General features: G+C 38.5%; 2 protein-coding genes across 7 annotated transcripts; both read right to left on the reverse strand.

The window, feature by feature from the left end:
* Positions 1 to 4836: 4836 nt before the first annotated feature.
* Positions 4837 to 45073, reverse strand: LOC129780533 (uncharacterized). 6 transcript variants are annotated; one of them, XM_055788893.1, is made up of 5 exons: positions 26080 to 26621; positions 10950 to 11348; positions 10763 to 10891; positions 5204 to 5338; positions 4837 to 5132 (listed from the first exon to the last, which is right to left on the reverse strand). In XM_055788893.1, the coding sequence occupies exons 3-5, from the start codon at positions 10779 to 10781 to the stop codon at positions 4849 to 4851; spliced, it is 438 nt and encodes a 145-aa protein (XP_055644868.1). In that variant the 5' UTR covers positions 10782 to 10891; positions 10950 to 11348; positions 26080 to 26621; the 3' UTR covers positions 4837 to 4848. The 6 variants fall into 6 exon arrangements, 3 of the variants coding, with proteins under 3 accessions (XP_055644868.1, XP_055644867.1, XP_055644866.1); XR_008743955.1 differs by adding an exon at positions 10606 to 10712 and having other exon boundaries at positions 4960 to 5132; positions 10763 to 11348; positions 26080 to 26615; XR_008743954.1 differs by adding an exon at positions 10606 to 10703 and having other exon boundaries at positions 4960 to 5132; positions 10763 to 11348; positions 26080 to 26614.
* A 12150-nt stretch (positions 45074 to 57223) lies between these two features.
* Positions 57224 to 58768, reverse strand: LOC129780527 (solute carrier family 35 member B1 homolog). Its single transcript, XM_055788886.1, has 3 exons — positions 58404 to 58768; positions 57979 to 58340; positions 57224 to 57914 (listed from the first exon to the last, which is right to left on the reverse strand). The coding sequence occupies exons 1-3, from the start codon at positions 58600 to 58602 to the stop codon at positions 57468 to 57470; spliced, it is 1008 nt and encodes a 335-aa protein (XP_055644861.1). The 5' UTR covers positions 58603 to 58768; the 3' UTR covers positions 57224 to 57467.
* Between the last annotated feature and the right edge of the window lie 13321 nt (positions 58769 to 72089).

A 72089-nucleotide genomic window follows, 5' to 3' on the forward strand; every position in this document is an offset into this window, starting at 1 on the left:
TTGACCGGAGAAATCGACTGCCCTGCACTGTTGGAGCAAATTAATATGTATGCGCCTGAACGTATTCTTCGTACCAGAAACTTTTTGTATCTTGAGGGACGCAGTGTGAACTATGCGTTGCACAATCCTGTTCGTTTTATGTCAGTCCGTTTCAATGATGTGTTCGACTTATTTGACTTTAATATCTCTTCGGACACCTTTTACAGACGACTCACTCGTAGATGAAATCTTTGTATTGTTTTATTTTGTTGGACCATTGTATTTTGATTTAGTAGTGTCGTTTAGTTTTAAGAAAATCATTAAGACCAAGTGTGAGTCAGATGGTTTAAAGAAAAGAAATAAAGAAATAAAGAAATAATCGAGCCCGACCTGTAGTTGAAATTAGGTGGCAGCTTTTCTGGGCTCCTTGAGCCAAGCCGTCAATAAGGAGCATCAAATGTAGCGGTAAGGCACAATTTTCATATAATAAAGGGTAATGTATATCGATCATTTATATCGATCAAAACTTGATCAACTGAAAATGGATGCCTATCATTAAATCGTTCATTAACGTAGGATTGAGGCCGAAGTGGAATTGGATCGGAGTACGCGCGAAAATTTGATTGTACGATAACTGACTAAGAAAAAGCAAACAATTTTGTTCGTAGAAGTTGGCGAATTCGAACGAAGCAAGTGGAAAGCAATGTAACCAGACCAATATAATTCAATGGTGTTATTTACTTCTCAAGATTGTATGCGTTTCGCATAGCCACATTTTCGTAAGAAACTGCAATCAGTGTCACCGCGGCCTAAGGTAAGGTTTGTCCGATTTTGGGTGTTTTTACGTTTTTAACGATTTTTCTCAAATAGAAATTATGATCATGGTTTGTCCGAAAAATGATCATAGTTTGTCCGGTTTTAATGATCACCATTTTTAGACGAACATGTTCGAGTTCTCAAGTAGATGTTACATTTCTCTTTTTTCTAAGCTTACTGTCTTCATAATGATCCATTCATAATTTAGACTTTCTTCGGAATGTTCCCTTTTCTTGGGCATTCTAAAGGTCAACAGCACTCAACACAGAGAAACTTCATTTCTGCTACGCACTAAGTACAACATAAACCAACTGCAGCGCGCCAAGCGGTTGCTTTAGTAATCATGTGGACAAACCAACATCAGTGAATCGGACAAACCATGATCAGAGGTCATCGAGATGCATTCATTACATGATATATAAATCTGATACAAATGGTGCGCAAGCATTATGTTTACAATATTTGTAAGTGTTATTATCCAGAAAAATCAATCATCTGGTGATTGATTGAAAGTTAGCTCAAATGAGGGGTGTATTGACACCAATAGAAAGTGAATTTTTTAAGCGTTTAAAACATGTGAATCCGTAAAAATATCCTATAAAATCACCTTAAATAATCTATATGTTTTGAAACATTTGAATACCTGATCTGACACAAGTGCGCTGAACTAGAGTATTCAAAAAAGTGGACAAGCCAAGATATTTTTTTTGACTGTACAAACCAACATCATTTAACTTACTATCTTTCGTCGTTTATTTTATAGATGTTTTAATCATTAAAGTTCATTCGCCTCTGAATGACGTGTTTCATTTCTATATTGGGGTGTAAGTTTAAAATTTCGGAAACGAGAGCATTACGTTTGGGGTGTAAGGTTTCAAGCGTCAATATCTCTATGCTGATTGAACGAAGTGGTGTGATAATCACTTCATTCGAAAAATAATATGTGTACGAATGAGGCTTGCTACTTGTTTCAGTTGCTCACAAAAATCTATAGATGGGGTATCTGCTTGAAATTACCCTGCAGTCTTTATTGGTTAGCGGTTGATTCATGTAGAAGATTGGAAGCAAAAGCACTATAAAGATTGTGGTCGCCCTGCGCATCTTCAATTTATATTTTGCTACCGCGTGTGCAAAGTTTTCCGCTTCAAAATGCAAGCATAATGCGAAACTTGCTCTGACGTGCAGAAGAAAAATAGAAAAGAAATATTTACTAGGCACATATTAAAGTAATTTTGTTTCCAATTTGATTTTAGTCCTGCTTCAGTTAGCGAGCAGCAAACTGCCACGCACGGAAGTTTGAGAGCGAAAGAATATTTTGTTTTCTCACATCTGATGGATGTTCGATGAAAAGTCGGTTTTCATACCATTATGTAGAAAGTGTTTGTGTATGATTGAATCACACGTGAGCATTGGTCATTTTATTCGTTGGTGGTGATGGAACAAATATAGAATCGTATATGGCTGTGTCGAAAAAGCCCAATGTGGAAAACTAAAATAACTTATCGGTTCTCAGAAAGGCCATTTGGAAAGCCTCGTGAGAAATTTATTGAGGACTTTGTCCGAGCATTGTTTCTGGGTTACAAGGGGTGTCAAAGTGTGGAAATGGCTAAAAATGCTAAATGATCAGCTACTGGAAAAAAGCAACCGAGCAGCTTGTGCAAAAGATGATGGCACGAATCACGCCCGAAGTTCGAATTTTAATTCTTCATTTCGTTCTTCTGATAAAGTTTCAATCTAAATTTGATCAGATTTTGAAATATATCCGGTTGAAAGTGTTCCGATTGTAAATTGGACTTAGGCCGAGAAGATAGTAAACGCGGTGCGATGCGATGGGTTGCGAAGCGATTATTTGGAGCTAATCGCGTGCTATGACATACCGATAGCTTTAGATCGCGCGTTTTTAATGTTTCATTCCACTCCATTCTACATGTAAACAATTCAGCTAGATATGATAACATGTCTTCATTTTGTAAACAATTGAATTGTGAGATATTTAATTTAGTAATAAGTTGTATTTATGCGATATTTTTCTCAAAAATGCTTCAATCGAACATCTAAATTGAAAATACAGCAAATAAAACATTTTTCTCAGTGGCAGTTGGTTACTTTTTCTCGAGTGTCTTATATTATTTTTTTCTTTCATTCAATCAACGGCAATTTTCATATTCATGTGCTTTTTTTGGTGAACATGGTAAATGGAAAGGCCCTATCGTGTTTCATAGAACTCGTTGCAATGAACATAAAGAAAATCAACAGTGTTTTTTTCATAATATGTATTAGGGTAATTGAAATAAAGTCCAGAACAAAACGAAAATAATAATTTCATAATTAAATTTGTATTTTCTTTAGTTCGATTGTGAAGATATTTACGAAAATCATCTAGCAACCATCACTCGCGTTTTTTCGCGGCAAAACACTCCACAAACAGTTTCGCCGCATTGAAATCCGCATCGCATCGCGTTCACTGTATGCTTGGCCTTAATCGGTGATACATGGCGCGTAGATTTCTCTCTAATGAAATTTATATGTAAGACCCGTTACGAATCGCTGTAATCTCCGGCAGCATGGAGATATAATCCAATCCCATTTAACTTCATAGTATATGAAAAACATTTTTAGGATTCACATCACCTATTGCCTCCTCTAAGAAATCAACGACACACATATATACATATGTTCAATTCACACATTAAGAAACAGTCAACACTGAACCTTTGTCTTGTTCTCAACTAGAATAAACTCAGAAAATTTCGAGTGGTACCTGAACCGAAATACGAAATGTCTTCGACAATAATTCTCACTCTGGCTCACACGTATACTCGCGCACGGTGTCACAGACCGAAAATTGAACTTCTCTGTAATGTTGACATTGCGTATTTTTTAGGCTTTATTGGCATTTTTGAAGAAGAGGGTATGATTGAATGAAAAAAACTCCAAAAAAATATGTTTTCTTCGTCTTTATTATTTTTTAATAGTCATCTAATTCAACCTCCTTAAAATAGAGTAATTTTTGATACTCCAACACAAATAACGAAATTCGAATTTTTCACTGATATTAATTAAAAGTAAGCAACTGAATATAATTCATGGAAGTATAAAGAGCTATGAAATAACATGAAAACGTATTAATCGATTGTGGTTTCATTGGAGTAAGAATCAGAACATAGCATAACTGCATGCTCGAAACGAACATATTTTTTACATTTCATGCAGTTGTTGCGAGTATTTCGGCTCTTTTATCGAAGAGAAGAATGTATAACGACCTTCTAGATAATTACCAGATGATAAAGGTTCTAGAATATAAAGTTTGCATATTTCTAATATTCTTTGTCTCTGTTTTCTTGGTAAACTAAGTATTAATGCCTTTTTTAGATGGGGCATAAAAATATGATATCAAAGGATTTCTATGAACTTCCTTTTCTTTTTCTTGTTTTCTTGTCGATATTGTCCATTATAAAAAAATATCCTCGAAACTGTGACTGTTAAAAATTACCATAAGCCACCGATTAGTTTATAGTTTACTGTTTACAATTCTTCCACAAGTGAAATTCTTTCACGAGTGTGTATATGTATGACCATTATATTTAGCGAATAACTATACGAAAGTCAAACATTTATATTTTGCTTTTGAACGTATGAATCTAACGACGAATATATCTACGAATAGTTAATATATGGATCCGTTCAATCCAGTTACAAAAGGGACTGAAATCAAATAAGAATAGTCCGGTAATAATCTTATGCATTATATTCAATAAACATTCCATGCCACTAACATTAATTTATACATTTCATTCAACAATATTCTAGAATATGAAAAAAGTCACTTGTCCAAAAAAGTTACTCCTATACTCGCGTAGGTGTGTCAGACCGAAAATGTTAAAAAAGTGGCACACGTCCCCTTTGTACCAACACATGTGATACGCTAAACGATGACGAACGACGAATAACGAAGCTAGAGAAAATCGCAAAGTCGTAGTGTTGATATTTTCTGAGAAATGAACGAATTATTGATTTCTCGGTCTAACAGACCAATGCGCGAGTATGGGAGTTTCAAAGGCTACGATATTGTCCAGATAGTTTGGGAATATATTTTAAAATTGACCAAGCACATGAGTCATAGAATAACCTGTTCACAGCAAATAGCTCCAACCCAACCCCGATAAAATCCGCACCACTTACCGTTTTCTCATCATCGAAGTCCCAGTCTGGCGACGCCTGACGATCGGTTACGGTGATTAACGGTGCCATGGTTGAGCTCGGAGAGTTTTGAGGCTCTTCCGGAATGACGGAGAAGCGACCTCGCTGTAAAAATGGCGATGCTGGTCCATAGGTTCCTGTACGGAAAGAAAAACAGTTGTCAATTACAGTCGAACAAAGTACTCACTCTCTGTCGCTCTTCTAATACCTGTTTGTGGTATTAGCCGAAATCTGCCCACGGTAGTTTCAGGAGGCCCCGCTGGCGGAGCAGACACGCGGAAGCGTCCGCGACGTGTGGCCGAGCCATCGTCCAGTCCGTTTGATGGTTCGTCTTCCATTACATCTTGAATGAAACAAAGAACCCAGGGTTCATTTACTATTGAGACTTAGAGGCAGTATTCTAGTCTAGAAATTAAAAAAAACCAAATTTTTTCCATCATATTTTTGTAGTTTAGGTATTCAAGAATATACCCTAGAAAGGACTTATCGAAAATCCTATTATTTACCGAGTTAGAACCATTTTAGTGATGCTGTAACAAACCTGATATGGCCATAACAATGAATTTCAAACGCGTTTTTCACGAAACTAGTTTTTTCAAAACAAGTAACACTGAAAGACACATAAAAAACTGGACAAAACTGGATAATATTAAAAAAAATGCAAGTTTTTGGAATTCAACTGCGGAATGATAATCCACGAGTAGTAACATCAGGTAGAGCTGCTGTCAGAAAAAGTGCATAAGCACAGTCACCTTTCGGAAAAATCATTTCCCAGTGTTCCCGGACATTCAGACATTTGGAAAGAATGTAAGGAGTCGTTTTCACTGGTTAGAGATAGCGCGTCCCACATCGCCTTATGGGCACATACAGCACAACATTTTGAATCTTGTTCTTCATTGAAAACAGAAAAAAAATATTTCAAAAATTAATATTCATTTTTCTCAAAAACGTATTGTTTTAAAATCCTTAAAAATCAGAAAGTGGGTTATATCTGTGGTATAACCGCAAGGTTGGCGTAAGACTATCGTTGATTTAGTGATCATTTGTTCGAAGTTGAATCTGAAGCCATTCTGAATGAATGAATATTTGGGGGACTTCGGAAACGAGAGCGTTACGTTGGAGGCACAAGGTTTTATGCGTCCAATATTGGATACCAAAATATTCTACTGATTGGGAAAAATAATCTTCAGAGGCTTTCCTGTTGATTGAACTTGATTGAAAAATCACAAAACGAAATGCATTTGATCGCAGCATTATATGAATAGAAAACATTAAAATAAACTTTTTCGCTTGAGTTTAATTTTCAATTCCAAGAGGGACTGGCAGATTATCTTTCAGCAACGATGACAACTTTCCGGATTCTTATCGATGCTCAATAACCACCAAACGAAAAGAGTTGCGCGCGTGTATGTTTGTGTGGCGGTTGTCCAATAGGTGCCCTCACGAAAAATGAATGCGTTTCACCACCAGAATATCGCTTAAGTATGTTTTTTGTCCGTGATTGAATCGAGAGAAGGTGTGGTTTACGATGGCAATTTGGAAGGCAAACTAGAGGCGAATGAACTCTCTGAGTTTGAAACTTTCAGCGACTGAGCAATAATCGATTGAAAATTATATGATTTTCGCGATGCGAGACATTTTCCGTTGCGCGCGCATCCTATATTGGATGCGAAAATATTCTACTGATGGGGAAGAATAATCTTCAGAAGCTTTCCCGATAATTGCACTTGATTGAAAAATCACCAAATCACATGTATTTGGTCGCTGTATTATATGAATAGAAAACATTAAAATACACTCTTTCGCTTGAATGTAATTTCCAATTCCAAGGGGAACTGACAGATTATTTTCAGCATCGATAACAGCAACAGTAACATCTTTCCGAATTCTTCTCGATGCTGGATAACAACCAAACGAAGAGTGTTTCGCGCGAGTATGTGTGTCTGCAGGCTGTTCCGATGCCTCAAGCAGAACCGTTTTTCGATGCTGATACTTTCTTGGTCGCCTTTTCAGTGGCATCACTCTCCTCCTGATGGATTCCTTTCTGGGCTAAAGTGCACAAACAGGCTCTTGATGACACCGTTCATCAGCGCTTTCATGATTAACGAAGTTAGCTCCACCACAACAGCGACAACATGCTCCAATCGCTGTTATTATAGCTGAGTGGATTTCCGAGCGGCGCACAGTGGTTCTTGAGAAAATTTAGGCGGCCAAAAACCCAAAAAAATTAAGTAAGGAGGCCAAAACCCAAAAAGTAAGTTAAGATTAAAAACACCAAAATCCCACAGTCCCTTATTTTAGGATGTTCAAGGCATCTAGTATCACGTATTTCACCCCATTCCGCGCTCGCATCATTGCTCTGGCAACGCGATAAGATACCAGTTTCGCATACTCGCCGGTGCCATTATTTCGCGAGTTTTTTTCTAACATGTGTTTTGGTGAAATTTTTAAACGATTTTTAGCTATTATGTTTCTTGAAACATTTTTAACGTAGAATTTGAATTTGTTGTCAGTTTCAAAATTCGGTTGGTTGTAGTATGTGTTAACTCCACACAAAGTAAGTACTATTTTGGAAGTTTAATTTTGCTTCGGATGGACTTATAAAACTTGCCCCGCATTTCCCCACAAAACTTTCTAATGAAAGTGTTCCTCAAAGTGTCTTTTATCAATCAGTACTTGAGTTTTTCACCTGAAAGCCCCTCTTTTAAATTTTTCCCAATATTAACCCGAAATCAGCCATTCCATGGCAAACGAATATAGTGGTTCTCAGCCATGCTGCCATACAAATGAAACACAAATTCTGCATTACTCCAGAATTAATCAAGAAAATGAAACCAAATATTGCATGTGGAGGTTTTAAGGTGCAATAAATGTGTTTTTACGGTGGTTAGACTCTCCACCCCCCTCTCTAAGGGGCGGCTGCCATACAAATGAAATTCAAATTTCTGCATTACTCGAAAATTAATCAAGCAAATGAAACCAAATGTTGCATGTGGAGGTTTTAGGGTGCAATAAATGTTTCTATGGTGGTTAATGGATAATGAAAAATATATATCAGTGTGTTGAAAATTTAAAAAAAGTTGTATTTGGCCGAGTTTTTCAACCATCCACAACCATTAATGAAATGTACTGATGCGGTGACGGCAGGTGCATAGGTAGAATTCATTTATTTATCTATAATGCATTTGAAAATTTTATATATAATATATATATTTATATATATATATATATATATATATATATATATATATATATATTTATATATATATATATATATATATATATATATATATATATATATATATATATATATATATATATATATATATATAAAAGGATTATATATATAAATTAGGATTATATATATAAAAGGATTTCTGTATGTCTGATTCTTATGAACTCAGAAACCACTGAACCTATCGACATAAAAATTGGTATGTAGGGGTTTTTGGGATCGGGGAAGGTTCTTATGATAGTTCGAGACCCCTCCCCTCTTTCTAAGGGAGGGCTGCCATACAAATAAATTTCTGAATTACTCGAGAATTCATCAAACAAACGAAACCAAATTTGGCATGTGGAGGTTTTGGAATGCAATAACACAAATGAAATTTGGATTGCGATTCACAGAATTATCCTACAGATTTCTCATCCGTTGCAAGATCATGAATCCATTGGTGATCGATAACTTCGAAAATCTACTCCAACCGACTCCTCAGTCATGTTTTATGTCTTTCTACCATGAGTACCTTACCCACGACGTGCACCCATCACCAGGTATCTCCAACCAAGTTTGCTTCCCATACTTTTGCAATTTTTCTGTCATTTTTTATCTGTCCATGCGACAAAAAATCCATGGAATCCTAGATCACCTACGCTCCGATTCTATTCCGCCGATATTTTCGGCAGAATACGGGAAAGTTAGATCTGATAAAATGTTCTTTACTGACGGTTCATACATAAACGGGTCCACTGGCTTCGGCATCTTCAATGAAAATTCCAGTGCCTCTTTCAAACTCAAAGATCCTTGTTCCGTGTATGTCGCTGAACTGGGTGCGATATACTGCGCACTAGTGATCATTGAAACATCCAATCGACCATTATTTTATTTTTTCAGACAGTCTCAGCTCTATAGAGGCAATCAATGAAAGTTGATGAACGCTCGTCTTATTTCCTAACAAGAATAAGACATCTATTGAGTGTCTTATTTCAAGATTACCTTAGCATGGGTTCCCTCTCATTGCTCGATTCCGGGGAATGAAAAAGTGGATTCGCTAGCTAAGGTGGGCGCTTCAGAAGGTACACTTTTTGAAAGGCAAATTGCTTATAATGAATTTTTCCACATTCCTCGTCAGCACACGCTCGTAAGTTGGCAGCGCATGTGGAGTGAAGATGAGTTCGGTCGTTGGTTACACACGATTATCCCTAAGGTCTCGACGAGTGCATGGTTCAAGGGATTGAATGTAGGTCGTGATTTCATTCGCGTCATATCTCGGCTTATGTCCAATCACTACAACCTAAACGCGCATCTTTATCGCATTGGGCTCGCAGCATGCAATCTAAATATGTGATTGTGGCGACGACATCGAGCATGTTGTCTGGTCGTGTATCCGGTTCCATGCTGCCCGCTCTCAGGTCTCCAGAACATTGAGAGCACAAGGCAGACAATCGGATATCCCCGTCCGGGATATCTTAGGTAGCCGTCATCCTGATCTTCTGCTCCATCTATACCTGTTCCTCAGAAACGCCGATGTCAACGTTTAATAATGTTTCCTCCTATCCGATCTATAAACTATTACTTAGTCGCGGCAATACATACACAAACTCTTTACAGATACACGGGCCGAAGGTTGTGCAGTCCAATGATGATTCAACAAGAGCCAAATGTTGTATCGCTCATGACAACTCTACACGAGCTGATGATTGCGCCGGCTAGTGATCATTCTATCCTGGATTCCTCGAGTCGAGAAAGACGCACCACGCTAGATATGGGGTGCAGACTAGTATATCTAGTATATATGTGCAGGAAGTATCCCATGTCGGGCACACGTACAGAGCACTGAAGACTGCAACATCCCAATTATGAGAACACTTGTAATACTAATCTCGAGCCAACCGCGAGTAATCGGTTACATATTACTAACATAGTTGTAAGCAAACATTGTCAAAATATTGAACTCCCGGCCCCGTTAGGCTGACGCCATATGAGCCTTAATAAAAATATATATTTTGGATAAAAAAAAAGGTAGATTCAACGAGGTCGGTTAGAAGATGAATCTATGACCAGCTCTGCGAGTGGACCCATGAACTTGCTCATAGTAAGAAAATGTGAATGTTTAAAGGTATTGATAATAAAAACAAATTTTGGGCGAGACGAAGTTTGCCGGGTCAGCTAGTACATAAATAAATTTAAAAAAGCGGTTTGTATTTAGTTTTCGAGAAAATTGTCGGTCATAAAGCCATATTTTTGTGACCAAAACTGTGTGACTCATGTTCTTCGAATATAGTCTTTTTTTCATAAACATAGCCTTTACTATGTAAGAATAACGTTGCGAGCGGAAATTTATTTGGTCACATTAATTAACACCTGAAGTTTAGATACCTCATACATACTTTTTTCAATGCTCCTCCACTTTCACTGGTTTCTGCTTCCTTTACTTTCTTGACGTAATAAATTTGTTTCAATACCACGAAAACACAACACTAGAAAACTAAATTCTCTAATAGACTGATTGCCTAATATTCTAAAATAAAGCTTTATTTATCACACCTGGGATCACTTTCGACATGTGTACGATAAATTTCCCCCGCAGACAGCAACAATTTTCATTTTCTAAATTTATCTTCACTGCACTTACACTACACTTGAATTGTGGCCGGCAACTGCAGTGTTAGCAATCTAACAAAACAACGCTCTTACAAATTGATCTTTTTTTTCTTATTTCCAATTCATTTACATGTAACCAACCACTGGGACGATGAACCACAACACCCCGATTCAAGGTACGATCACCAACGAGATCATCGCATCATCGTGTTGATTCCGTCACTGCTCGAAAACCATCCTTCGCAGCGATCTCGCGGTTACACATGTTCTAGGATCAGGTCGAAATTCCACTCTGTAACGGCATCGGCACAAGACTATTTTCGTTGCCAAAAAACGAACTGCAACAGTTTGCGAATATTGCAACAACGTTGAGTATTATCTTCTCGTGAACGGTGAACGCACTTTTGTGTTGTTTATTTAACTTTTGTTTTTATTATCCCAAATGCGCTGCGGATGTGTTCGACGCTTTGAAGTGTGATGTGGTGTTATACTTGCTCTCCGAAGGGATTGTATCCGATCATCCGGCGCGCTGTAATTGGAGGAGAGAAACATACAAATTAGTTTGAATAGGTGAAGGTACACTACGCAGTTATGAGATGTAATTAACAATTCATCTAGTAGTTGACGCAGTGACTTTTTTTTAGTTTGGATAATTTGTACACTGCGTTTCATAACTACAAAACCACTCCATTTTTATGAATTTCTAGAGATATGTAAGAAGTCGGTTGAATTGAAGTATATAGTGAAGAATGCAATAACTAAGGGGCTGTCCACATACCACGTGGACAGAAAAAGCACGATTTTGGACTCCCCCCTCCCCCTCCGTGGACAAGCGTGGACATTTTCATACCCCTCTCCCAGTTGTCCACGTGGACATTTTTCCTTTTTTATTTGAGGAAATAGCTGAATTGCGAAAAAGTTAAATTTTAAGTCCATTTGAGTTTATGTTGTTTCAAATTTCACTAGCTGTACCATGCCACACTTTGCTGTGACACATTGAGGCTTTATTGCAAAACAAAACATATGTTTCATATGAGTTTAATTTTGAAATACTTGTAATACTTTGTTTTTCTATTATCTACGAAGATATAAAGTCTATCTGGTTTCTCAACACGGAAACGGGAGGCGATCTGGCGTAGTGGTAACATCCATATCTCTCACGCAGAGATCACGAGTTCAATTCTCACTCCCGACATTCTTCCAAAAATGGAACTAAAACCACCAGCCAAAGCCACCAATGGAACTAAACGAACCAGCCGAAATGTGTTGAATGTAAAATAATAAAATCATAACCATAATATTATACTGTTTATACTATACTTTTTATTAATTTATAGTACGGATGGTTTGTACTGTAGTTTTTTGCAAGACTACTAAAATATGACTTTGGCATGTGTTATTGTAATAGAGATAATAGAGAAGAAAAAAAAAAACAACACGGAAACGCGTAATATATAATTGAACAATCCGCATCCGAATATAAAACACATAATTCCAAAGATACATATTCAATATTAGAAAGTTAATTTACGTTCACAGCTTTATCTCAGAAGTGTGTTTCTTCTATCTGGAAATCTTAAAGCTTCCTGAGGTATTGGCAGTAGCAACAACAATCCTTGAAGTGGATTGTATATTGTATATAAGCCTCATCAGTGCCGAATTTTTCGAGTTTTTGAAGCGCACCAAAACGAACAGAATATTTTATATGCATAGACTTTTTTTATCAATTAAAAAGAATTTCAGGAAAAGAAAAGATGAAGTAGGAAGCATGTACTGATATTTATAGATCTTCACTTGACAAAGGATTGAGGAGTAACGGGTCGAAACTTTAAAGCTATTTCGGAACGCTTGTAGCTTCGATATAATTGATTATATGAAAATAAAAAAAATACAGCATTTTCTAGCTACAAATTTCTAGTTTAGGGATCTTCTTCTTGAATGGCGTTAACGTTCCCTGTGGAACTTTTGCCGTCTCAACATATGCATTAACTAGCGTCATTCATTAATACTTAGTTGAGATTTCTTAAGCCAAATAACACGCCTTGAATGTATTCCGAGGGGCAAGCTCTAGAATACGCGTGACCACAGTGCAAGTCGGAGGAAATTTCTTTGACGAAAAATCCTCCGGCCAGAACGGGAATCGAACCCGAACACCCGGCATGATAATGTGAGACGCTAACCACTCGGCCACGGGCGCACATAGTTTAGGGATATCGTACGTATATATTTTTAGTTTGATATGTATATGCGTTGTAGACAAGACATTGCAACAAAAATAAAATGTTTTTGGTTTGCTTTTGAAGTTTCTATTGATTTCTAAAATATATTCCCAATAACAATCTAATCAACCTGATTATTTCGCTTCCATTTGATCCATAGAAAGTTTCAGTAGGACTATTTACTACAAAGGTATTCTCTATGAAAAATTATGGTTTAATTTTGAATTAAGAATATTTCATGAAATAATGAACGCACAGCAAATCGATGGTCAAAACTGCCCACTGCAAACTTGACAATATTCTATACAAGGTCCAGTTGTTACTTTGACGAATGCATTATTTTATAACAGAGTTAAAGCGTTTCAAAAATCACTCAAAATTTTCGATGTGGCATTTTTTTGCTCCTCTTTTTTTGTTGAGTGTAGTTCTTTGCCCCCTCCGGAATACGATTGGCCACAGGAAATGTCGGTTCATTTACACACTCGATTCACTTTTAGTCGTCAATACAATACGAAACCTTTACCGCAATAGTTCGGGGAATTTTCAGAGGGCACTAATAGCGTATTAAAAATATTTTCAATTTATATTTTCTTATTTTTCATCTGCTTATTGACCATTCTTCATTAAGTGTCTAGATGGCTTCCAAAGAACTCGTGGGGAAAACATACATAAAAAAAACTCATGACTCATTGATTTTTTACTAACCTTGCCCCAAAAGTTATTTGTATTGCTCTTTAGTTTTTCCCGTTTATGTTGTTTTGATTTTCCTCCACTTGAATCCTTATCAAAAAATCACTTATGAAATTCCAACAGTTTACTAGAGAGTAATTCGACGCCAAATAAAGCAGCCACTGCCCCTCCTCACCCATTATTTTAAATTTGTTCATTTTTTTCAAAAAAAAATATAACTCTTCCCGATTGAAATAAGTTTTTGAGAGATCAATTGACTTTCTATTAAAATTCAAAGAAATTTTCTTATACAGGTTGTTAGGTAGTCGAGCCGGAATATTTCAGGTGATAGAGGATCATGTTTGATGATATAAATCTTCCACATTTATTGTAAGATATGTATGACCAGCAGCTTAGTAACACTGTTACCGACAAGCTACCAACCTCTAAGCACAGAATAAAGGTGAAAAAAGGCTTTCAGCCATTCAAGTATGAGATCGTAACGAGGAAACATCCATGTATTACCGTTATACAATAAATGTACAATTAAACTATAATTGAGTTGCTATTGCCTTCGTTTAGTCACATAACTACACTTATGGTCAAATCTCAACTACGGAAGAATTATTGAACATTACTTTTTTTGCCTTAAACTGATTTTGATTCAAAAAGTACGCTGCTTAGCACGATTCAATTGCTTCCATTTGAGGAAATTTTGCATACAATTCTGTTGCGAAACATTTAAATTAGGGGAAGATAACAAGAAGGAAAACAGTGTGGCATCAAGGAAGAGTGGTTGGAGAGCTTCAATTTGGTTGATAAAAACAATCCAGTTTATCATGCATTTTTGGAAAATTAATAAAAACCCATAAAAGACACTACATTTTAAAGTTCTTCTTTACTTGTTAAGGTTTCTTAAATACATTAAATTGAATGTTTTCTAAATTAGAGTTAGTTCAAGACATGAAATTAGGCTCAAGAAAAGTTCTACAACGGTGTCCTACTTGAGAATTGACCATATACGTAGAAGAATCTTTTTCATCAAATATGATCCTCTATCACCTCCTGAAATATTCCGAATCAGCTACCCAATTCCATGTATATTCTTATCAGAATACTGGCTCAATTGTTTTAAGTTTGACGACTAGTGGTGCATGGACAATCTCACGCGAATGTAAATATTGTTTCCTAGAAATTGACGAAATTAAAATACTTTGGAAGAATGATTTTACGCGCTATTCTGTATGAAAAACTATACAGACATTAGTATCCTATGATTAACTATTCTGGAAATATAATAAAATGTATAGGAAATTATATTAGATAAAAAAAACCATTTACGCATTTCATAAAACATCAACAATTATGAAATCGTTTATTTTTGTAGCATACTCCGTTACTATAAAAAAGTTCGATCATAGGAAATAGCTTGGTCATTCACTGTTTACGTGAGATAAAATACATGAACTTTTGACACAGAATAAATCATTTACTGATAAATATGGCGATTTTTGAAATTCTTGAACATGTACTATTTAATTTAATTTTGAATGTATAGATGATTGTGTTTAAACAAAATAATCTTCCTGTCCACGTGGACTCAGTGTATACCCCCTCCCCCCTCTCCATGGACAAGCGTGGACATTTTATCACCCCCTACCCACCCTAAAGTTGTCCACGTGGTATGTGGACAGCCCCTAATTTCATTTATAAGACTGGTCTTTTGAACTTTATTTTTGTAAAATTCTATTCGCTATAGAACCAGATGGGAAAACTCACTCCTTGACAAAATTAACGTCAATTTCACATGAATCACAAAAATAAGTTTCAGACGTCATCTTCAGTTCTCAATCAGTGCAAATAACCCATTCGAGGTGGTTTTGATCAAGCTGCGTCATATTGTAGTGTGTATTTCGTTCTATGCAGAGGATACTGCTCATTTAAGCTCTGAAAATCACTCATACTGCTTGTAAGCTGCATCTATTATTTACCATCACTTCCCATAAGTTATTGATAGGATTTTGATTTGGTTTATCAAACTGACCAGTCCAGAATCTGAAGACCCTATTCATTAAACCATGCCATTTCTTTCCGGATCTTATGAATTGATGCCAAATTACCCAATTATTACGGTGGTTTTGATGCAAAAACAGAAGTAAATGAATCTGAAGTACTCCATTGCACTTCTGACTGTTCTTTCGTGTTGATGGTAAGCTATCTAAACCAGGCTTTTTTGAGGCTTTTCATCTGATCGATCTTTTCGATTACACTTGCGACTAAAAAAAAACATGAACGTTTCAAATATTCTTCATCTTTGAAAAAACAGTCGAATAACAAAACAAAGTCTGATAAGATGCGTATGCGGAACACTTCATATTTCAAGATCATATCGCAACCTCCAAAATCTTAACGAATATCTATCTATCCCAAAAACATTGTTAGGCACAGTTTCTGTTTCGGTTTATCTTATCTAATTCAACTGTCGATTGATGCCCAGCTAGAATAAACTGTCGCGATATGTGACGGCGGAGCAATTTACATCAATTTAAACTTCATTCATCCCATGTGTAATCTTTTTTTTGTATGCTCGCCAACTCGGTGTCAAACGCAAATTGATTATAAAGCCAAACATCGTGTGGGGAATATGCTGGTTCGCGGCTCTGTTGGTACGGATAGTTGTGTTCGAGGAAATGCTGTTCAGCGTGTTTCCATACACTTCGATTAATTTGATGCAACACTTGACGATCATGACTTTTGTCGGCAACCGCGTGTCGCATGTCTACGGGATATTTAACGTCTAGCGTGGAAGATTGAGAATTGAACATATGTTATATCTATGTAATCTCAACTAAACCCATAATAATTCTATCTTGTCCTAATTGTAGAGATGAATGAAACTGTATATGTGCCCGCATCTGAACTCAAGGTACAGTCTTGGATTTCTTTTCACTGTATATAATCTAATCAGATTTTTTTTATTCTTTTTTATGCATTTTTTCCGTTTTTTGAACATAAAAAAAATAATTTAATTTCTGATTCATCCCCTTAAAGTCAGAAAACACCTTTCTCATATGAAAAAGTTAATTTATCCAGAGTCTGTCAGGAGTTGATATTTGATAAAAAAATCCTTTTTATTATTCGATGAAAAAAATCCTCCTACGCGTATGTTCAATTTCAACAATGACTGAGTTACAGACCTTTCTTTTTGTTTCGGACTCTGTTGCTTCAAACTGGCTCTACATTAAAAAGTACGATACGGAAGACGATTCTGATGCTTTCATTTGAAGGATGAGAAAATTTAGTACAGGATATAGTAGTGGAACAACTAAATTAGTGAATTTTCATAATATTTTGGAAGTGAAACACTTAAAAGTTAATAATTTTTAATGTGTTATTAATAATTTTATCCTAGAAATTTATATTAAACTAGATTATTTCTACCAATTAAAATGAAGTTCTTTAACCGCTCCACAATTTGTTCCTTGACGCACAACTTCTATCTTTCTTAATTTGGCTGCAATATCGATATAAACAATTCCTGGTGAAAATTCAAGCAAAATATTTAAAACTCACGATTTTTATCCCACTGTATATATAATAGTTGAAAGGTTACATTTCTTCATTAAATAAGCCATATTTGAAATATAAAAAAAATTCCAAACTGAATATAATCGAGTCCAAAATTGTATATAACCGAATCACATATAATCGAGTCTGTATACAATCGAGTCCGAACTGTACTGTATTATATTAGTCAAATCATTTCATTTGATACCAATATTAAGGGGATTGCAAAAAAAACATAGTCGACCATTTTGCGGCGGCGACCTTTTCGAATTTATGTTGTTCATAGTGTAGTGTATTCTCCAAATCAAGCCATTCAGCCATTTTTTTTTGCGGCGGCCAAATTGAATTTTTCAAGATCATGGAATACGCAGTTTTATAATGACAGTAGAATTAAATGTAAGTTCCAAATTTCAGATCAATCATTCAACAGGAACGGGGTAAATTTTCTATTAATGTGGGACAACCCAACAAACATTTAAACATACATAGAAACAGGTCAAGCTGAATGGAACCATTCAAATCGTAATTAGTTGTTTGGGGACTGCGGCCATCTTGAAATTGGATTTTCCATTATCTGCTATGTTCTACTAGTCGAGAACTTTCTTTTGATACATTTTTGGGCATTTTTCATAATTAATTGTGTTCTACTAGTGAAGCCTTTTCATTTGATACCCATATTGATGGGGTTCTGAGAAAAATATATATGGCGCCATATTGCGGTGGTGGCCATTTTGGATTTGCATTTTTCATAAATAACTGTGTTCTACTAGTCAAGCACTTTCATTTGATACCCATATTGATGTTGTTCTGAGAAAATATGAAATCCGCCATATTGTAGTGGCCGCTATTTTGGATTTGCATTTTTCATAAATAACTGTGTTCTACTAGTCAGGCTCTTTCATTTGATCCGGATAATCGAGTCCGATCTGTATATGAAAATTTCGTGTCACGGTGTTCGTGGTCAAATTTCTTCGAAACGGCTCGACCGATTCTACGACTTTTTATGTAGGGGTAGTGGGGGCAAATAGGTCATGGGGAGCAAAGTGGTTACCTATTTGTTTGGTAGTATTACTATTCACTATTGACACCGTATTGATAGGCACCTTATGTTTAAAGAATTTAATGAATTTTGAGACACCCTGTACTTCAGTAGGGCTGTCACATGTCGAAATATAAATAAAAACAGAAATTGCTCTCTCGATAGCCATTCGGCTGTAGTTCTGTGCGCATGGTATCTAAAGAATTTCTCGTGAAATTTAGTTTATTCAATCTGATATGTTGGACAAATCATCAGTTTGGACACATATTCTAGGAGAGGTGAACATATATTTTGTTCTGTTCATTCTCAGCGATTAATTAGCATAGAAATTACTTTGATGTTTGTAGGCAAAGTTGTCATAGGTGCATAACGACATACAATGTTCTGTTTACTAAAGCTAATATACCTCATCACATTCTGCTCTTGAAGAGGTTCCTTTTGTGTGAAAAATATGCCACTCCAACTAAATCAAGCCTCATTATGCGGAACGTTATGTGTTTCTTACTACGTTTTTGTTTGTATGAGAAAATTTAAATTGAGACACTAGGTGAAAAGGCCAAGCTTATTTCATAGATGTACCTACTATATGATTTGAATATGATATGATTTGAACAAATTAGGACGAAGAAAACGTTTAAATCTATCCCATTTAGCTTGATTTGTGCGAGTAACCACTTTGCCCCCACTAGGTGACCACTTTACCTCCAAGCAAAAAAAAAAGTTTTATTTCCTTTTTTTTCTAATGATGAAAAATGTACTGTTTTGAATTTTTATAGTAAAAGCCTTATGCTATCTTAAACAACAATAAGTTGAACTATAATATTCTTAGAAAAACGGGAATTGTAGCGGTATGTGGACATCCATACCTCTCACGCAAAAGGTCACGAGTTCAATTATCACCCACGACATTCTTCCAAGAATGGAAGAAAAAGTGACGAACCAGCCAAAATGTGTTGAAAGTCACTATAATAGAGAATCAAAATCACATATAATGTCGATCAAAAGATACATTGTGTACATCTAAAATCGTATAAAATACGAACACTTTCATTTTTTTATCTCTACAAACTAAGTCTCAATTCGGTGTAACAAGCATCGGTTTTATGATACACACTATCGTAAAATTCATCTATACGAAACCATATATGCATACCAGGCTGATGCAGTTTGTGAGCCGCATGAACATATAAATTGATTCAATGTAGTACTGCGAAAGAATGTTATACATGCTGTAGACTCAACAGTATATTAATGTAATTTATTAATTAATGTACCAGATCAGCGGGCCTGAAACATCTTTAAATTGGTAAAATTTGAATGAAAAAAATGTATGTCATATTATTTGATTACTTGAAACACGTAGTACTGAATCTTACTTGACCATTTCTACATAAATTTTATGACATTTCTACTAAAATACAATAGAGACCAGTAATGAAGTATCCGATTATATATTTCTCATATTATATGTACCAGTCGCAACTGCTCTAGAATCACATTCCAGATATACAGCCGCACTTGAAAAAAAACTTGAAACACTTACAAAACAACTAGGAATGTTCTTTTTATCGGGATACTTATTTGCTGTAGTGGTAGTATATTTAAATCAATTTTATTGAAAGGACGTGCGTCACGGATATAAACATTCAAACGTCTTTTTAGCCGCAGTGCATAAAAATCGAGTTTTCGCATAATTTGAAAAAATACTTGGGAATGTTCAATTTACAAGATAAATAATAGATGTGCAACAGATTAGTGATTTACGTACAATTTAAAGGAATGGCGAAAGGTATTCTATTGACGGACGAGGGGCGGAAAATAATAAAGATATTCAGTGAACAAAAGTTTTCTAATCGCTCGATCGTAACAAAAATTGGTCTATCTGAAAAAGTGTTACGGAATTTCTTTAAATAGTGCCAGAAATATGGGATTTAACGACCAACAAATGGGAACACCAAAGTTACTTTGCGTCTTAAAGGTCGAATAAGACACGAAGCAACCAGGAAACGATGTCCTGCTCATACATTAAGGCAGAATCGGTTGTTCCAGTAACGAAGATGCATATTGCGCGCATCTTGAATGAGTTACCAAACATCATGTGGAAAAAAGGATAGCCGAAACTGACCGCCACCCATAAGCAGAACCATCTCATTTTCGCCCGGCAATAGATGGAATGAAAACTAGAATGGAGAAATGTTGTATTTTCCGGCGAAAAAAGTTCAATTTGAATGGTCCGGACTGTTACTGTTGCTATTGGTACAATTTATGTCAACGGCATGTCGTGAGATCGAAGCGAAACTTTGGGGCGGAAGTTTGACAGTGTGGGGAGCCGTTTCCTATCACAGCAAGCTCCCACTTGTTTCATTTTCACCCGAATGAACGAAAAGTATCTTCAATTACTGGAGGACGTTTTGATTGGCCATATTGAGAATAACGCTACCGAGGATGTCGTTTTTCTAGCAGGATTATGCATAGCAATCGAAGGCATGGTTTGCCGAGAAGGACATTCCGCTTCTTGAATGACTTGCTGGCAGTCGATTGCAATCCCATAGAGAACCTCTGGAGAATTTTGGCCGAGATGGTCTATGCAAACGGATGACAATTTGACAACATTTCCAGTCTCAAGGCAGTAATTCAGGAAGGTTTGGCCATAATCAATATGGCAACACTTTAAAAGCTGTCTGACTCGATGCCAAATCGAGTTTTCAAAGTGATCCGAAATGAAGGTGGACATACTAAATATTGGCTACCGATTGGACTCGAAATTGCCGCACAAATTTCCTTTTATTGAAATTTTAGGATGCGGCTAAACGAATGTCCACCTTGATTCCACATATTTGAATTACGTAGAAAACATAAAGTGAATTTATACTTTTTTTCACGTAGAACTACGTCTTTCATTAAGGGTGCCAAATCAGAAAACAGGTCACGTTTTTATGAAATAAAGTTAACGTTAATAACTATTTTTGCCGCGAATGGATTTTAGCGATTTACATACTAAAAGAATCGGAAATTTCCTAAGATTTGTTCAATATGCTATACATTGGAATCTCCTGGTTAGTAAATGGTTGAAATTCATGAAAACTTTAGGCGTTTTCATTTTTCCATACATTTGTTCTGTCCATTTGTGTGCTTTCCCGAACAGAGCTGTCAATAACGAGCAACTTATTGACGACCAATGAAGGGGAAATCGTAGGATTTGAAGTCGCCGTGAACAAAGGAAAAGTAGAAGAATGAAGGGGAATATTTGCCTTGAGTATAAACAGTGGATCTCGCTGAGGCAAACTTAGAGGCGAATGAACTGCAAAGTTTAAAGCCTCTTAAAAACAAAGAAAGAAGAAGAAGGCAAACTTTCATTCGGCATCGGACTGTTGAGCAATCCAGTTCACTTTGCTTTCGCTGCGCTTCGATCTAAGATTGGACCCCACCAGTGGTAATCCAACTTGGATATCGTATTAGTTATTCGTATCGTGTGTTCTTCTTCCCGCGTCGTACATTGAACGCTTCGCGTAGTGTGTGATGAGCAAGAAGAAGAGGAAGGCAGGCTCGAGCCCTGCAAAAAACAAACGCATTGCCAGGGGCAATGAAATTTCGAGGCAAGCGTCATCTAATGATGCACGCGATGTTGGTGCAGTGAAAAGCGCTCGCACTTAACCGAGCCTTTGCGAGTGTGACACCGCATCGAACAACAGCGAAGTAGGCGATTTCGGCGCGTCGGTCGAAAATGTAAACGGCTTCTTTGGTGCCTTTGAGAATGCATCAATGCATTAAACTGACGTTATGGCGAAGCAGGCGTCAAGGTTATGCTCCAAAAAATATCTGGGGAATGCCAATCATCTTGAATGTCTTACTGGAATGTTATAAGTTATTTAGGTTCGCGTGCCAGTCGCAAAACTGTCTTCAACTAGGATTGCATTTGCGCTAATATTGATCATAATGAAGCATTGTTACTGTTTTCGAGTTTGTTGATATTAACAAAAAGAGTTTATTTCGCTTGTTTAGTCACCAAGAAAGTAAATGTCGTTCTGGAGTTTTGTATGTGATTAGGTTTCGCTTACCAGTAGCAAAAAATCCTCCACTCAAGGTGGAAACAGAAAGCCGCGTTGTGCGTTGCTTCTCATCAGCTGTCATTGCTTGCGTTTTGTACTAAAACATTCGCCCGACGCAGTCTGTAGATTTGCAGTCACAATCGAGCATTCGCGTCTCCACTTTTCATGTAAACTAGTATTCTATTTAAATGAAAAACATTTTTGTTTCCAGGTGGTAAAAAAGTCTCATACGAAAATTGTTTATGACGACAACTCTATATTATGTTGGAAAAATTCAGCAACAATGATGGAATTGTTTAGCCATATGATTGAATGAAAGTCAGAATTACGTTTTTTTTTCTTTATTATAGTGACTTTCAACACTTTTCGGCTGGTTCGTCACTTTTACTTCCATTTTTGGAAGAATGTCGGGGGTGAGAATTGAGCTCGTGATCTCTGCGTTAGAGGTATGGATGTTACCACTACGCCAGATCGCCTCCCAGAATAACGTGTTTCAAGTAATCAAATAACATGATGTGGAAATTTTCATTCAAATTTGTGAATTTAAAAACCGGCTTCGTGTCTTCTAATCTGATTGAAATTACACTAACGAGTTTGGGACCCAAATTATGGCCCTAAATTGAAGTTGCCACCAGACGTCGACACCATGCCACTGTCATCGCGAATTTGGCGCAAGCAGTTTAGAACGAATGTTAGCGTTTAGTACAACGATGCTAATGACGCAACGCATTATTGTGTTCGACTAAATGGATACACACATATTTAAAATGAAGTGTCAAAGCACAATTGTCGCTACGCGACGCATAGCGCGACATTCTGGTCCCACCTTAAGGGTGGAAACAGAGTGCCGCGTTGTGCGTTGCTTCTCATCAGCTGTCATTGCTTGCGTTTTGTACTAAAACATTCACCCGACGCAGTCTGTTGATTTGCAGTCACAATCTAGCATTCGCGTCACCACTTTTCATGTAAACAAAAACAGGATAAAATTCGTATGAAAATCTTGTTCTTGTTGTGTCCACGGATCAGTTGAATGTTTTTAAAAACAACACATTGACATATCCGCGCGGGCGGCATTGAGCTTCGTTTACTAGTTTAGGGGAGAGTGGAAGAATAGCTGATTTTCAGTAGGAATGAGCACGTTTTCAAAATTAAAATTATGAATGAAAATTAGCTTTTCCATATCAAACTAGTATTCTATTTAAATGAAAGATTGTTGTTTGCTGATGGTGAAAAAGTCTCATACAAAAGTCTCAAATTGTTTATGAAGACAACTCTATATTATGATGAAAAAATTCATCAACAATGTTGGAATTGTTTAGCCATATGGTTGAATGATAGTCAGAAACACGTGTTTCAAGTAATCAAATAACATGATGGAAAATTTTCATTAAAATTTTAGAATTCAAAAACCGGCTTCGTGTCTTCTAATCTGATAGAGATTACACTAACGAGTTTGGGACCCAAATTATGGCCCTAATTTTACGTTGCAAGTAAAACTGAATTCGGCGCAAGCAGTTTAGAACAAATGTTAGCGTTTAGTACAACGATGCTAATGACGCAACGCATTATTGTGTTCGACTAAATGGAAACACACATATTTAAAATAAAGTGTCAAAGCACAATTGTCGCAACGCGACGCATAGCGCGGCATTCAGGTCCCACCTTAAGGGTGACAGCTGCGCTTCTCTCGAGCATGACAAAGTAATGCAACTTTTTTTGAGGCCAGTAATATTAACAAAAGCGTTCTTTTGAGAATAGCGCAAAATGATGAGAAGTATTTGTGTTCCTAGTAGCTTCGTGCCACCAATGTATGGTTCTGTATGCATGCTATGGCGAACGCTTGTTTGGCGCTTGGTTTACGTTGTACGAACGATGCCTAGAGGTGCGATTGCTTTGAGGCAATACTAAATAACTTGTAGCATGATATTTGATACTTGCAAGTGTTGTCATTGTTGTTGTTTCCATGCGGTGCCAAAGATATATTGATGTAGTTATGAGATGTGGACATTGTATTTGAAACGTCTGTCATGTTTATGTTTGTGTATCATTGGTCGTGTTTGGGATAAACATTGAATACTAGCGAAAAGCATGTTCGTGTAGAACAAAAACATGGAATTTGAACATCGGCTACTCATGTGTAAGTGTTTTACGGAAGACTGATTACGGGTAAGCTTCAGAGCCTCTGTGTATTCAGATACCCTCGTGAAAAGCTCTTTTTTTTCTACAAGTGCGACAACAATGAGTGGACTGGCAGAAGAAAAACGTAAATCCATTGTGATCAGATACTCTTCCGAAATAGGTTTATCAATGAGAAAATTAACTAAAGCGGAGGGAAAAGGCACAAAAAAGTGTGAAACTTCAATTGAGGGGCTTAGAATGAAAGGGGTGTAAGTGATTTGATCGATTTCTCTACATCGACTCTCTCTTTTGGTTATAACTTAGCTGCAAACTCATTCCCAGCTGTATTTGTCAATGTGGAAAGTAGGTCAGAACCTCATCTATCCGACTCTATAGCAAACTCAAATTGGAACGTTTTTGCGGTTGAGTTATTAATTAAAGGAAAAAGTTGATCAAGAGAAATCGATCAAGTCACTTACACCCCTTGCATTCTAAGCCCCTCAATTGGTATTGTTCACTGTTAAAGAACTCAACTTTCACTCTCATGAATATGAATGGCGAGATTGAATGAGAGAAAGAGAGACCCGATGATTCGGTGATAGAACGAATTCTTTCCCCCTTTTTAGCGCTGATGAAATGAAATCCGACAATTCTATCACCGAATCATCCGGTAATTTGGTTGCTTCCCCAAAATTACCATGAGAGGTACCAGCACCGCAATCACGAAATCGTCGGTCATGAAGCTCGCCAGAAATACCGCATTTTTAAACAGCCCTTACAAAGACCCATGGAAACTGCAAGTCGTGCTCAGGGACAAAACCCTCCAAAATCGCCGGAGTTACGCTTAATGAAAGATACTGGCAATCGTTGAGCGAAGCCTCATGGCAACCTAGAAAAGATTTGGAAATGAAAAAACAACCTGAGAAAATTGGCGTTCAGCATGAAATAATTTCCCCCTTTTCCATGCTGAACGGTACAAAATCTGATGGAAGATGTCAAACGTAAAGCACGTAAAGTGGACATAATTGAAGGTCCCAGTATTTTAGGATTCCTCGGGAGTTACGAAACCACCCACAAATTCTCAAACGAATATTTTTAGAGGCGAAAAAGCCAATTAAACGTTGCTCCGAAAATTTAGTTTCAGAAATGATTAGAATAGTAAAATATACACTGGAAGATGTATGTATTATTTCTGAGAATAAATACCCGATGAAACAGTTTAATTAACTATTTATCAAATACAAATAAACTTACACTGGGAAAACCCATCGTTACTTTTTGACCAAACGCCATATACATTAATCGTGGCGACAAAATGTCTTCCTGAGCTTGTGTTCTCTTTATTTACATTGCAGCATCGAGATACACATAACGTGTCAATGCGGCACAAGTATTATTAGATATAAGACGGTGTCGATCGATTTGAGAACGATTATGGTACAACAACATACCGATGTCCCTGTTGTGTTCATCCTCTAGGGCAACAGTCACATTAAATGTTATGCAATCCTATTTGGGTCCAAAATGCAGCGAAATGATTTTCACAGCCAAACAGGCAGACTTATGGGTACAATAAGCTTTCGGTTGTTTGAAACTTACCTGGCAGGTTATTGTGTATGAAAACCACAAACAAAGTATTGGTAAGGAGAAAACAGGTGATTCAGATGAATTGCAATTTATAGATCAGAATCGAAGCTCAGAATATAATTTGCGTTTTTTTTGCCCACTGTTGGCCCTATAAACACTTATAAATGGCTCAAAACATTCACCCACTTTAAGCTAGAACTTTTCACTAAATTTTCAGGATTTCACCTATGTCACAACCAGGGGAAAATCTATCCGATTGCACTATTTCATAACCTCATAACCTCCACGCAAAATGAATTTTCACGAACGATTTTCCTTCTACCCCACCAAGTAAACGCAAGTCAACTGAATGATTACATTGTCGTTCTAGAAAACAGTAGTATCTAACCAAAACTCTATTAAAATCACAACATTCATTAACTGATCACGCTGAGTACGGTTTTCCTAAGCACTGGATCAACGAAAGAAGAAAAAATTACACCCGCTTCGAAACACGGACGACGAGGAAAAATGACGGCTATTTTGTTGTATGCCACTTCAACCCTCCACCCACTTGGAATCCTCCGACAGACAGGTCCCGATATGTGTGTGTGAAAACTTCCCGAGTTTTCCGAATACAAATGTTGGTACCGGCGAAATTTCCCGCATTCCGCTTAGCGAATGAAAGGGAAGGAACGATTGCGAACTGTCAAACTAGAGTCGGGCGTCTTCATCGCACAGCTATGCTAGTGCACACTGGGCCAATTTGGAAGTTCCGAGAATAGAAGGATAGAACAGTAGAAATGATGACGATTATTTCGTGAAGGGTGTTTTTAAACGTAATTTACAGAAAGACACAGGAAAATTGTAAAAAGTATGAGATTTTTATTGGGGGTTAGAAATCAATCGTTACCAACCCTTGTGTATTCTAGGCAATTCAAAGTTGGAAATCATTGAACAAATATCTGTCAAAAACAGTGTACTGAAAAACCAAACCACCAAAAAATTACCGTTTATTATCTTTTTGAATTACAATGCAAAAAGGAAAGAAACAATTGGGTATGTCACAAGCAAGCATATGTGCAATTGGAAGTTGAGAACATATAAAACAAAAATCTCGTATGCTCTGGATCCAGATTTATATAGACAGTCGCCTTGAATCTATTGTCAAATGTGATGTTTCTCAATATGGCCAATACAAACGGCAGCACCAATGAGAATACGCCGAGCCATACCGATTTCGATCGTGTAAAGATTCAAGGAGTCAGTCTCTGGTATTGTCCTTGTCTGTATGAAAAGTATTTTTAAAGTTGTTTTCAGTCAGGCTTGTCATTAAATCATCAATAATTCCATGCTGTCTCAATGACTGGAAAATGTCCAAACCTATTACACTGAATACAGCTTTTCGTGTTTTGGGATGAGTGGCATTTTTGAAGCTGTGTTATCGAACAAAATTGCCGTTGCCGATTTGACACAAGAGGTTCACGAATTACAATTACTCATATTACATCACAGAAATTCACTGTTTAGTGTAAATTTTGTTATTATCGTTAATCATCGCGCCATTTTTTTCAAAACAAGAAGCGGGTTATATCTGTGATACACTGCCTTTCACAACTATAGAACCACTCATTTTTTCCAGAGATATGTAAGATAGTCGGTTGAATTGAAGTATATCGTGTAGAATACAATAACTATCTTCATTTATGAGACTGGCCAGTTCAACTTTATTGTTGTGTTCAGGCGCGAAACAATAAAAAAACCAAAATTCAAGTGTTTCATAACTATAGAACCAGATGGAAAATCTCTCACTCGTTTACAAAATTAACATCAATTTCACATGAATTACGATAAGTTTCTAATTCGTTGGTCATCTTTAGTTCTCAATCAGTTCAAATAACCCATTCGGGGTGATTACGGCCATGCTGCGCTATGTTGTAGTGTGTATCTCGTTCAATGCAGATGATACTCCTCGTTCAAGCTCTTCAAATCACTCATACTTGCTTGTAAGTTACATCTACTATTCGTCCGATCACTCCTCATAAGTTCCTGATATGGTTTTGATGTGGTAAACAAGCTGACCACTCCAGAATCTGAAGACCCTATTCATTAAATTATACCATAACCTACCGGATTTTATGAATTGATGCAAAATTACCCAATTATCACATTTTTTTGGATGCAAAAACAGCAATAAATGATTCTGAAGTACTTCATTGCACTTCTGACTGTTCATTCGTGTTGATGTCAGCCATCTAAACCAGGCCTTTATGAGAAAATTCTCCCCAAACCATCAAACTTAACCTGACTGACTCAATCGTCGATTGTGTAGTTGAATATAATTGGCAGTTTTTTTGACGTAGAACTACGTCTTTCATTAAGGGTGTCAAATCAGAAAACAGGTCACGTTGTTATGAAATAAAGTTAACGTTAATAACTATTTTTGTCGCGAACGGATTTTGGCGATTTATATACTAAACGAATCGGAAATTCCGTAAGATTTGTTTAATATGCCATACAATAGAATCCCCTGGTTAGTAAATGGTTAAAATTCATGAAAACTTTAAGTGTTTCTATTTCCCATACATTTGTTCTGTCCATTTGAGTGCTTTCCAGAGCTATCAATAACAAGCAACTTATCGACGACCAACGGAGGGGAAATCGTAGGATTTGAAGTCTCCGTGAACAAAAGAAAAGTAGAAGAATGAAGGGGAATACTTGCCTAGAGTATAAACAGTGGATCTCGCTGAGGCAAACTTTCATTCGGCATCGGACTGTTGAGTAATCCTGTTCACTTTGCTTTCGCTGCCCTTCGATCTAAGATTGAACCCCACCAGTGGTAATCCAACTTGGAAATCGTCGTTTGATTTTTCTGTTCGTTTTTTGCGTTATTCGTATCGTGTCTTCTTCTTTCCGCGTAATAAATTGGACGCTTCGCGTAGTGTGCGATGAGCAAGAAGAAGAGGAAGGCAGGCTCGAGCCCTGCAAAAAACGAACGCATTGCCAGGGGCAATAAAATTTCGAGGTAAGCGTCATCTAATGATGCACGCGATGTTGGTGCAGTGAAAAGCCCTCGCACTGAGCCGAGCCTTCGCGAGTGTGACACCGCATCGAATAACAGCGAAGAATACGATTTCGGCGCGTCGGTCGAAAATGTAAACGCCGTTTCCCAGGCAGCAACCAAAATCAAGCTCCCCCCGCTGGTGGTGAAGGTGATGACTCTTGACAAACTCATCAGCGAATTCGCATCGATGGGTGTTACAGCAGAGTAACAATTGTTTATTTTCCGTCTTCATAAGGGCTTCGTTGGTGCCTTTGAGAATGCATCAATGCATTAAACTGACGTTATGGCGAAGCAGACGTTAAGGTTGTGCACCAAAAATTATTTGGGAATACCAAGCATCTTGAATGTCTTACTGGAATGTTATAAGTTATTTGGGTTCGCGTGCCAGTCGCAAAACTGTCTTCAACTAGGATTGCATTTGCGCTAATATTGATCATAATGAAGCATTGCTACTGTTTTCGAGGTTGTTATTAACAAAAAGAGTTTATTTATCTTGTTTAGTCACCAAGAAAGTAAATGTTCTGGAATTTTGTATGTCATTAGGTTTTGCTTGCCAGTAGCAAAACTTCCTCCACTAAGGGTGACAGCTGCGCTTCTCTCGAGCATGAGAAAGTAATGCAACTCTTCTCGAGGCCAGTAATATTAACAGAAGCGTTTCTTTTGAGAATAGCGCAAAATGATGAGAAATGTTTATATTGCTAGTAGTTTCAAGCAACCAATGTATGGCTCTGTATGCAAGCTATGGCGAACGCTTGTTTGGCGCTTGGTTTACGCTTAGTTTGTACGAACGATATCTAGAGGTGCGATTCCTTTAAGGCAATACTAAATAACATGTAGCATGATATTTGATACTTGCAAGTGTTGTCATTGTTGTTGTTTACATGCGGTGCCAAAGATATATTGATGTAGTTATGAGATATGGAATAATGACTGACGAACTGGTCAAGCAAGCTTTGTAGTCGACGACAATTCTCAACAGTTCTGATAGCCAAATAAATCTTCAAGTCGTCTGCGTAGATCGACACACAGCCGGATGCTAGAATAAGGGACACGTCATTGTAGAATATCGCGAACAGCAGTGGCCCTAGATTACTGCTTTGTGAAACTCCCGAACGAACAGCAAACGGAGACGAAGTGTGATATTGGAGCTTGACACGCAGAGTTCTTCCAGAAAGGTATGACCTAATCCAGTTGATGAATCCATCAGAAGCACCAAAACGGGATAGCTTCCTCAGCAGGATTCGGTGGTCAATTCAGTCGAAAGCGGCTTTTATGTCGGTATAAATAGCATCAACCTGAGCTCGTTCTTCTAGGCGGTTGACACAGAACAATGAGAACTCGTGAAGATTGGTGCTTACCGAGCGTCCTGGCATAAAACCATGTTGTACTAGTGAGATATAGCTCTTAACTTCGAAAAAGACAACATCGTTCACAATCATCTCAAATAACTTAGAGGCGGCAGATAAGCTGGTATTCCCGCGATAGTTGCTCACGTTACACTTGTCTCCTTTTTTAAAGACGGGTAACACAAATGAGTGCTTCCACACATCCAGGAGGACTCCTTGATCCAGCGAAGCTGTGTATATGCGGGAGAAGGGTGACGCCAAAGCTGAAGCACAGCGGCTGAAAACTATTGCCGGAATTGCATCTGGGCCAGGAACCGTTGAACGTTTCAACTTTTTTACAGACTTCTCTACCATCCGTGGAGTAACAACGAATGACCGCAAGTCTACTGGATATTCTGAAATGTTAGCAGCAGCCCTCTCGGCTTCAGATGAGGTGGCTGCATCAGCAAAAAACACTGAAGCCAAATGTTTAGAAAACAAATCACACGTTTCCGGGACAGATGACGACTCCGAATCACCCAAAAACATCTTAGATGGGATGTCTGTAGTTTTACGCTTCGAATTTACACTGTATACTTGAATTCAACCGACTTCTTACATATCTTTGGAAACCCAGAAAAAAAGAGTGGTTCTATAGTTGTGAAACGCAGTGTATAACCGCAAGTACTACCGCTGGCCTTGGCAATCATTTGTTTGAACTTGTATCTGAATGAATGAATATTTTGAAAGTGTGAGTGAATAAGTGTAAATATGGAATTATTTCCATAGTTGTACATATAAAATAAAATTCTTTTGAACTTGTTGGTGACCCTGAAAAGGACCGATGGGTTTGCGTGGCTTACTAGAAGCAACAAAAGATGGTTGACACATGATTCCTTTTGTTTCTATTGATTGTGAGTATGTGTGTTTTGTGTGTGTGTGTGTATGTGGGAGAGAGAGAGAAAAGTTGTTCCAATCGATGACGATGACATTCTCTTTCAAATGAATGATGCAACATGCCACACAGCTCATGTTACGATAGAAGTATTGCACGGACAATTTGGTGATTCGACAATATCGCGAAATGTGAGGCTCTGCCAATTTAGAATAGGTATGCTGTCTTTGTCCAGAACAGCGCTCCCAGTGATCGGTTCTGGAATTTTTAACAGCATATTACAAAGGTCTTCTGTTCTGTTTCTGATTTGAAAAACGTTGGTGTTTTTAAAATTGCCCTGCGGTGGTATGAAAAGAAGAGACTTATTCCTGAACAAAAGTCAACAAACCCCGCCATGGTCGGGTACAATGATCTCAAAGGAGTTCAACAAGAATTGTCGACGACAATTCTCAACAGTTCTGATAGCCAAATAAATCTTCAAGTCGTCTGCGTAGATCGACACACAGCCGGATGCTAGAATAAGGGACACGTCATTGTAGAATATCGCGAACAGCAGTGGCCCTAGATTACTGCTTTGTGAAACTCCCGAACGAACAGCAAACGGAGACGAAGTGTGATATTGGAGCTTGACACGCAGAGTTCTTCCAGAAAGGTATGACCTAATCCAGTTGATGAATCCATCAGAAGCACCAAAACGGGATAGCTTCCTCAGCAGGATTCGGTGGTCAATTCAGTCGAAAGCGGCTTTTATGTCGGTATAAATAGCATCAACCTGAGCTCGTTCTTCTAGGCGGTTGACACAGAACAATGAGAACTCGTGAAGATTGGTGCTTACCGAGCGTCCTGGCATAAAACCATGTTGTACTGGTGAGATATAGCTCTTAACTTCGAAAAAGACAACATCGTTCACAATCATCTCAAATAACTTAGAGGCGGCAGATAAGCTGGTTATCCCGCGATAGTTGCTCACGTTACACTTGTCTCCTTTTGACGTAGGACTACGTCTTTCATTTCTATACCGGGGTGTAAAATCAAAGTTTCGAAAACGAAAGCGTTACGCCGGAGACCGAGATTTTGAGCGTTAATAGCTCCTAAACAACTGAACGAAATGGTATGATAAACACTTCATTCGAAAGATAAAATGTCTACGCGTTATATACTTGTTACTTTTTGATCCAAAAACTTGTTTCAATAGTCTTAAAATTGCTTTCAAAACAGGCTATTGAAATCACCAATCGGTATATAAGCGAGCGGCGCTCGGAAATCCACTCAGTTCTAATTGAACAGCGATTGGAGCATGTTGTCGCTGTTGCGGTGAAGCTCTTTATTTATCATGAAAGCGCGGATGAACGGTGCACCCTAGGCCAGAAGGGAATCTATCAGGAGGAGAGTGATGCCACAAACGGTTCCCTGGGAAGACATCGCTACACACACATACACGCGCGGCTATTAACAGGTGGTTATCGAGTTGACATTAACCACTGGTGGGCTTCCAGTATCGAGGAAAATGTGGAAATATCTAATCGTTACTGAAAATAATCTGCCAGTTCCTTTGGGAATTTTCAAAATATATTCATGTGAAAGAGTTAAATTGAATGTTTTCTATCCATGTAACACTGTGACCAAATACATTTGGTTTTGTGGTTTTTCAATCAATCGCAATTAACAGGATAGCTTCAGAAGATTATTCTTCCCCATCAGTAGGATATTTCCGTATCCAATATTGTATGCGCCCGCAATCGATTATTGCTCAGTCGCCGAAAGTTCCGAGCTCAGAGAGTTCATTCCCCTCTAGTTTGCCTTCCAAATTACCATCATAAACCACACCTTCTCTCGATTCAATCACACACAAAAAGCATACTTAAGCGATATTCTGGTGGTGAGACACATTCATTTTTCGTGAGGACATCGACAAGACAACATCGTTGCCTAACGTGCTGGAGGAGGTGGACGGCGAAGGATCGACACATACACGCGCAGAACTCTTTCCGTTAGGATGCCATTCAGCATCGAGAAAGTTCCGGAAAGATCTAATCATTGCTGGAAAATAATCTGCCAGTTCCTTTGGGAATTTTCAAAATATATTCATGTGAAAGAGTTTAATTGAATGTTTTCTATCCATGTAACACTGTGACCAAATATGTTTCAATCAAGTGATATTAACAGGTGGTTATCGAGTTGGCATTAACCACTGGTGGGCTTCCAGTATCGAGGAAAATGTGGAAATATCTAATCGTTACTGAAAATAATCTGCCAGTTCCTTTGGGAATTTTCAAAATATATTCATGTGAAAGAGTTTAATTGAATGTTTTCTATCCATGTAACACTGTGACCAAATACATTTGGTTTTGTGGTTTTTCAATCAACCGCAATTAACAGGATAGCTTCAGAAGATTATTCTTCCCCATCAGTAGGATATTTCCGTATCCAATATTGTATGCGCCCGCAATCGATTATTGCTCAGTCGCCGAAAGTTCCGAGCTCAGAGAGTTCATTCCCCTCTAGTTTGCCTTCAAAATTACCATCGTAAACCACACCTTCTCTCGATTCAATCAAACACAAAAAGCATACTTAAGCGATATTCTGGTGGTGAGACACATTCATTTTTCGTGAGGACATCGACAAGACAACATCGTTGCCTAACGTGCTGGAGGAGGTGGACGGCGAAGGATCGACACATACACGCGGAGAACTCATTCCGTTAGGATGCCATTCAGCATCGAGAAAGTTCCGGAAAGATCTAATCATTGCTGGAAAATAATCTGCCAGTTCCTTTGGGAATTTTCAAAATATATTCATGTGAAAGAGTTTAATTGAATGTTTTCTATCCATGTAACACTGTGACCAAATATGTTTCAATCAAGTGCTATTAACAGGTGGTTATCGAGTTGGCATTAACCACTGGTGGGCTTCCAGTATCGAGGAAACTGTGGAAATATCTAATCGTTACTGAAAATAATCTGCCAGTTCCTTTGGGAATTTTCAAAATATATTCATTTGAAAGAGTTTAATTGAATGTTTTCTATCCATGTAACACTGTGACCAAATATGTTTCAATCAAGTGCTATTAACAGGTGGTTATCGAGTTGGCATTAACCACTGGTGGGCTTCCAGTATCGAGGAAAATGTGGAAATATCTAATCATTACTGAAAATAATCTGCCAGTTCCTTTGGGAATTTTCAAAATATATTCATTTGAAAGAGTTTAATTGAATGTTTTCTATCCATGTAACACTGTGACCAAATATGTTTCAATCAAGTGCTATTAACAGGTGGTTATCGAGTTGGCATTAACCACTGGTGGGCTTCCAGTATCGAGGAAAATGTGGAAATATCTAATCGTTACTGAAAATAATCTGCCAGTTCCTTTGGGAATTTTCAAAATATATTCATTTGAAAGAGTTTAATTGAATGTTTTCTATCCATGTAACACTGTGACCAAATATGTTTCAATCAAGTGCTATTAACAGGTGGTTATCGAGGTGGCATTAACCACTGGTGGGCTTCCAGTATCGAGGAAAATGTGGAAATATCTAATCGTTACTGAAAATAATCTGCCAGTTCCTTTGGGAATTTTCAAAATATATTCATGTGAAAGAGTTCAATTGAATGTTTTCTATCCATGTAACACTGTGACCAAATATGTTTCAATCAAGTGCTATTAACAGGTGGTTATCGAGTTGGCATTAACCACTGGTGGGCTTCCAGTATCGAGGAAAATGTGGAAATATCTAATCGTTACTGAAAATAATCTGCCAGTTCCTTTGGGAATTTTCAAAATATATTCATGTTAAAGAGTTTATTTGAATGTTTTCTTTCCATGTAACACTGTGACCAAATACATTTGGTTTTGTGGTTTTTCAATCAATCGCAATTAACAGGATAGCTTCAGAAGATTATTCTTCCCCATCAGTAGGATATTTCCGTATCCAATATTGTATGCGCCCGCAATCGATTATTGCTCAGTCGCCGAAAGTTCCGAGCTCAGAGAGTTCATTCCCCTCTAGTTTGCCTTCCAAATTACCATCGTAAACCACACCTTCTCTCGATTCAATCACACACAAAAAGCATACTTAAGCGATATTCTGGTGGTGAGACACATTCATTTTTCGTGAGGACATCGACAAGACAACATCGTTGCCTAACGTGCTGGAGGAGGTGGCGGCGAAGGATCGACACATACACGCGCAGAATTCTTTCCGTTTGGATGCCATTCAGCATCGAGAAAGTTCCGGAAAGATCTAATCATTGCTGGGAAATAATCAGCCAGTTCCTCTAAGAATTTAAAAATACATTCATGTGAAAGAGTTTATTTGAATGTTTTCTATCCATGTAACACTGTGACCAAATATGTTTCAATCAAGTGCTATTAACAGATGGTTATCGAGTTAGCATTAACCACTGATGGGCTTCCAGTATCGAGGAAAATTTGGAAATATCTAATCGTTACTGAAAATAATCTGCCAGTTCATCTGGGAATTTAAAATTACATTCATGTGAAAGAGTTTATTTGAATGTTACATTTGGTTTTGTGATTTTTCAATCAATCGCAATTAACAGGATAGCTTCTGAAGATTATTCTTCCCCATCAGTAGGATATTTCCGTATCCAATATTGGATGCATAAAACCTTGTGCCTCCAACGTAACGCTCTCGTTTTCGAAGTTCTCCAAAAATTCATTCATTCAGAATGAATTCAGATTCAACATCAAACAAATGATCTCTAAATCAACGATAGTCCTACGTCACTCTTGCGGTTATACCATAGATATAACCCACTTCCTGTTTTTTAAAGACGGGTAACACAAATGAGTGCTTCCACACATCCAGGAGGACTCCTTGATCCATCGAAGCTGTGTATATGCGGGAGAAGGGTGACGCCAAAGCTGAAGCACAGCGGCTGAAAACTATTGCCGGAATTGCATCTGGGCCAGGAACCGTTGAACGTTTCAACTTTTTTACAGACTTCTCTACCATCCGTGGAGTAACAACGAATGACCGCAAGTCTACTGGATATTCTGGAATGTTAGCAGCAGCCCTCTCGGCTTCAGATGAGGTGGCTGCATCAGCAAAAAACACTGAAGCCAAATGTTTAGAAAACAAATCACACGTTTCCGGGACAGATGACGACTCCGAATCACCCAAAAACATCTTAGATGGGATGTCTGTAGTTTTACGCTTCGAATTTACACTGTATACTTCAATTCAACCGACTTCTTACATATCTTTGGAAACCCAGAAAAAAAGAGTGGTTCTATAGTTGTGAAACGCAGTGTATAACCGCAAGTACTACCGCTGGCCTTGGCAATCATTTGTTTGAACTTGTATCTGAATGAATTCTCAATGAATGAATGAATATTTTGAAAGTGTGAGTGAATAAGTGTAAATATGGAATTATTTCCATAGTTGTACATATAAAATAAAATTCTTTTGAACTTGTTGGTGACCCTGAAAAGGACCGATGGGTTTGCGTGGCTTACTAGAAGCAACAAAAGATGGTTGACACATGATTCCTTTTGTTTCTATTGATTGTGAGTATGTGTGTTTTGTGTGTGTGTGTGTGTGTGTGTGTGTATGTGGGAGAGAGAGAGAGAAAAGTTGTTCCAATCGATGACGATGACATTCTCTTTCAGATGAATGATGCAACATGCCACACAGCTCATGTTACGATAGAAGTATTGCACGGACAATTTGGTGATTCGACAATATCGCGAAATGTGAGGCTCTGCCAATTTAGAATAGGTATGCTGTCTTTGTCCAGAACAGCGCTCCCAGTGATCGGTTCTGGAATTTTTAACAGCATATTACAAAGGTCTTCTGTTCTGTTTCTGATTTGAAAAACGTTGGTGTTTTTAAAATTGCCCTGCGGTGGAATGAAAAGAAGAGACTTATTCCTGAACAAAAGTCAACAAACCCCGCCATGGTCGGGTACAATGATCTCAAAGGAGTTCAAAATGGCCAAAACCACCATCTGTATAGTGCTAAAACGCTTCAACGAACGTTTGTCTGTTTCCAGGAAGGTTTCATCGAGGCGTCGAAACGGCTCATTGAACCGGAAACTGCAACTGAACGTCATGAATTGTGCGAATCTTGGAAGAGGAAGGGGAGATCTCAGGGAAAAGTGATAAGTATTTAAGATAACGGGTGTTAAATAAAAAATGAGCATTTTTTCAATCACATATAATTTTTTTTTTCATCGATTTCAGTATTTTTTATTAATAACATAATGTATTTTCTTCAAAAAAATGTCAGTGAATATTTGAGTAAGGGCCGTGGTCTGCTGTTCGACGCAACTTTGTTGCGATGCTCTCACAAGAACGTTGTACAGCACTTACGACCATTTTCCGGATACAATTCCGGATTCTTGTAGTCAGTTGCTTCATGTCCTTGGCCCTCCAATTGTTTTTATACACTAGGGCACTGAGTGAGCCAAAGAAATCCTCTATTGGGCGGAACTGGGGCAAGTTTGTTGGGTTACGATTTATCGGCACGAACGGTATCTTTTTCTCCTCAAGATACGCCAGCGTCTTCATGGCGTAATGGGAAGACGCCTTGTCCGGCCAGAAGACGTACTTCCCATCCGCGTGATGCTCGTTCAGGAACGGCAGCAGGATTTTATCGAGGCACTCTTCTCGATAGATTTGTTGGTTGATTGCCAGACCGCTCGGCTTAAACCATGGCTTTGAAGTGCCCCGGTCGGAAATGGCGATGTACAACATAACATTTTTTTCGAACTTGTGCTTGAACTTGTATTTTACTTCAGGCGGTGTGGATGCGGTGTCGTTGGAGTAGTAATTATCATTTCCTGAAATATGCGTTTTGGACAGCGGAAAATAGCTTTCGTCGTCCAGAACGAAAGACGTCCCGCGGTATTTTTTGGTCATCCACCGACACTGTGATTTAACCGTCTCAATCTGCTCCTCCGTGTACTCCGACGACCTCGTCTTCTTCTTGCAGACGATTCCTTCCATCTTGAGCAGCAGTGGGAGCAGCCATATTTCCGACCGGCGTCACGCAGACTGGTTGCGTCCTTGTTGTCAAACAGCTTCTTTAACGATGTCTTCCTCTTCTTCGTCATTATCGTCACCGGACGACCACTTCCGACCTTCCGCTCTACGTTCAGGGAACCCAGGATACGATATACCGTACTGACAGGTACATTTTCTTCCTCAAAATGTGCCACCGTGAACTTTTTTCCTTGCTGGAAATGCGTTTCGTAGAACCGTACAATGCGTTCGCGGAGCACGTGCTGTTTCGACGCCATCTTTGCTTTGACTAAATTCAAACTAGCAAAACCAAACACGCCTACTGTTTCTAGGGAGCCCAAAGAGCAATTTTCTTGGAGAAAGAAAATTTTACGCTCTTCATTTGAGTTACTGAAAGGTATTGAAAAAATTCTCATTTTTTATTTAACACCCGTTAATAACTAATATAAAATGTTCTTGCTGCACTTTCCATTCAGCTCAAATCAAGAGCGTTTACACAATGTGAGTATGGGCCTCAGCTTCTTAAATATTCATTTAAAAAAGCGTCTGATTATTCCCCTGACTTTCATGTATTTGCAATGCCGATTTCTCTAACGCTGCTTGGTTTTGAAGTCTGTGTTAGGGAACACATTTCGGTGCTAACGAAAGTCCCCATACTATCATGTGTTTGCAATGCCCATTTCCCCAATGCTGCTTGATTTTGATGGCTGTGTTGGGGAAACCGTAGATCGGGCCAATCAAAACTAGCTAGTTAGGGCGTTTACCATTTAACAGTTATTCAGTTGATTATCCAATAAAAAATAACATTTTATTACTTGCGATAGAAGCCTAGAAACAAAGCGCGGAAATCGAGTGATTTATACATAAAAACGTGTTGGTGGTGAGTTAAAACTTTATCACGTCACGCTGGGATGAGCCAGCAGACGTCATTGAGAAAGAGATGAACTTCCAAAACTGCCCAGAACTCCGGCCAATCGGAATGGATTGGTGTATGATCATAGCTAAATTGAAGAAGAGAGAAAACGTGGATAAAAATGCTACTTCAACGGACAGATACTGGGGAAATGCAGTCGATGAGGTTGACCAGCAGCTCGTGCAGAAGTTGACGGCACTTTTTCATTCGAGAGGATTAAAAATCACAAAAGGTGATCTATTTAGACTAGATCCAGATAACAAGCAGTATGGAGATGTTGGAGCTTAAGGGGGTAGTACACTATGAACATCACAAAAAGTATGTGGTTTTCGCGAATTTTTTCAACGAGAAAATAAATTACTATGATTAATCTGATATCACACTTTTATTAGGTATAAATAACTTAACAAACAAAAAATATATTGGTGGAAATTGGACTGTCCCCTGAATAGCCGCAACCGGTTTATTGAACCCTTGTTTTTTGACGAAATGGCGACATTTTTTTGTAAAGAAATGCGTTTTTGCCTCAAAAATCGGGACAAAAACATTCACCAAAATTTTATTTCTCAAAATAACAAAAAATCCTATGTACGATGACAGGAAATTTAGTGGAGAATCTGGGAAAAGCTATTTGAAAAAAACCGGATGGATCGTTCCGGAGATAGAACTCCCACCAGTTTACAAAACCTAGTTTCGAGAAAAACGCATTTTAAATGTTGGATCCGCGCTCCTTACGCAAAGACCTAGGCCCACTAATTGGCTTGTAACTTTGGAACGGAGCATTGGACAAACCTGGGACAAAAACTACAGTAGACATTCCGGAAAACATTTTAAGCCATAAATATTTTTTAAATTTTTTTCAGGTTTTCATAGTGTACTACCCCCTTAACAGTAGAAAAACTGAAATTTTTTATATAGCTAGATTGCCCAAAAGCAGCCAAAATGACTGCATTGCAAAAGAATAACTAATGTGTAAAGAAATTCGTTTTAAGTAAATTTTCTATATTGTTTTATATTATTTACAGTTATAAGATAAGTTGTTAGTAAATATTAACAATGGAAAAAAAATTTCACTTGGGAATGAAATTAAGCATTATTATTTGTACATTTTTACAAAGGAAAGCGAGTCTTGTTATGTGTACATCTTTCGCAAACATACTTTTGACACCTTCAGATATGTTATTAGTTTTATTGTTGCAGCTAAGTTGGATTTGACAAATTTTGCGTTCATTAGAATGGGTTGCATTTGATGATTCTGTAATCGATCTTTGTGCGTATTTATATTCTGATGAATTTATATATTATATTATCAACAAGCTCTGATAAGATTATCTAACATAATGTTCGTTTTTGCGCAGCCTGACGACCCTTTCACACCCTTGAAAGTAGCTCGTAGCCTTCCGGGAATAAAATCTTCGTCAAATTTTGACCACACAATACCATCGGGTATCTGTTTCGGTTCCCTGATAGATGTTTTCAAATGTTTCTTCGTCAGAGTCTGAACTACTGACACTTTCATGTTCATCATTGGTGATCGACTATACAACGCTTTCTTCAGTGTCAGATGTTTCACTTTGGATATAATCCGCTTCATTTTCAGATGGTGGTTCAGAATTTGTTGTATCTGATTCTATATCAATCAAACGATCTTCATTTTTCGTTGACTCAGCTCTATTTCACATTCATATCCTGAATTTATGGGTCAAAACATAAAATAAACAACTTGTTAGCTAAAGTGACCAGATGGTCAGAGGTCCAACGCGGGACATAAAAAACAAAACGTTATGTATATACGTTATGTGAACATGAACCATAGTTTAGCGAGTCTAAACTGATCAGTATTATTTCTTTTTGACTATCGGTACTCAGTTGTGATTTTTCGGTGATTTAGATTTTGTTTACGCCCGAAAACCACTCGCTCAATCAGAGCATTTACGCCTGGCAAGATTCAAATTCTACAATTTTCTTCAAATTACCGAATGGAATGCTTGAAAATTCCAATTCATTTTTCATCGATTTTAGTGTTAACGTATGCATTAAAAAAAATGGACTAATTTCGGATGGCGATGATAATTTATAGGAACAAATTTTCTTTAAATCTGACGTTTATTATATCTACAACAAAAATGATTCAAGGCTATTGGCTATTATTCGCAGCAGCAGCACTGTCAAGCAACTTGATGATTTTTCCATACTGCAAGCTCCACCCACAGTGAAGGAGTTGGACATTCTGAGGCACTTTGTGCCCGCCAGATATAGCCGATCTGGAATTTACAATATCATCTCTTTGCCGCTTCTTAAGCCGGGAGATCGAAGCAACCGGCCAAACGGTGGAGAAGAATCTGGCCAAAATGGACATTCTTATGCGGAAGCGTCAGACTAGACCGGCCGTATCTGATCAGCAGGCAATCACCCAGAAGGAGTAGCTTGAGATGCTGGTGAAAAACTTCTTTCCGGCGAAAAAAGTGAAAAACTTTTTTCTCAGCCCATTATGCCAAAAGAACACTGGAGGATGGATAGGCTGGAGATAAACATTGTCGCGAAGACCACCAACCTTCCCAACATTCCCCAGCTGCGCCCGATAGAAAACTTTTGGGCGAATGGCCAGAATAGAGAGACAGACGACCACCAAAGCCAAGAAAAGGTAAAATAACACGCCGATATACATCTTTTCATCGTCCATGGTTCAGGTTCCGACCATCTACCGTAAGACCGCCCAGCGCTTCATTTACGATACTTCATCAAACAACTCTGCCTCTTCCTGTCTAGTATACACTAGTTCTTCCGGCTTATTTAAACCGTTGAGCCCTGACCGAGCTAGGGGACCAAAGATGAACTTTTCGTCTGACTCACGTTGGTCCCTGCGGATCAATAGGGGACTTTTATAAAAATCATTTTCCAATTTTGTTGCTGTCGTTTCCAGTTGACACTCTCTAAACAAAAAGTCCAATGTCGGTGCGATGAAACCAGCTCAACGTATTAATCTTTGGATGAATAAGAAGGATGCAAGCAGTCAAAATGACTGCCTCTGGGCAATATAGGTATAACAACATTCTGAAATATTTGTGTCATTGAATACATAGTTGTTGTTCTAATTGAAATTTGAAAGCAGTCAAAATGACTTTCTTGGGCAATCTAGTGTTAAACGAGCAGTTTACTCTGCATGGACGAGTTATAAATTCCAACATATCGCAGTTTGGTCGAAACCACGTCGAACTAATTGGGAACAGGACCCATCCATCATGAACTTGTTTACAATTCATACGAAATTGATGTGGAATTGAAGGAGCAATAATTTACCATCTGGTTCTACAGCTATGAAATACCAGCATATTGTTTTTTAATGCTTCGCATTTTATGGCATAAATTCTTAATTACTGATCGGCATCTTTCGAAACCTGTACGTATCGCAGTCAGTAACCGAATTAGAACGGAAATGCAGAGATCAGGCAGCGACGAGCCACCCAGTAAATGTTCCCGCCCGATGATGGAAAAACTGCCAGCGACTTGGAAGCTATTGTGAACGGTGGAGCCGAACGAGTCAGAGGTGGACGGCAGCTAAATGAAAGGGCTTCGGAGCGTCGGTAAGTATCCGGACGGCAACGTAGACTGGTCATCTGCGGTCTTTGATGGATGTACTTCGGCGGCGGCGAACTGGGATTCTGGTTTCCGTTGTTTCGATGGCGATGGCGCTGTGTTGTTTCTAGGCTGGTAGGACGATGTACTTTCGTGGGAGGTGACCGATTTTCCTTAAAAACAGCGTTCAGAAGTTCCTTTCAGTGATAACTCTCACTTGGTCATTGTATCTTTCATCCGTCTTGTCTGCATTTCGTTCCGTTATGACCGAAAGCCCAGCATTTGGAACATTGCATCGGCTACGGATAGTAAGACCTAGCCTCGCTCTGACACGTCAAAGCCGATCGTTTACGAGAGAGCTAATGATTTCTACCCCGGTCATTTCACTGGTCTGCAACTCAGAACAACAACGCGCTTAATACAGTTGAGGTACTGATGGTACGTTTCCTTGTTTCGCTGTTCCGACGCTTAGATTGGTCATTATAACAGTCTTTCCGTTTGTTTACGGTTCCGCAATTTCAGTGCGAATGTCGCACTGCCACCCTAGGAAAAAGCAGAATTTTATTGATCAACAATGAATACCACCATCACCAACATCTTTACGGTGCAAAATTTCAAAATTATAAAAATTTACAACGCGTTTGTATAGTTATGAAACAAAAAATAATGTATGTAGGTACCTCCACAAGTTCATAAATGAGTATTTCACATCGGCTTTTTGTAATCGTAACATCCTTCAAACCCTCACGACAGGCACTCATACTTCTTCTTGCAACTTCTGCGTGGGATATCTCTTCGTTGTGGCCTCAAAAGATCAATGAATGCCTAATGCTAAAGTATACCAAAAACGCGTGTCAACGCGTCGCGAATGATAAGCCGCAGCAGAGGCTCGATAAAGCTGTAGCTAACCCGCAGTATGTGGTTTACTTCATTGACATCCCTTTATCAAGCCCCCTGTAGAGGCGAATGAACTTCTAGTTTATAGCCTCTTTTATACAAACATCCATCGAGCCCCACTGCGGCTTATCATGTCATTGCGAAAGAACCGCTTAATATGATTCCTTTGATGTTTTTAGTTGAAAATATGTAAAGTAATTTATGAAAAAAAAAATCAATTTAGTAAACAATTGTGAACTAAACTCGAGTCCACCATGAGTAACCATAACCATAGAGTTTTCCATCTTACTAAACATAGAGGTGAGAAAATTGTTTATATATGATTTCAAAAATATATTTAAGAATTCGGCTCCCTTAAACTTATGTAACTGAGCATGTTAAATAAACGAATTTAAAAAAAAATAGCTAAGATGTTGATTCACTATTCTTCCCGAAATTCCAATCTTACTACTGGGAACTATTGCTTGTGCACCATATAGATAGCAATTCCCAGAAGTATTCTTATCACGTTCAAGCGACATGTATATTTCTGGTTATCTGTTCTAGTTAAAGTAAAACATTTGATATCAATCACTCTTTTTTGGTTTGACGAAAGTATTCATATGTTGCACATTTATGTTTATGGAAAAAACCTTAAAGCTGAGAAAGTTTACCTGATATTTTATGTTCATTTTGACCCATAAAACTAAGTTGAAGATCGCGGCTTATTAAAACATTCACTATCGCACGTTTTATTTCACTTGTCACTTGCGTATAAAAATTAACCAAATATATTCCGAATATTTGTACATTTTTCACAAGTCTGACCTCAAAATTCTAAGCATATTTTTAGTGTGCGAAGGATCGCCCAGCTGATGTTCTACCAGCGCGGACATACGTCGACAGACGCCGCTTCTCGAGGCTTTCCGTCAATAAACCACAAACACATGCACTGATTAACAGGAGATGGCCTTTGCGCAGGATCAAGAACCGAAAGTAATTCGCATTCTGACGTTTGCACTAGTCATACTGCATTAACACTCGTTTGGCACTCTCGTTTCTGTGTATCGAATTCTTCAACAGCAATGCAATTTTCGCGACGTTCAATCATATGGCCGACGCCAAGGGAGGCAAAAATCTATGCTTCACGCTTTAGTGAGCACTCTGTAGAAAAACAGCGTAAAGTAACTGAAATGAACATATCGCGAAAACAGAGAGTGTTCGCATGATATACAAACACTTCTTCGCGAGTCTGGGTAAGAGTTCTAACTGAATCTCTGGACTCAACGTTAAATGATTAACGCCGCGCACGCCGAAACGGATGGAACTGAAGGACTGAATTAAAAATAAACCAGAACGCTCCAATGAGGAAGCTGAAAAACGATCGTCTGCCAACAACTACGTATGATAAACCTCACGCAATGGGGAAACTATGCTCAGAGTGTGTACGAGACCACGCTTTTACATGTGCTTCGCGATGTAGGAGAGAATGGAAAATTGTCTGTTTATTTTCCTCACTTTTTGCAGAACTCATTCACAAATTCGATTTTTTGACGTAGGACTACGTCTTTCATTTCTATACCGGGGTGTAAAATCAAAGTTTCGAAAACGAAAGCGTTACGCCGAAGACCGAGATTTTGAGCGTTAATAGCTCCTAAACAACTGAACGAAATGGTATGATAAAGACTTCATTCGAAAGATAAAATGTCTGCGCGTTCTATACTTGTTACTTTTTGATCCAAAAACTTGTTTCAATAGTCTTAAAATTGCTTTCAAAACAGGCTATCGAAATCACCAATCGGTATATAAGCGAGCGCCGCTCGGAAATCCACTCATCATCATTATTAGTTCATCATCATTCGGCATCGGACTGTTGAGCAGTCCAGTTCACTTTGCTTTCGCTGCGCTTCGATCTAAGATTGGACCCCACCAGTGGTAATCCAACTTGGATATCGTCGTGTGGTTTTTTCTTTTCGTTTTTCGCGTTATTCGTATCGTGTGTTTTCTTCTTACCGCGTCATAAATTTGACGCTTCGCGTAGTGTGTGATGAGCAAGAAGAAGAGGAAGGCAGGCTCGAGCCCTGCAAAAAATGATCGCATTGCCAGGGGCAATAAATTTTCAAGGCAAGCGTCATCTAATGATGCACGCGATGGTGGCGCGGTGAAAAGTGCCCGCACAGAGTCGAGCCTTCGCGACTGTGACACCGCATCGAACGGTACTGAAGTAGGCGACTTCGGCGCGACGGTTGAAAATGCAAACTCTGCTACTGAGGCAGCATCCAAAATCAAACTCCCTCCGCTGGTGGTGAAGGCGGTCGCTCTCGACAAACTCATCAGTGAATTTGCATCGATGGGCGTTAAAGCAGAATATAAGCTATGTGGCATCGGCACTAAAGTTTTCCTCCGTACGCGGAATGAATTTGATCTGGTCGTGGCGTTTTTGAAGAATGCCAATATTGAGTTTTTCACCCACGACATCCCGGGGGACAAACCCTTCAAGGCTGTTAATCGCGGCCTGTCTAACTACGACCCGAAGACGATCACCGCTGAACTCAAGGATCGGTTTAAGCTAGTCGTGACCGCCATTTACCGGATGAAACGTAGAGGTGAAAACGAGAAATGTACCCGGACTGTCTGTTTCTGGTGCACTTTCAGAAAGGGACGGTGACGCTGAATGCCCTCAAAGCGATCCGCTCTCTTTTTTCCCTGAGAATCCGATGGGAACCTTACCGTGGCGGCCGTCGCGACGTCACCCAGTGCCAGCGGTGCCTGAATTTTGGACATGGCACCCGCAACTGTAACATCAAACCTCGCTGCAGCACGTGTGCTAAGGACCACGCCACTGGTGACTGCCCAGTGGACAAAGCTGGTAAAGTGGAGTACAAATGTATCAACTGTGGCGGCGCTCATCAGGGTTCGGACCGGCAATGCCCGAAACGCGAAAATTTCAAACATATCCGCAAGCAGGCGTCTATCAACAATCAACCGGGGCGGAAGAAGGAGAAGTCGTTTAGAGCAGAAGATTTTCCTCCGCTTCGCCCCACTCAGCAAACAACTCATCCAAGCGCTCGGGATCGAGCTGCCCCTCCTCAACGTACCTCCGGCGAGCCCGCCGGACAGCGTACGCCTACCACCCCCCCCCTGGATTTTGGCGCCCACCACAAACTGAAACCAACTCCGAAAAGTTCACCCCGACGGAGCTACTGGAAATTTTTGACAAGATGACGACCGCCCTCCGCGCGTGCCGCAACAAGCCCGAGCAGATGAATGTGCTTGGTAAGTTTATCATTGAATATGGCTCTTAGGTCTCTGAAAATTGCCACTTGGAACGCTTGCTCGATAAGAGCAAAAGCCATCGAGTTTGCCGATTTCGTCGGCAGACACAGCATCGACGTGGGTCTGCTCTCAGAGACCCACCTAAAATCCGGTGACAGTTTCTGGCTGCCGGATCACAACATCATCCGGCTTGATCGCACCAGCTCTAGGGGGGGCGGTGTTGCGGTCATCGTACGGAAAGGCCTGAAGCTCAACATACTTCCGCACGTTCGCACGTCGGTCATCGAGGCGATTAGTGTGGAGGTCGCATTGACAAACGGCAACATCCATTTCATTGCCGTGTACTGTCCTCATCAGTGTCCGAACAGCAACAGGATGGCGCGTCAGTTCCAAAATGACTTGACTGCCATCACTCGCACCTCTTCTCGCTTTGTTGTTGGGGGTGATCTCAACGCCCGCCATGAGGATTGGCGGAACTACCGACAAAATCAAAACGGGCGGCTTCTCTTCGACCACGCGCAACATGGGCAGTATGCGGTACAGTTCTCGGACGAGCCAACCTTCACCTCACCTGCGGGAAATCCATCGACTTTGGACATCTTCCTTTCAAACATCATGCTGACCAAGCCGGTGGCGGTAAACGAGCTCAGCTCCGATCACCTTCCGGTGGTTGCTGAAGTAGGGGTCAACATTGTTCCAGCCATCTACCTTCGAAAGGATTACCATCACGTCAACTGGCTGGCGTTTGGAAGGATGGTGAACCATCACCTCGAGGAGAACCCGCTGCTGCATTCAGTGGAGGACATCGACCAAGCATTAGAGGGACTTCAATACGCCATCTCCGTGGCTGATGTGGCGTGTGTGCGGCGTGTTCCTGTGAGGGGTAAGTTCGTTGCTATTGACTCTCACACTCAACTCGAACAGCAGGTTGCGCAGTGCGTCCAAGAACTAGATACCTCCCCATGTGCCATACCTCGGGAAGATAAGGTCAATGCAGAACAAGTTCGCTCAGCGCTGAAGGCCACTAAGAATATGAAGGCTCCCGGGTTTGATGGAATCTTCAACCTGATCCTGAAAAGGCTCACTCCCAAAGTCTACTCGCTGCTCAGCAACATCTTCAATCGATGCTTGGAATTGCACTATTATCCAAGCATCTGGAAAGAAGCGAAGATCGTGCCGATCCGCAAACCCGGGAAGGATCCAACTCTACCTTCAAGCTACAGACCTATCAGCCTCCTTTCAGCGCTGGGCAAACTTTTTGAAAAAATCATTTTATTCCGATTGCAAAAATTTGTTGAGATCAACAACATCCTCCTGCCTGAACAGTTTGGGTTTAGACGGGTGCATTCGACTATCCACCAACTAGTGAGAGTGATGAACACCATCCAAAGGAACAGGGCTGTATCCAAGTCCACAGCCTTGGCACTGTTGGATGTCGAAAAGGCTTTCGACTGTGTCTGGCATGACGGGCTTGTATATAAGCTCTGTTCCTTTAACATTCCAATTTATCTCGTGAAAATCATCCGGTGTTACCTTCAGCAAAGGTCGTTCAGGGTATCGTTGAATGGCTGTTTGTCAAACACATTTTCCATCCAGGCAGGGGTCCCGCAGGGAAGTCTGCTGGGCCCTTTGCTGTACAGCCTTTACACCTCTGACACTCCTCCCCTGGGAGATGGCTGCGCGTCCTTTCTGTTCGCAGATGACACCGCAATTGCCGTCAAGGGGAGGATGCCTCGTGAAATAACAAACAGGCTTCAACGATGCCTTGACGCCTTTGTTGAATATGCTAACATATGGAAAATTAAAATCAATGCCTCCAAAACCCAAACAATCATGTTCCTGCACAGGCAGTCTCCCAAACTCAAACCTCCTCCATCTTGCGTTGTGGTGATGAATGGCACAAGGGTTGGGTGGTCTGCTGAAGTAACATATTTGGGGCTAGTGATAGATCAGAAACTCCTCTTCCGTCAGCACGTGGAGAAGAATTTGAATAGGTGTTCCGCTTTGGTTCGATCTCTGTACCCTCTGATCTGTCGACGATCCCGTCTCTCAAAGGTGAACAAACTGGCCGTCTACAATCAAATCATAGCTCCTGCCATCCTTTATGCAATTGTGGTGTGGGGGTCATGTGCTCAGACTCACAGGAACAAACTCCAAGTGGCGCAAAATCGTGCATTGAGGATGATTCTTGATCGTCCTTTTGACACAAGGATCTCGGATCTACACCAAGAGGCTAATATCCAAAAACTAGATGCAATTATGTATGAAACAAAAGCTAAATTTGTTGAGAAATCTAGATCCTCTGAATTTGACCTGATAAAAAATTTGTATATAGTAGATTAGTTAGTTGGTTATTAGTTAGTTAGTTAGTAGTTTATAAGTAGTCTCTTTCAAATTTAATTTCAAACAATACCATTAAAATGGTGAACAACTGTCAAATTATAAATAAGGAACTTTTGCTTAACAGTATGATTTTAAATCCAAAAGCTGAACCGAAGATGTAAAGCCCAGACTGTGTCACTTGAACTGTAAAATATGTATGCAAATAGCAAAACATCTGAATAAAAATGCATTTAAGTTTAAAGTTAAGAAATCCACTCAGTTCTAATTGAACAGCGATTGGAGCATGTTGTCGCTGTTGTGGTGAAGCTCTTCGTTTATCATGAAAGCGCGGATGAACGGTGTCACCAAGAGCCTGTTTGTGCACCCTAGGCCAGAAGGGAATCCATCAGGAGGAGAGTGATGCCACAAACGGTTCCCCGGGAAGACATCGCTACACACACATACACGCGCGGAATTCTTTCCGTTTGGATGCCATTCAGCATTGAGAAAGTTCCGGAAAGATCTAATCTTTTCTGGAAAATAATCTGCCAGTTCCTCTGGGAATTTAAAAATACATTCATGTGAAAGAGTTTATTTGAATGTTTTCTATCCATGTAACACTGTGACCAAATATTTTTCAATCGAGTACTATTAACAGGTGGTTATCGAGTTAGTATTAACCACTGGTGGGCTTCCAGTATCGAGGAAAATGTGAAAATATCTAATCGTTACTGAAAATAATCTGCCAGTTCCTCTGGGAATTTAAAAATACATTCATGTACAAAAGTCGATTTAAATGTTTTCTATCCATGTAACACTGTGACCAAATACATTTGGTTTTGTGATTTTTCAATCAATCGTAATTAACAGGATAGCTTCAGAAGATTATTCTTCCCCATCAGTAGGATATTTCCGTATCCAATATTGTATGCGCCCGCAATCGATTATTGCTCAGTCGCCGAAAGTTCCGAGCTCAGAGAGTTCATTCCCCTCTAGTTTGTCTTCCAAATTGCCATCGTAAACCACACCTTCTCTCGATTCAATCACACACAAAAAGCATACTTAAGCGATATTCTGGTGGTGAGACACATTCATTTTTCGTGAGGACATCGACAAGACACCATCGTTGCCTAACGTGCTAGAAGAGGTGGACGGCGAAGGATCGACACATATACGCGCAGAATTCTTTCCGTTTGGATGCCATTCAACATCGAGAAAGTTCCGGAAAGATCTAATCATTGCTGGAAAATAATCTGCCAGTTCCTCTGGGAATTCAAAAATACATTCATGTGAAAGAGTTTATTTGAATGTTTTCTATCCGTGTAACTCTGTGACCAAATATTTTTCAATCAAGTGCTATTAACAGGTGGTTATCGAATTAGTATTAACCACTGGTGGGCTTCCAGTATCGAGGAAAATGTGGAAATATCTAATCGTTACTGAAAATAATCTGCCATTTCCTCTGGGAATTTAAAAATACATTCATGTGCAAGAGTTGATTTAAATGTTTTCTATCCATGTGACACTGTGACCAAATACATTTGGTTTTGTGATTTTTCAATCAATCGCAATTAACAGGATAGCTTCAGAAGATTATTCTTCCCCATCAGAAGGATATTTCCGTATCCAATATTGTATGCGCCCGCAATCGATTATTGCTCAGTCGCCGAAAGTTCCGAGCTCAGAGAGTTCATTCCCCTCTAGTTTGCCTTCCAAATTGCCATCGTAAACCACACCTTCTCTCGATTCAATCACACACAAAAAGCATACTTGAGCGATATTCTGGTGGTGAGACACATTCATTTTTCGTGAGGACATCGACAAGACAACATCGTTGCCTAACGTGCTGGAGGAGGTGGACGGCAAATGATCGACACATACACGCGCAGAATTCTTTCCGTTTGGATGCCATTCAGCATCGAGAAAGTTCCGGAAAGATCTAATCATTGCTGGAAAATAATCTGCCAGTTCCTCTGGGAATTCAAAAATACATTCATGTGAAAGAGTTTATTTGAATGTTTTCTATCCGTGTAACTCTGTGACCAAATATTTTTCAATCAAGTACTATTAACAGGTGGTTATCGAGTTAGTATTAACCACTGGTGGGCTTCCAGTATCGAGGAAAATGTGGAAACATCTAATCGTTGCTGGAAAATAATCTGCCAGTTCCCCTTGGAATTGAAAATTACATTCAAGCGAAAGAGTTTATTTTAATGTTTTCTATCCATAAAATAGCCATATAATACATTTGGGTTTGTGATTTGTCGATCAAGTACAGTTAGCAGGTTAGCTTCTGAAGATTATTCTTCAGAACAAGGTTTTTCGTATCCTTTATTGGATGCATAAAACCTTGTGCCTCCAACGTAACGCTCTCGTTTTCGAAGTCTCCCAAATATTCATTTTTTCATTCATTCAGAATGGATTTAGATTCAACTTCGAACAAATGATCTCTAAATCAACGATAGTTCTACGTCACCCTTGCGGTTATACCATAGATATAACCCACTTCCTGTTTTTTCACAAACTTGATATGCTGTCCACATACCAGGTGAACAGAAAAAGCACGGTTTCAGACACCACCCTCTCCTTCCGCCGACAAGCGTGGACATTTCTTATACTCCTCCTCCCTTTGTCCACATGGGCACTCCTTATTTTTTTAAATACTAGAAAAAATTATGAAATTGCGTTTGAACTTCATTTGAGGTTTGTTAATACTTTATGTTTATGTTATGTTCTTCGAAAAACAAGCAAGTTGAAGGATTGTATCCGAACCATAACCGCATAGTTGACGTAGGATTAATTTACGATCTTTGTTCTATATTGACTCTGAATATTTTCGACCAAGATATGGTAATGTTCAAAAACTAAAGAAGTCATGAGTCATGGCTGTGTTACTTGTAATGTGTTAGGAATATGCCCTGTATTACGTTAGGGTTGAAGGTGGTCCCAAATCTGTATTTTTATCGTTATATAATTTGTGCACAGTACCAGACTGCCCATGTTTGTATAGGAGACGTAAACGATAAAATGAACAAAATCGACTTTTCCGCTGTTTCGCATTCTACACAACGTAATACGTTTGCTCAACATGCAAACAATCATTTTTTGTTCGTAAACATTTGAGCTATTTCGAAAAAACATTTCCGAAAAATCACTGTTTGTCCGCATAACAGATGTAGTTCCACACAGCTGTGATACATCGCTCGGAAATTAACAATAACCAATATCATGTGCTACAAGCTAAATTTACATTTGAATCACACTCTTTGTATAGTCCAAACATGCCTTCCATGATAGTGTCTTATCACTCAGTGTTTCCTAATAAATGAATGTAAGAAATCATTGAAACGCTGCTCATATGGTCGGTGTTAAGTCAGACCGGACCATGTGACATTTTTATGATTTCGAGAAAAACGAACATAAAGTTTTATGCTCTGTAATTTCCAAAGCATTTAATTTTTTCGTTCAATATTGTTCTCAGAAATGTTAGCTACTCTCTGGCAATACTTTGACGTATGATAGTTGTAAAGAAACATCAAGTATCATGCCAAAAAATGCAGTTATTTGGCTGCCTATATGTACATGGTCCATTCTGACTGAACCAAATGAAGCATTTTTCAAAAGTTGGTTCACTATGACTGAACAATTTCGAAATATTTCTCAATCAATTAACAGTTGTGAGTCAAAGTGTGCCATTCTGCTATGAAAATTAGAGCGAGAGGATTGTGAGTTTGGCACTGCATAAACATTTGTGTGCGTTCAGCATTATAGTATCTGCCATCTACTGTTGGCATGAATATGATTGCACGGCAAACATGTTAAGCATAAACATCCCATTTTCAATCATCTTAGACAGTATTCGTCAATTCAATCGTCAAATTTGAATTTATTGTCATCGCTACAGAATAAATCGCACTCTGAAATAGTACATTTTGAAACAAGAAACCAAGCAAGAAACCATGCTAATCTTATATTATATTTTACGCGACCAAGTATCAGGTTATGCTTTTCCTAAACGAAGCTTGATGTCTAATGAACCTGTTCTCGAATCAATTCCGTGCTCCTATGAGTAATAGATAACGGTACTTATTATCAAACAAAGTGATCACCCACACAAAATAACGCACAGTGCGTTGAATGCATAAGAATGTGGGACAAAAAATCATAACAGCAGAATTTAGCCATTGTAACACTTTGGTGTGATGAAAAAGATTGTTCATAAATATCAGAACTACTGTTTGCATAAATGTCTCATGTTATTTGAATAATCGTATAAGTGTCTCAAGCGACAAAATCTTTGTTCATCTATAGTGAAAACTTTTGATCATTTCGGATACACTGAATTCATTATTTGAGTAACTGGTTTGAATTATGTTGACGTAGTGGTTAATAAGAGCAGAATAATTGTTTGCATAAGTGTCTTATGTCATCTGAATAATCTGTAAAATAAACTTTGTTAAAATTGAAAAGTGCTGATCTTTTCGGATACACATTGACATCAATTACACATTTATTGCATTAATGACAAAAATGTCTCATATTCAACGGATAATAAAAATAAAATTATCTATTAATTATACTTCATATTATTTACTCTTGCAGACTATTTCGAAAGATTCCGCACAAAACAAAGTTCACAAAATAAATAAAAAAATTATAGGAGGTTGTGTCCAAGATACGACCGCATTGTTGACGTAGAACTATACTATTATTTTATATAAGTCGTCATACATTGGTCGCTTGAAACTACTAGAAATATAAACACTTCTCATCATTTTGCGCTCGAAAAAAGTTGCATTACTTTCTCATGCTCGAGAGAAGCGCAGCTGTCACCCTTAGTGGAGGAAGTTTTGCTACTGGCAAGCGAAACCTAATTACATACAAAATTCCAGAACGACATTTACTTCTTGGTGACTAAACAAACGAAATAAACTCTTTTTGGTCATAACAACCTCGAAAACAGTAGCAATGCTTCATTATGATCAATATTAGCGCAAATGCAATCCTAGTTGAAGGCAGTTTTGCGACTGGCATGCGAACCCAAATGATTCCAGTAAGACATTCAAGATGCTTGATATTCCCCAAATAATTTTCTGGCGCACAAACTTAACGCCTGCTTCGCCATAATGTCAGTTTGATACATTGATGCATTCTCAAAGGCACCAACGAAGCACTTATGATGACGGATAACAAACAATGTTAACTGCTTGGAAAAAGACTGAATTATGCCACACAGCTTGTACACTGCTGTAACACCCACCGATGCGAATTCGCTGATGAGTTTGTCAAGAGCGACCGCCTCACCACCAGCGGGGGAGCTTGATTTTGGTTGCTGCCTGGGTAACGACGTTTACATTTTCGACCGACTCTCCGAAATCGCATACTTCGCTTTTGTTCGTTGTGGTGTAACACTCGCGAAGGCTCGGTTCAGTGCGAGCGCTTTTCACTGCACCAACATCGCGTGCATCATTAGATGACGCTTGCCTCGAAATTTTATTGCCCCTGGCAATGCGTTCGTTTTTTGCAGGGCTCGAGCCTGCCTTCCTCTTCTTCTTGCTCAACACAGACTACGCGAAGCGTCCAATTTATGACGCGGAAAGAAAAACACACGATACGAATAACGCGAAAAACGAACAGATCTTTAAGTTGATGAAAGTTTGCCTCAGCGAGATCCACTGTTTATAATCTAGGCAAGTATTCCCCTTCATTCTTCTACTTTTCCTTTGTTCACGGAGACTTTAAATCCTACGATTTCCCCTCCGTTGGTCGTCGATAAGTTGCTCGTTATTGACAGCTCTGTTCGGGAAAGCACACAAATGGACAGAACAAATGTATGGGAAAATGGAAACGCTTAAAGTTTTCATGAATTTTAACCATTTACAAACCAAGGGATTCTTATGTATAGCATATTAAACAAATCTTACGGAATTTCCGATTCTTTTAGTATGTAAATCGCCAAAATCCGTTCGCGACAAAAATAGTTATTAACGTTAACTTTATTTCATAAAAACGTGACCTATTTTATGATTTGGCATCCTTCCTGAAAGACGTAGTTCTACGTCAAAAAGTTTACTTTTCATAATCTTGCATGTATCACTGCTTTTCCAAAGAAAGTGTTTTGTTGGTGTGCGTTATATAGTCTGATTTGTTTATATTCGCGACGATAAATGTACAGTGTCGACGTCTAATGGCGATATTAATGCTTGGGAGGTAAATTATTCTCTATCAGATCAGCAGGGCCAAGTGCAGTGTAAAAATATAAAAGTTTGAATGAATGTTTTCACTTCATATTGTTTTATTACTTAAAACATGTAGTTCTGACACTTACTTAACCATTTGTCGATGCATTTCCTGGTTTTTCCACAAATAATTACTATTATAATATAAAATCATCATTAGCCACAGTTTTCGTTCAATATGTTTTTGTGATATCGAAAAAAACCTCTTATTTCATCACATGAAATAAATGTTCGATACGTTAAAGTAAATTTTCATTCATAATTTTGATTTTGAAAGCAGGTTTATTCCACCTGAATATCCATCATTATTTTCGCCTCCCAATGAAAGCACACGTAGCTTAATGCCGTCTGCTCGAATATACTTTCAAAATCAGAATCCGAATTGGATTACGATTCCAATAATACAAAAGCAAAAGCAGCAGGTTTTTCATCTTCATAGTTTTAATTTTTTGATTTTCCAAAATATACTCGGAACTTGACAGTTCGGTATAGTTGTATTGGTGAACCCGAGTGCTAACCCGTGAAACATCTCAGTGCGAAACTAACAGCTTTCGGGGCGAACCAGTGCGACACTGAGTGCGAAACTGACTGAATAAAAAAACGTTTTGACAGCAGTTAGTGCGGCACTGAGGTTGAAACTGAACAAAAACGAATTCGCTAATAGTTTACGTCTTCTCATGCCTACCAAATTTTTTGTGCATAATTTCTTGTAAATCGTTGAGCCGTTTTGGAGGAGTTCAACCACGAACATCGTGACACGAGAATTTTATATATAAAATAAATGGATTTCTGTCTGTCTGATACTTATGGACTCGAAAACTACTGAACCGATGGACATGGAAATTTGTATGTAGGGGTTTTTGGCGCCGGGGAAGGTTTTCATGATAGTTTGAGACCCCTCCCCCTATCTAAGGTAGGGGGGGGGTAGCTGCCATACAAATGAGACACAAATTTCTGCATTACTCGAGAAGTAATCAAGCAAGAAAACTAATCAAACTTAGCATATAGAGGTTTTAGGGATCGATAAACGTTTCTATTGTAGTTCGAGACTCCTCCCCCTCTCTAAAAAGGGGTTTCATACAAATGAAACACAAATTTCTGCATAACTCGAGAACTAATCAAGCAAATTGAGCCATATTTGGCATGTGGAGGTTTTGCGGGACACGAAACGTTTCTCCCATACAAATAAAACACAAATTTGTGTATAACTTGAAAACTAATCAAGCAAATGGAGCCGAATTCGGCATGTGAAGGTTCTAGGGGGCACGAAACGTTCATCGTTCATCGACACTCCTCCCCTCTTTCTGAGGGGAGGGAACAACGACGCGTTGCGGCGGTTGTTCACCTCTTTCTGAGGGGAGGAGGGTTCTGGTAGAAGTACTAGGAATTTTATAGTAAAAGGTAAATTCAACTGGGTCGATTAGAAGATCAATCAATGAACAGTTCTGCGGTTGGACCCATGAACTTGCACTTAGTAAGAAAACGTGAATGTTTGAAGGTATTGATAACAAAAACCAAATTTTGGGCGGGACGAAGTTTGCCGGGTCAGCTAGTGTTCTATAAATCCTTTTCCCTCACCTTGGACAAGCGTGAACATTATCGTAATCCCTACCTCCGTTAAGTTGTTTACGTGGTATGTGGACAGCCCATAAGTGGTAATTTTGAAGATTAGTGCTTTAAGTGCAAAATGTGATAACAATTGTAGCTCGATATCGACTGTTTGTTTTTATTGTATTTCCCTTGACTTATGCTAAATTGACATTTATTTTTATAAAATGAAGATATGAAGGAATGGATGGTATCTTTAACATTGGCTCAAAATCACAGAATTACATCGGATTTGTCATTGTTAAGGGGTCTACTTATTTCGAATTTCTTTTTATATTGTACATTGATTCCAGAAAACACTTTTTCCGTGCCCTCACAAGTACACACTATTTTCTACAAACTTTACTTTAAAAGTTCTTCAGCTTCGTTTTTATCCTTCGGTTTCTGGATAGGCTTAACACCGGTGGCTCCTTTTTTGCCGTATAACATGTCAGAAAACAGACCAGTAAACACCAGGATTGCGCCAAACCATTGCCTTCCGGTTAGGCTGTTCCCAAACAGCAAAACAGACGCAAGCACAGTGAAGAACTTCCGTGTGGTCGTCACCACCGAACATGCGAGGGCACCGAACGATGAGACCATCATGAAGATGAAAAGCTGTCCCATAGCTCCTGCCAGAGCTAGCGTGGCAAGATGCGCCAGCATTTGGGGATACTTGGTTGCGAACGCAATGAACTGCATTCCCTCGCCGGTTACCAAAAGTGGCACGATCACGAAGATGGTGCTCCATCCGTTCATTGCCAGCATCATGTGCTGAGCGGAAGGGGAACTATGCTGCCGCATTCGTTCCTTAAATGGGAAAAAATGAATTTGTATATTAAATGGTAAGAGGGGCTTCAAAAAAGAAACTTACTTGAATAGCGCCAATGAGTCCATCCATTGTAAGGCTCATAATCAACAACAGTTGCCCCAGTCCTTCCTGCTCTAATGGAGCACTGCTTGATTTTCCCTCTTTAAACATAAACAACACAACTCCGATGACAATTAACAGCACAAACAAATATTTCTGCAATGTATAGGACTTCCTTCCGACGAGGACTCCAAGCAGCATCACAGGAATTGGCTTTGCTGACTTGGCTACGACCTGCATAGGATAGGCAACCCATCGGAGTGCCATGTTTGAACTAATCATCGCCAGCAGGTACGTGAGGGAACTACTTGCGTAGTAAACCTTTGGTGTCGTGTCTTGGTTTTGTGGCTTGGCAATAAGGATTGCTAAAACAACGAAAAAAAATACATTGAGCTGATATTTCTGTTACCATATATAGGATTTAATACCTTTGGCAAATATCCAGTTGCACAAACATTGTACACCAACAAGAGCCAGGACGAACGTGAATCGTTCTCCTCGCGTGCCATCATCCTGCAGTTCTTCCCCATACCGTCCACGGGTTATTTTCTCCTGAATGATGGCGAAATAAAAGTAACATACAAAAATACCCACAGCAGCAATTGCAAATTTCTGTTTATCGGACATTTTTGAGCTTAATCTCTTCGAAATAAATGCTGATCCGAAGAAATATACAACAAATCTCTAACAAATAAAAGCTAGCAAACACGATCGAAGACTAAATTTAACATATTTGTTTGGTGGATATGATCCCCAGTCCGTAAAAAAGTACACGTCAAGTCTTCGTTGACAGTGGCGTCACCAACTAAACATAAACAATGATAAAGTTTGTCGATGACAGGGGACGCGACGAACAGATGTTTAGTCGAGACACTTGTGAAGGTTGGAAAATGATGAAACAAGTAGCGCCGCACTGCGACCGGTTTCGTTGATACGATTTTTACTTTTGAGAATGAAAATAGAAAACTGCACTGAGATAATTTATTGCTAAATAAATCATGACAATTCATAATTCTCACTCTGATTTTTTTTATAAAGTTCATATTGTTTTTGTTTTAGAATTGACTGATTTACGCACAGTTCACGCGACACCTACATTAGAGCTAAGAACCACAAAAATGATGACGTATGTTTTTCTGTGCGCATAAAATAGACATTCGGTCGTAATTATTTTAATTAATTTCAATTTAAATTCGTTTTAACCATTAAATATCGCCAGTATCGTCAATACCATATTAAGTTGATTAATATTATTGATTATGCAGGGGATTCCGTTCGGCCGATACGAGAAGGATCTGCAGTATCTGAAACACAACATATGTCTCGGTTTCACGATTTTAGGGGCGTATGAATAAATTTAATAAATGAGGGGCTCAAAATGAAAGGGATGTAAGAGACATCATCGATTTCCTTACATCGACTCTCTCTTTTGGTCATAACTCAGCTCAAACCACATTCCCAGCTGTATTTATTTATTCATTTGTTCATTTATCCATTTATTAATTAGTTAATTAATTAATTAATTAATTAATTTATTTATTTATTTATTGTTCACCATCTTCGACAACGTCGTACAGACTGTTTACTTATATAATAAATCAATTTGAGCTTCTTATTCTAACACTAAATACAGTTTTGGTCAAAGTAAAATCAAACTCCTCTCAAATATCATAAAAGAAAATCGAGGGGTTTTATCCGAGACATGACCGCTTAGGACGTAGGACTACGCAATATTTTTTTTTAATTGAAATCGTTGAAATCACGAAAATTGCGCTGCTTTATTTCTAACTGCTTAAGCGATTTTTATATTTCGGTTTCACATGGAGGTGTTCAGATTCAACATGGAGTTTAAAGTTAGCCACTATTTAACTATATAACCGGACCGTGTTGTAAACAACAGTAATCGTCAGAACCAAAATGTCAGTAAACCGCAGCAATATTGGGTACATTGGCAATATGAGGGATTTGACGTTTTAGTCGTACCCCTGCAAAACAGTAACGGAGGTGCGTTCACATATTGCGTAACAGTAACGGAGGCGCGTTCGCATATTGCGTAACAGATGTAAAATAGATCGACTTTGACTTTTTGTTAAAAAATAAATAATTTCAACGTGAAATTTCAACAAATACTATTTCAACGTGTTAAATGAATTCTTTTTTTTATATTTACCATATTTTCTGAATAATGATAACAATGCTGATGGAGCAAATGTGTCTGGACCGGTAAATCATTTACGCACGACTCTTGGAGTTTTCATTTACGAATCAATCATTAACATATTTCGTTCATTAGATTAGGCGTCGTGCACAAATTACGTAACGCTTAAAACCCGTATTTTGGACCCCCTCCCCCTACGTAACGCAATTTCCTATCTCTAATACACAGAAAGTAACGCAACCTCGACCCACCCCCCGTCCCCCCCTTAACGCGTAACGTAATTTGTGCACGACGCCTTAAGAACTCTGCAGAAACTGTTGACAACTTTAAACACAACATAATCTCATACTACAATATTTATACTCATAAAAGAGTGGTGTGAACTTCGAAAACACTTGAAAATTCGCGCTACCATAGGGGTTATCTTCCCGCCCAAAACCTGGGTAATCAGTATTTGATAGTGTCCCCAGCGCGCTGATATTATTTGGAATAGAAAAAGCGTGTAAATATACACAGCTGCATAGGCTTTCCAATTTTCATTCGAACGGGGCGATGAATGGAGAGATAAACAGGATTAGATGGCAAGGATGAACTTTTCCTCCGAACGAGCAAGTTCATCAAAAAGAGAGTGCGAAAGAGATGAAGAAAGACGAGGACATTATGGGCGGAGCCTGTAACGCAGACGGTGTTAAGAGAACAACCAATCGGCTATGGTGTATGCTAGGACTTTGTGGTAGGGAATTAGGTGATATGTTGAGAGGAAATGTTTCATGTCTCATCCATGCGTTACAAATTCTAGTCTTCGACATGATATAATTTTCAATCGACATGTAGCTATTCGCTATGAATGAACAAGACAATTTTTGTCTAATGGTGAGGGAATTAGGAGCCTCAATTATTTTTTAAATGTTTCGCATAAAGGTTGTGAAGCTAGTTTTACAAACGAATGTATTTGCTTTATCACGCTCTATATATAAATTTCAAACGAGATCCCATCTATATCTGCGAAACTAAAAATGCAACAAAAAAGCATTTTAAGTGCAAAATGTCACCTTTCCTGAATCTTTTCGAAAAAGATGGATTATTAAAGTTTTAAAAAATGATCCTGCATAATTTAATCAGCGTATATACAGTACGGAATGTGATAAGTCGCATTTGTTTGACTTCGTCGGGTATTGACTGTGACTGGACGAACTTGTTGGAATACCTACATGAAAAATCATTAGATCATAAGTAAAAGAATAAATCGGTTATTTGCTTAAAAATTTGATACACGAAATACAGAAACGTTCACAAACCGTTTTGCATAAACATAAATTTCAGCATGAGGGCACCTTTATGCGCTACTCACTATCAGAATCGAAGATCATAACACAAACAATAACAACGAGAACCCTCCGATTTAGTTGAACCTTCCAGGGGTGCGCATCTCTCTCATCTAATGAGCTAAACAGCAAATTCTCTACCCACGTGATGACCAAATTTCTCAATTTATCCAAACTATCGACGGCGGAACAAGTTAGGTTCGAAAAACGCAAACAATAATATCTTAATTTTAGTTTACCGCATCGAAAAATTTCAATTTAATTTATGCAGCTGCATTTTCCGTGTTCAATGTCCCTTCACGTAAAAACGTTTGTGGTTAGATCCGAATCATTCGCATCATTCTGAGCCCTAGACGACGATGATGCGTTTGTGATGTTCATGGCTGGCTAATTCTTTTGATCGTTATCATCATTCCAGCGTGATTATCAACTTATGCCCAATCATCAGACGCACGTGAGTTTTGCAGTTTGTCTGATGTCCAACTGTTTGGTAGCTGGAGGTCTGTACAAAGATTTTTTTCCGGACGAGATGTTCAACCCGGTGAAATATTTATGACTACATTTCGCGCTTCAATACGTTCTAATGGCACAATCGATAACAAATTAGGTTCAAATAAAACACTCAGCCACCCTCACCTCTGAAACCACGCGCTGCCGAATAAGTGCAGCCAGCCTTTGCAGTCGAAAGCCACCAGGTGTCCTTCCCACGGAAAATATCCCCTCTTTGTACACATAATAACAAATTGACCCCTTTAAATGGAATGTCCCTGTACACACCTCTTATCGAAGAGGACATTATCTGTTTCCGAAACACACACAAGTGTTCGACCCGACATCGTTGCGGCGGTTCCTTTTCTTTCGACCGGAAGCGTTTAAATGCCATATGACAGTTATTTAATTGTTGGTGGTTCTTCATAATTTATATGTTATGCTTCCTTTTATTTCACTTTTGTGACACATGCGTATGTAGAAAAATGTTGCACATGGAGTGCTTGTTTTTCATACTTAATTTTGAACTAATGACGTTTTGATGCTTCTGAGAACGTAGTAATAAATAGTTGATATAGTACTGTATCATTTTTTAAATCTTTGGCCTTTTCTACTTTTCAATTCATAACCCGACCCGACTTCCTGTTACATCAAATAATGTCATGTAGGAGAAATCTAGGTAAAACCGACACCCTAAGATTTTTCACGTATTTTCAAGACCTTCCACGTTTCTTCGACTTCAAATCGTTAAAAAATCTCTCTTAAACTCTTCATGAACCATTCTACAGAATCTGTTGGTCATTTATTAGGTAGAACTAGAATTTTGATAGAATACAAATATGGTGTTTTGAGGAGAAATAAATGGGAGTGCGGGAAAAATCGGCACCTTGAGAAAAACTAATGAAAACTTGTTACTATAATTTCATAGCACTAAGTTGATATCCATATACTATGTGGACACTTGAACTATGTGGACACATGAACTATGTGGATGGAGGGAGAACGGAGGGAAATTAAATTGTACGGATTTCGAAAGACAAAAAACAACCAAAAAACTTGTATTTCGACTGCGAGAAAAAACTGTTCACTGATGAATTGGACTCCATAGCTTTCGCTGTTGTTGTAGCGTTGGGATTGCGGAATGAATGACTCGGATTCCGGTCTAGAAATCTCAGCCAGCAATAATGTTTTGACGTAGGGCTACGTCTTTTATTTTCTATATAGGAAGGGTCACTCTATGAAAAATGTAACGAAAAATTAAGGGTTTTCAAATGCATATTACGCAGAATCGTTATTGTTATATATGTTCTATTATATACCATTAGAAAAGAAATTTATTCAACAATTTTGTTGATTATAACACAAACAGTGAAGATAATTGAACTTAACTTTCCAGCGAATAAAGTGGGTATGCTTTTAGATTTGACTTGCAGCTGGCGCTGTGGAGGAAGAATAAAAATAACAACCTGTTTGCATACAATTCGGGCTGTAGTTTTCATAGTAGAGATTGATAAATCGTTCACGAACGACGCGAAAGAACTAGTTCACCAAAAAGATTGAAGGTAATTCGTCATATAAAATGGTTCCGAACGAATTGTTTGAGAACAAATGATGTGCTGCTGAACTGAATACGTGTAGAAAGCAGATTGCGTTGGACGGAATATCTCTGTCATGTAGGATATGATATTGAGTACAGGAAAACCTGTTTTTGTGCGGCTGATTATTGTGCGATTTCTCATTTGTGTGACTGTTTAGGTGCGATATAATTATTTGTGCGATTAGTTTGTGTAATTCAAGACCCGATGTCCTAATAAAATCGCACAAAAAGAGTCGTACAAACGAGGAATCACGCGAAAAGGGACCGCACAAAAACAGATTTACCTGTACGTTGGTAATGTCCAAAGTTTTGCAATGAAAAAACTATACTGGCTGCCGATTGAAAGGTTCAAAGCATCACACTCACACATACCAGATCGCGATATCTTATCCAGAAGTATTCATGACTTTATTTAGCCAGCTACATTTTCCCAATCCGCTTACCCATTCCGCTTGTTTTCATGTTGTCAGAAATAGGGTGACCAAAATTGTCGATGAAATAAAAATCTAACTTTCTTATCTTTATAGATAGAGGTAAATATAGTTCGTCAATATTGTAGCTTCAATTATTTAGGACATCTTTGTAGAACAAAGTTTTTCTCTATCTCTTGAAATAACCGATATAGCACCTTTTTTCTATGTTACGTTAGGGTCACCATGAAAAAAACTGTTTTTTTGCTCTAACTTTTATATTTCAAATTTTACATGCAAACTGTCTTCGAAAGACTTTTAGAGCTTACTTATACAAACATTTTTCTATGCAGAACTTGTCAATATCTCAACTTTACTCAAAGTTATTCATATTTCTTCTCAAAAAACATGCTTTTTTCATTTGTTTGTCATTCTTTCTGGGGCAAACATAAAAAATGTTTATTTACGGAATTTGAAAGAACAGATTTCACTCTATATAATATGTGATTTTTCAAACTATGTTATTTTTTGTGTTTGAGTAAATTAAAATTGAAATCATGAGTTTTTGGATAAAAACCCATCAATAACTTTGAGTAGGATTGAGATATAGACATGTAAGAGTTAGAGTAAAAAAACCAGTTTTTTCATAGTTACTCTAATGCAACTCAGATAGAAGGCGCTAAAAACAACTTTGTGGGAGATATTTATTTTTACAAAAACTGTCTAAGAAAAAGTTATTACATATGATAGAGCTCTCATTTTTATGTTATCAAAAAAAGGGTGACCAGAATTGTCGATGAAATGAAAAATCTAACTTTCTTATCTTTATAGATAGAGATAAACATAGTTCAACAATGTTGTAGCCCCAGTTATTTTAAACAACTTTGTAGAACAAAGCTTTTTTCTATCTTTTAAAATAATCCATTTAGCGCTTTTTTCTAAGTTGCATTAGGGTGACCATGATAAAACAAGTTTTTTCTGCTTTAAATTTTATATTTCAAATTCTACATCAAAACTGTGTTCGTACGACTTCTAGAGCTTATCGATCCCAACATTTTGCGATGCAGAACTTGTCTATATCTAAATCCTACTCAAAGTTATTGATGGTTTTTTACCCAAAAACTCATGATTTCAAATTTAATTTACTGAAACACAAAAAATAACATAGTTTTGAAAAACACACATCATGTAGAGTGAAATATGCTCTTTCAAATGCCGCCAATAAACTTTGTTTACGTTTGCCCCAGAAAGAATGACAAACAAATGAAAAGAGCATGTTTTTTGGAAATAAATATCAATAACTTTGAGTAAAGTTGAGATATTGACAAGCTCTACATCGAAAAATGTTTGTATTAGTAAACTCTAAAAGTCTTTCGAAGACAGTTTGCATGTAAAATTTTAAACATAAAAGTTAGAACAAAAAAAAAACAGTTGGTGACCCTAACGTAACACAGAAAAAATGCGTTATATCGGTTATTTCAAGAGATAGAGAAAAACAAAGATGTCTTAAATAATTGGAGCTACAACATTGTTCAACTATATTAATCTCTATCTGTAAAGATAACAAAGTTAGATTTTTTATTTCATCGAAAATTTTGGTCACCCTATTTTTGACAACATAAAAACGAGCGCTCTATCATGAGTAACAACTTTGTCTAAGACAGTTTTTGTCCAGAAAATAACTGTCGAGCTCTAAATACTAATTACCACTTAAATGCATCTCCTGGACCATTGCACAGTTTTTGTGATACTATACAATACACTCTGTCCAACTTCTATAAGACCAGGTGATAATCTTGCTGCTTTGTGTCATTGTGAACAAACAGTGCTTCAATTTATATACTAGTGTGTAGGTATTGGTGTCTACCATACACGGCATGATTTTCATGTGTGTGTGCAAGCGCCGAGAGTAAACCAAAGGTTTTGTATTTTTTAAGTGTCAAATTTCTATAACACCAGTTACATTTTTCCTTTGTTTTTGTTGCTTTAATCAATAAATTAGGAAAATGCCGAAGGGAAAAGTCCTCATGGAGAGAGAAGAGGGACAAATCAATGCATTTCACCAAGAAAATGTTTCTCGTCGGATTGGGCGATCCAATCAAGTAGTGTTCAATTATTTAACAAATCCTCAAGAATACGGTAAGAAGAAGAGAGTTTCATGTAAATCGAAGCTCTCTGACCGGGATACGCGGGAAATAGCTAAAACAGGTTCGAATACCTCAAAATCGCATGTGCAAATAAACAATATTTCGACTACTCAGCTGCTCTGGAGACAATTCGTCAAATTTTGGTAAAAAATCCTCACATAAAGAGGGCTTAAAAGGTTAAAACTCCTCATCTTACACCATCTCACATCGGAAGACGTCTGAGTTTTGCCAAAGCTCACATGAACCGACAGGTGGACATGGTATGTTGTTACAAAAAATGTTTCCAAAAGAATACATTTTGCTATATACCATAACGAAGAATTCTTTAATGTATAGGTTATCTTCACTGACGAAAACAAGTTCAATTTGGATGGTCCTGATGGTTTCAACGGGTACTGGTGTGATTTACGGAAGAAGGAACAGTATTTTTCAACCAGGAATTTTGGTGGAGCAACCGGAAAGCCCAAGATAGCTTTCACATCATTCAAGGATTGCACACATATTCTGGAATCTTCTCTTTTCCCGTTTTTGCATGGATATCGTCACAAAAAAATCACATTCCAGCAAAACAATGCTACTATTCATACCAGCAAGTAAACTAAGCAATGGATTAAGGACAAAAAACTTAATTTTTTGGACTAGCCGGCTCCCTCTCCAGACTTGAATCCTCTTCAAAATCTTAGGGTCCTTGTACGCATAATCTACACTGAGGGAAAACGGAAACCACGATTGAAAAACTCAAGGTCGCCGTTTCGGAAAAATGGAAAAATATCGAGAAATCCGTTCAGCAGAATTCGATAAATAATATTCCAACACGAATTTTCAAGGTTATTAGTCGAAATGGCTAGGTTACCAATTATTGACATGTAAATCAGCCTATCGTTTTGAATTTTTCATTGAAAATACTTATGAATTTTGAAGTGGCCTTATAGAAACTGGACAGCTGAAATTATCATATTTGTGCACAATAAATAAACAAACAACTCTTTTGAACGGAACTGACGTTAAATATACTTTATTCTGAGCAGTCTACAATGTATGAATGTATCTTGTTGAAATTCTAATTGTTTGTGTTGCAACGAAGTAGAATCAGGGTGGTCTTATAGAAGTTGGACAGAGTGTATGAGCTTGATTTAGTGATTCAGTGTTTCAACAAAAATGCTCAAAAATGCCTTAACAGTTGCCTTTTTAATGTGTCCGGTCCAGCGGATTTTTTTTTTGTGCAACCTTCGAATCGAATCGATTTTTGTAGCATCTTTGGGATACGGAACACGTTCTCCAGTACCTGTAAATTCCCATCGTAGAAAACTGGAAATGGTTTGAATACTTCAAAGATGATTTTTAAATTAAGAAAGTTCCTTGAATTCAACACTGCAGTAGCCTTTGGGTCGAATAATTGAAGTCGAATCTCTTTCTCATCTCCTTGACCAGATCCACGAATCATCACTAGATGCAACATACCTATGACTGGCCCTGTGTATACAAACTGAGGCTCGAACGTATATAACACAAAGTTTTAAAGATGAATCTAAAACTGCCTTCCTGGATGAACAGCGGAGAATTTTTAATTGTTATTTAATAACAGCTGAGCCTTCAAACTTCGTCCCGCCAAAATTTATTTTTCGTTATCACATTCACGTTTTCTTACTAAGCACTCGTTCATAGGTTCAATCGCAGAACTGTTCACTGATTGATCCACCCTTTAAAATAACCTATTGCTATAAAATTCCTAGTATTTCCATCAAAACTCGTCTTTATAATATTAGATTATTTCCAGATACAATTCTCGTTCGAGATTTTTTAACCACTTGCAAATAATATGTTTCTCCGTTACATGGAATAAATGTTAGATACAGAAAATATGATAGAATAAAGACAGCCCTAAATCGGACAATTCCTTTTCGAGTTTTGCTCTTATCCACACTCGGCGATCCATTTTTATTTATATAGATAGAAGAAGATATAGGAGTTCATTTTATCACAATCAAATTCATTTCCACTTTCGAACAAAGATCAATTTCGTTAGCGCAAACATCCAATGGACTAACAAATGAGACATTTCACGTTCCCCAAACCTCACATCCCAAATTAGGCTCCATTTGCTTGATTAATTCATGAGTTATGTAGAAATTTATGCTTTCTTTGTATGGTAGCCCCTCCCTTAGAGAGAGGTAAGAGTGTCTATTCACCATAGAAACGTTTATTGCCCCCTCAATCCTCCGTATGCAAAATTTCGTTTCGTTTGCTTGTTTGACTCTCGAGTTATGCAGATATTTGTGTTTCATTCGTATGGCAGTTCCTTCTGAGAAAAGGGGGAAGGAACTCAACCTGTCATAAGAACCTTCCCTAGCTCCAAAATTCCCTACATACAAATTTTCACGTCGATCGGTTCAGTAATTTTCGAGTCCATAAGAATCAGAAAGACAGAAAGACAGAGAGACAGGATGGCAGACAGACATCACTACATTTTTGTATATATAGATTAGGATTTCACGTTAACCGTGTTCGAGGTTATGGATTTTGGTTGCTATTCTGAGCATTTTGTTTTCCAAATGGCCATGCTAGTCTGATGGTTTGATCGTTGTTTCTGGTTATGAGAAAACCCTGTTGAGGTTTTCTGTGCTTTTTAGAGTGATTCATGGTCGTTTTGATGGTTTTCTCGGAGTACCCTACGGGTGTCTTCTAGAAGTCTTCAATGGCTGGAATTTGTACAGTCGATCGGTCCCCGATCCTTATAAAAGGATACAATTTAAGCCTGCGTGTCAGGCCTCTAGCTGGACAATCGAACGCGATGGCACTTAAGCAAATCGCTTCAGAGAGGACGGGTGGGGAAGTTAACTCCTTAGCTTTCTTCGAGCTGGTCGTAGGTTCCGGGTTGTCTTTCGAAACCAGGTCCACTACAAAACAAACACCAATAACGCCTAAAAATACACAATAGTAATATTACAAAGCCACGCACAGTATTTGAGTATATAAGTTTTGATTTTGAAAAAAGCAAACAGAACACACTCGACATAAAAAAAGGGAACAGAGTGCGAAGTCGGAACTTTTAAGTGATTTTTGACATGCTTTAACTTCTTTAAACATTCCATTTCCGCTGTACCACTATTTGGTGGAACTTGAATAGGGCCAGTTTGTCAAGTCCGGCCAAATAGAACGACGAAATCATTTACAGACATTTACTGTCTGAAGGCTGTTTACTGTGGCCTCGTTCGCTCCATACTGGAGTATTGCTCTGCCGTCTGGAACCCGTACTACCAGAACAGTGTGTACCGCATTGAAAACGTGCAACGACGGTTTATCCGTTTCGCTTTGCGTCTACTGCCGTGGCGAGATCCGTATAGCCTTTCCAGCTATGAAAGCCGTTGTCAGCTAATCAATTTAGACACTCTGGAAGTGCGTCGTAACACTGCCCGAGCCATGGTGATATCTGACGTTTTAACCTCACGAATCGACTGTCCTGCCATTCTCCAAAGGACCAATCTTCTGGCTCGGCCAAGGCAGCTTCGGAATGCTGCACTTCTCTGGTTTCTCACCCGGCGAACTAACTACGGTGCCCACGGTGCTGTTACAAGTCTGCTGCGCATTTTCAACCGTGTAGTCTCTATGTTTGACTTTAACCTGTCCCGTATTTGTATTAAGAGTAAATTTTTAATGTAATTTTGTAATTTAATGCAATATCTATGTAAAGTTAATTTAGATACTAAGACAATCATTGAGGTTTCTAGCCTGTTGGTAATAAATAAACAAATAAATAGTTTCCTCGACGAACTCCCGGTTGACCGGCACACCATTCGGCCTAGTGGACCACCACTACGCCTAACCGTAAATGACCAGCGAGCACCCACTGGTCAGGTTGATCATAAACGTTGAGGAGGACACCTCTCGATTGCCGTCAAGAAGGGAAGACGCCGAGCAACGGTCAACTGTTCACGTGTCAACCTGCCGTGGACTCCGGCGCCGCCTGGTTTGCAGCAAAACAACCAACCATAGTCACGTCCGCCATCTGCCTTCGCACCGTAGAACAACCAAGGATAGCAAGAATCGTCAGCAAATAAAACAGAAGTTGTTTAAAAAAGAAGGTGAGAGTATTGTCTTTCTTTTTGATCGCGAAGACCCTCCAATTACCCAGTAGTAAGCCGACCCTGAGACCCAATTCAAGGGGTCTCCTGCTACTGATCCCTTTCCGGGAAGACACAGTAAATAGTCACAATATTCAATGATTGAATATTAATAGTATGCATTCATCAACTCAATTTGTTTACATTTGTTACATTGGACCTTTTCAAAAGTTACGCGAGAAATGTAGAATAATTCTCAGTATACATCGACTCACCTTGTCCGCCCCAAAAAGATGTAAGAAATCTAGACCACGGACGCGGAATTGTATGCGAACAAGTTGTTTGTTGCACTTCCCCCACAGCGCAAGCCACGAGCAAAATCCAGAAAACATATCTACTTCATTCGTTAAATTGTTACTTATTTTTTATGTTGTACAACAAAAAAGTGAGATATTTTTTTTTGCAAAACACAAGATTGTTTTGCTGATAAATTCGAACCAAAAAATATGACCCGGCAAGCCACATGCAGTTGCAGCGAAGAAAATTGAGTTTTCATCACAGAAAAGACAATGAACTCGAAAATGTACAGGGATGAGTGTCTCCGGAGCGAATTTTGCCGTTCACCCGATCTTACAATCTTCTCTGTGAGAAAAGCATCGAGGGTGGTGTTGAATATGCTATTCAGTACGGGGCCAGGCACATAGGAGGCGATTGGCCATTGAGGGTAAGAACTTTTGAAACAACCTAATTCTACAATGATTCTCATTCAACCCACCCAATTGTCCTCAGTTCAAGTTAGTCAAAAAATTAGGTGTCGCACCAATCTGCGTTGCGTTACTTACTGTGTGATAGAAATAGAAATTGTTAAAATCATTTTTTTAAGCGTTACGTAATCTGTGCACTACGCCTGATTAAGAGAGGCATAAACTGAAAATAAAGGGTAAACATTAATGAAATAAAAAAATAATGTAACAGATGGATGATAGAACTGTGAGTCGCTTAATGAGTTGAATTTGAGGAATATTTTTTCAATGAAAATATGAAGAAAAACATACACTTAAGCGAAAATAACTTTTTAATTTAATGCCAATTTGAATCAGAATTACATGCGAATGTTGTTGTTCCATTACTAAATAGATCACACAAAAATTTTAGGGGGATCTCTTTATCACAGTATTTCACGAGCTGGAAAATTATAACCAACGATGCAAAAACTTGAACCATCTTGTTTCCTTACTCGAAATCACCACAACTTGTCCCGACTGACCATTGTAGAATCCTTTTTGGCGACTCCAGTGTATATTGGTCTGGTGAGGTGATCTTCCTCGGTCTCATCCTAGACAGACAAAAGATCTCATACCGATCGAATCATCACCGAAAGCAACATACCTCTCAGTTCGTTGTATCCGTTGATATGTAGGTCGTCTAAATTGGACCTGAAGAATATGAAAACACCAAAACACCAGAGGATTTTTAATTGTTATTTAACAATACATGTCACGGCGAGCCCCTCGACACAGACGTAACAGAACGACCGGATGGTAACGAACGCAAGACGGACGGCTGTCTATTTGTTGACAGGTCTGACAATCACTCTGTCAGAGTCTGAGTTATAGTCTTTGTTAAATCACACGATTGAAAACGCTGAGTGAGATGAACAATTTTAGTTTTTGCTATATTTTCATTAAACATTAAATAGATTTTACGCCGATCGCTGATTGCATCGAGCCGCTGCAGAAGAGTTGTAAAACCTGTGAAAGAAAAGAGAAAAATGTGAGTTAGGAAAAGAGAAATTGTTAATATGAATTGAATTAAAATTATCATACTTACTTTGTAACAGACTAAAGTAGTGGTAGAAAACTCGTGGAACGGAGAGGAACCTTAACCTAGATTTAAATTGAAGGAGAATACCAAGATTGCAGGTTAA

This window comes from Toxorhynchites rutilus, chromosome 3, assembly GCF_029784135.1.
Source record: "Toxorhynchites rutilus septentrionalis strain SRP chromosome 3, ASM2978413v1, whole genome shotgun sequence".
NCBI classification, from domain to species: Eukaryota; Metazoa; Arthropoda; class Insecta; order Diptera; family Culicidae; genus Toxorhynchites; species Toxorhynchites rutilus.

Bases quoted from the DNA above. Each gene is read 5' to 3' on its own strand.
- LOC129780533 (XM_055788892.1), bottom strand. The intron at 5,133-5,203 runs GTATTAGAAGAG...CTTTCCGTACAG, and splicing joins TCGGCTAATACCACAAACAG to GAACCTATGGACCAGCATCG.
- LOC129780527 (XM_055788886.1), bottom strand. From the start codon at position 58,602: ATGTCCGATAAACAGAAATTTGCAATTGCTGCTGTGGGTATTTTTGTA. The intron at 58,341-58,403 runs GTATTAAATCCT...TCGTTGTTTTAG, and splicing joins CAACTGGATATTTGCCAAAG to CAATCCTTATTGCCAAGCCA. The intron at 57,915-57,978 runs GTAAGTTTCTTT...TTCCCATTTAAG, and splicing joins GACTCATTGGCGCTATTCAA to GAACGAATGCGGCAGCATAG.